We start from the raw sequence: 72,089 nt of genomic DNA, 5'->3' as shown, positions 1-72,089 counted from the left end.
GAGTTCAATCCCTGGGTCAGGAGATGCCCTGGAGGAGGACATGGTAACCCACTCCAGTATTCTTGCCTTGAGAATTCCACGGATAGAGGAACCTGGTGGGTTACAGTCCATAGGGCCACACACAATAGGACATGACCGAAGCCACTTGACACACACATATATAGGTTACAGAGGCACAGCTCATCTTTAATCACTGGTGATTGTGCAAGTATCAAATGTGTTTGCTTAGTCACTCAGTCCTGTGTCCAACTCTTTGCGACCCCATGGACTGGAGCCTACCAGGCTCCTCTATCCATAGGGACTCTCTAGGCTGAAATGGGATGCCATGCCCTTCTCCAGGATATCTTCCTAACCCAGGGATTGAACCAAGTCTTTTGCATTGATACAATATTATCTAAATACCAATTTACTGCACCAGCTTATTGCAAGAATACCAACATCTTCAGGGAAATCTTTAAGAAAAAAAACAATTACTTTATAAACGTACAACAAAAAGGCAAAAGTCCCTGTTCTGTCTAAATTGACACTTGACTTCTAATTTTGATATCTTTTTAAACATCTAATTAATGATTAAGAACATCAAGCTTGATTGAAATACCAAAAGCATTAATCTAATTATATTCTATGTTATGGATGCCAATTGTTTAAATGTAAAAACGGGCATTCTTTTTTTCCAGAAACAGTTTCTTAAATGCATTCAGTTCAGTTCAGTTCAGTTCAGTCGCTCAGTCGTGTCTGACTTTTTGCGACCCCATGAATTGCAGCATGCCAGGCCTCGCTATCCATCACCAACTCCCGGAGTTCACTCAAACTCACGTCCATCGAGTCGGTGATGCCATCCAGCCATCTCGTCCTCTGTCGTCTCCTTCTCTTCCTGCCCCCAGTCCCTCCCAGCATCAGAGTCTTTTCCAATGAGTCAACTCTTCTCATGAGGTGGCCAAAGTTCTGGAGTTTCAGCTTTAGCATCATTCCTTCCAAAGAACACCCAGGACTAAATGCATTATTCTCTAGAATTCACCCCAACAAGATTTGTGGAGAAATTGATAGCATACCAAGGACATTACTGCTCATTTTGCACCTGAGCTATTTTTCTTAGCATTTAAGTTTAAGAAACTGTAGCTGACATGTAAAGATCACTTTCTGTAGTATAAAGAGAAGTCTTGATTACTTTGGCTTCTTTTGATTGAACAGTTGAGGATGAATTATCACAATTTTTCAAAACCAGGAAAGCAGATCCCTGGTAAATACAGCGCACTTTATGTTGGCAGAGACCTCTTACTGACTGGAACAACTAAAAACATGAGATGTCTACCTCATGAACTATTTTATTATAACATAAATATATGTACATAATAAAAAAGAAATATTAAAGAAGTCTTGTGTCAGCTTTATCTCTAGTGACACTGCCCAGAAAAAACACATTTTAGCTTTCTCAGCTTATTGGTTCATCTGTTCACTCCCTGCACCACAATATATTAGATACATTAACTCCATTTCTTGATTTGTCAGCCTAGATTCAATTAATCCCTTACTATGAAAAAATAATTGTAAATAAATCCTATTTCCCTTTCTTAAATAGATTAGTAATATTTTTCTTAATTTCTCTTATTAATTAGTCTTTTATGTAAGATACTCATTCCTTTTTCTCTTGCTAAATCAACTGCAAGCAGTGTATCTTGGTTTCTTTTTAAGTAAAATGCAGACATTTGCACACTAAAATTTCTCTTAGTTTCTAGTATGCTCCTTTACTTTTCAAAATTTTCAAGCCAGTTTTATTTGTTTTTACTTTGGCAAGGTGTATAATCTTACATAAAAAGTATGACAAGTTGGTTCCAAGCTGTCTTTATAGGTTAAGTCTAGACATTCAAGAAGAGCATAAATTATTATGAACATCTTCTGTATTACCAAAAACCACTAACATATTGGACCCGTAGAGAAATAAACTTAATGCAATCCCTTGTTATTCAGATGTGCTCTTTGATGCAAATAGGAGTAGTCTCTAAAGGTCAAGGACAAATCCCCCTCCCCAACTGTTACATTCTGTATATTGTTAAAAATCAGCATCTCATTTTAATTTGCTTTATGTTTGCCCCATGACTCTTGAACATTTTTTTTTCTGAAATTTGCAATTGTTTTTCTTTCTTATTGACAAAAGAATCATATGTCATTGTCATATTGCTAACATCCATTTTCTTAATATTGTGCTAGTTTTTGTCAGGGGAGTGTGTAATTTCCTTGGTTCTGTCTCACCACAGCAAAAATTTGAAGAGACGGACAGACCAGTGTTATAGCTCAGTTTTGTTAGCAAGCAAAGGAAAATACATCCTAGAGGAGTGAGGGTGGGCTGACCCAAAAGACACACAGAGAAGAGAAGCCCCCAGCTCAATTTTGGCTCCTTTTTTTGTTTTTCTCTCCTCTCCCTGAGCCTGAGCTATGTAAATTGGCCTAGCCAGGAGGACTGCTTGTTTTACCTGAGGTCCTCACTCTGGTCTTTGGACATTCCTTTGTTCTATTTTTACAGGCTTTTCCCTTCTTTGTCTTTTAGCCAACACCATTTTGGACTCATTTTTCCTATTTGAACTACTTAACATTTTGATGCAGGTTTAGCTGTTGTGACAATAATCAAAATAACAGTAATTAAAAAGAATTTTTTTTAATTCTTTAATAGTTTACTCTCAAGAAACAAAGGCAAATATGTCATCTCCATGTTTTAAGGACTCAGGTTTGTTGGTTTTGATTCTCTTCCACCTTCATAATTAGGTTTGCATCTTCAAATCTAAGAGACCTGCACAAACCACTAGTATAATATCTACATTCCAGCCCATGGGAGGGGAAGAGCCAGGAGGAAGAGGAGGGGAAAGCCTTGCCTTTCATGTTGCACACATAATATAAATGCAGTAATCTAGTGTTAACTTGTGAAAGATGTTAAAGCTCTTCTCATCTGCAAATCCCAGGTGGCATTAGTGGTAAAGAACCCACCTACTAATGTAGGAGACATAAGAGACATGGGTTCAATCCCTGGGATGGGAAGATAACCTAGAAAAGGAAATGGCAATCCATGCCAGTATTATTTCCTGGGAAATTCCATGGACAGAGGAGCCTGGCGGGCTACAGTTTGTACGGTCAGAAAGAGTTGGACACGACTGAAGCAACTTAGCATGTACACTGGCACCTACTTCATATGGATGTATTGAGAATTAAATGAATTAACATTTATAATGCATTTGAAATAGTACCTGACACAGTAAAATAACTGGCATGATAAAATTATTTAATACTACTATGATAACTTTATTTGTCATTTACTCTCCAGAAATTAATTGCATTATCAGAGTTTGTTGCAAAGAAGTTAACATATTTTTTTGCTTCACCACCTTGTGCTCAGGTAAAACTTCTATTATTATTGGAGAAAAGAGAAGTCATTGAGAGGGACGATATAAAAGACTTTGACATATTCAATTAATTAAATTATTAATTAAAAACAACAGCAACATAGCCCTTTTTTTCTTGATGATATTTCATTCCAAATCTGAGACTCACTGATGTAGAATGAGAGCCATTCCTCTCAAGGCTCGCCTTTCCTTATATTCCTCTGTCATATCACCTTTTATGTTTTTCTTTCTTGAATTTGTTTTCTATTTGATAGAATACATTCTTTTCTCTTTCCCATCTCTTTGTGTCAGAAAGTGCAAATGGTACACTGTCTTAGTCGGTTCAGACTCTTATAACAAAATACTATAGACTAGGTAGCTTAAATGGAGAAGGAAATGGCAATCCACTCCAGTGTTCTTGCCTGGAGAATCCCAGGGATAGGGGAGCCTGGTGGGCTGCCGTCTATGGGGTCACACGACTGAAGCGACTTAGCAGCAGCAGCAGCAGCAGCAGCAAGCGGCTTAAAAGGGCTTTGCTGGTGGCTGAGATGGAAAAGAATCCTGCCTGCAATGCTGGAGAACTGGGTTCTATTCCTGACAGAAATATCCCCCGGAGAAGGGAATATGGCTACCCACGCCAGTATTCTTGCCTGGAAAATCCCGTGGACAGAGGATTCTGGTGTGTTATAGTCTAAGGTGTCGCAAGGAGTTGGATATGACTGAGTGACTAACACTTTCACTATAGGTAGCTTATAAACAACAGAAATTTATTTCTCATATGTCTGAAGTCTAGAAAGTTTAAGATCAAGGTGCCTGCATGGCCACTTTTTTTTAAGGACCTTCTTCCTGGCGCATAGCTGGAAACTTCTCTCTGTGTCCTCATGTGATTTAAGGGACTATGAGTCTCTATGGAGCCTCTTCTATAAAAACGTTAATCCCATTCATGAGGGCTCCACCCTCCCATAGGCCCTGTCTCTTAATACAATCATTCCATATAAGCATTCAGATCATACCATACATCAATGTTCTAATTGCTCATCTTTGGAAATATCTTTATTTATTTTTAATATTCTGAATAATTGCTTTTCAGGATCTTGATTTTAGTTAATATATTGTGTTTTCACAAAATTTTTTAAATATCAAATTCCATTATTTTCTAGAAGCTAGTGTTGCTAATGAAAATTCTCCTAGAATACTTGTTTTATCTTTTACAGATAAACTGTCAATTTAAAAAATTAATTTGGTGTTTTAAATTTTCAGAAAAAATGTGCTAAAACACATCACTTATTATGATGGATGCTGTTTAGGAGTGAGATTTTTCAATCTGAAGTTTCTTGCTTTATTTTCTATCTGAGACTTTTTTTTCCCCCCTTAATTATTTCTCCCATTTTTCTTTTAATTTCTCTCTCTGGATCATCTATTAGAAAATCTGAAAACTTCATAGTTATTCTTCCATGTAGCTTCCTTTTAAAATTTTTCTTCAAATATTGTCTTGGGTTTTTCTTCTTTTTTTTTTTTTCTTTTTTCCCAACCTTTGCTCTACATAATGAGATATTCCCTAGCATTCTTTTCCCACCTTCAATTTCCTAGATGTTCTTCTCCCAGATATTTTACTGTAACAACCCTAACTTCCATAAGTGGTATCACAGCCTCTGACTGTTTTTGCTTTTCTCCCCCTCCCCCCCGAGTAGACTGTTCTTATTTTGCAGATATTACATTTCATGTGCCTGTGTGTATCCTAAGTTGCTTCAGTTGTGACCCTGTGGACTGCCCCCTAGGCTCCTCTGTCCATGGGATTTTCCAGGCAAGAAAACTGAAGGAGGTTGTCATGCCCTCCTCTGGGGAATCTTCCCAACCCGGGGATCGAACTCACATCCATATGTCTCCTGCATTGTCAAATGTGTTATTTGCAACTAGTGCCACCTGGAAAGCCCCATGTTACCTTTCACAAATTTTCTAAAATTGTAACTAGCACTTTCTAGGTTTTATCTGTTCCCTGGATGAGTTTAGGTTTCTCTAAAGTCCGTTATCTTTCACGTTACTGAATGTTCTCATATACATAAATTAAAATTATTTTTCTCTCCATATTTAAAAACAAAACCACTGCTTGTTCATTCTAAGGGCTTGATTAGATTGGTCTTACCTTTTGAAATTCTGCTACTCATGTGGTCTCTCCCCTAAATGTACAGCTTGACTTTTGCCTCTATGAGACATATTGATTGATTGGTTTCACTTAAAGATATATGGACTAGATATACAGATTTATGCTCCCTCCACTTCCCACCATGTGTTCCTCAAATAAACATGACTTAACTCTAAAGTGCCTGTATGCATGTTAGGAACTCAATCACGCCCAAGCTCTTTAGAAAGGAAATATCAGCTTTAACCTGCAGGCCAGAGTTATTGATGTCATTCTTTGTTATTAGTGGTGTCCCTGGTGGCTCAGCAGTAAAGAATCCTAGTGCAATGCAGGAGACTGCCTGCAATGCAGGAGACGGGGGTTTGATCCCTGGGTCAGGAAAATTCCCTAGAGAAGGGAATGGCATCCCACTCCAGTATTCTTGCCTAGCAAATCCCATGGATAGAGGAATCTGGTGGGCTAGAGTCCATGGGGTCACAAGAGTCAGACATGACAGCAATCAAATCACCACCACCTTCGTTATTAGTAAGAAATTTAACCACCCCATTTCCACTTGTTAGACTGACTGACTTCAAAATTAGAGTGTTTCTAGGTTTCAACAGGGAACAAATAATTCCACTTCCATTGATTTCTTGAATTTCTGGTTCCTATTGTGGCCAATACCAATATCTGGCACATCATTCAACAGGAACCTAACTACCTCAGACCTTTCAGAAATGAGCCAAAGTCCCTGGTTCATTATTATTCCATTTCTCACAAAAGTCTAAGAACTGCATTTGATTTACTTTGTGTACTTTGGATTTTAGGGGAAAAAAGTAGTAAATGCATGTACTGAGTGTTGTATATCAAACTGTTCAGATGATTTCAAATCTCTGGAGACCTTCAATAATGGCATAGGAATAATAAAAACATTTTTCAATGTTACAGTGTGAACGCAATCAATGGCACTGGAAGCAGATGTTCCAAATTGTCTTTGAAGCACAGTGATGGGAAATTCTCTGGGGAAGGACATTTATTTATCCAATGGAAAACTTTATACAAAACATTTATACTGTTTAGCCAGACAAAACATAACGTTTGTTAAAACTTTGCCAGAGAATGTAATTAAATGCCAAGTTATTTCTTTCATTCAAGAGATTACATAATTTACTTCAAGTAGATACAATCTTCTAAATTCTCAGAGCTTAAAGCTCTCAAATAAATCACATGAATCTACTGGGTGATAGCATACATTGCTATGCATGCCTTCTAATTTGCTTAAGTCATGTCTGACTCTTTGTTACCCTATGAAGTATAGCCCACCAGGCTCCGCCATCCATGGTATTCTCCAGGTGAGAATACTGGAGTGGGTTGCCATGCCCTCCTCCAGGGGATCGTCCCAACCCAGGGATTGAATCCAAGTGCCTTATGTCTCCTGCATTGGCAGACAGGTTCTTTACCAATAGTGCCACCTAGAAGGAACCTCATACACTGCAATGAAAAGCCTTAAATCAGTCACACATACCCAGTGGGTGATAATACACAATATTTTGCTATGAAAAGAGCAAATTTAGGTAAGCTGCAGTCTGAAAAACATGAGGTCAGATTGAGGTTTTCTCCTAAATAACTGTGTGAACTTAAACTACTTACTTAACTCTTTGAATTTCTGTTTTTTCCTCTAAAAAGAGAACAAACTACATTCCTTGAAGGATTTTTAAAAGGAGAAGAAGGAATATTTCATATATAGTTGATAGTTTATGCATGATAGTTACTCAGGAATCTTGAAAACACTAGCAGTACAGAAAAGGTATTGAATATACTCATTAGAAATATCTAAATTTTATCTGTTTCCTGTATGATCTCTAATTCCTCCAAGATCAGCTATTTATTTTTGTATTTATGTAATTCATGATATATATAACTTCTAAAATCAATCTCATTTGGTAAAATAGTTTAATCTACATCAAAATACTGGGCCCTTGACAAAAACCCATAAAGAGTTGCAGAAAATTATTTTTTAATGAAGATAAAAACAGTTCTCTGATAACACATACAGTTATTTTAAAGACATGATTAAGGAGGAAATTTCACAAGAAACCTTAAATATGGGCATTTATTATTTAAATGATTTACCAAGTGTTTTATCTTTGATCTTCAGTCTTACAGAACCAAACACACAATTTGTCTACATTGAGAATTCTTTCCTAAGGAGAAAGCTTACATTAACCAAGCTTGTAAGGAATTTTAAGAAATCCGGTATTGTGTTAGAATGTTGAAATATTAACTGACAGTAAGAATAACTGCTACAGGACTTAAAAAATTATTTGAAATTCATATGAATGGGGCAACAGGTCTTTAATAGTATATACTAATACAAAGAGAATCATCATTAGCCAGTTAAGTTATTTACGACAAGCAACTAGTCTCAGTGACACCCGAAGACTTCAATGGCTCCATCAGTCTCACTTTAGAGGTAATTTTGGACATAGGTCCTGAACACTCAAATACTCACATCATTAAGTTTCTGTCCTCCAAAGGAGAATTATTACATGGGCATCAACAAATTTGTATGCATACTTCTACTGTATGTTTTTAAGATTGCAAACTCTATTTTGAAGAAGATTTTATTTAATGGTTATATAAATATCCAATAGAATACAAACATTTACAGTGGTAAGCACTTTAAATATCTTTTAAAATATTCATATGCCTTTATTCTGATTCATTAAGGGTATAAAACAAGGTAACTTATTAACTCAAGTTATTTGAGCACCATATCAGATGCTCCAATTATAATCGTAGACAAGACAGATAAACTACCTAATTCAATGGTGATCACAGACTAGAAACTATATATCAATCTATAATCATAACTTGTCAGTAATGTGGAAATCCTGATCAGAGGGGACAGTAAGAGAAAACAAATGAGTATAATGATACTCACATTTCCCCATGTTAAATTACCCCTGCTATATAGTATCTGAACTATCACTGATACTATGCTGAGAACAGGACGACAGAGGATGAGATGGTTGAATAGCATCACCAACTTGAATAGACATGAGTTTGAGCAAGCTCCGGTAGTTGGTGATGGACAGGGAAGCCTGGCATGTTGCAGTCCCTGGGGTCACAAAGAGTCGGACACGACTGAGCAACAGAACTGAACTGACTGAATTGACTGATGCTTATTAAAGCTACCATTTCTCTGAAATGTGCACTCATCGGAAAAGAGCACATCTCTCTACTACCTAGAGTATTTCACTTTACAAAGTGGTTTACATTTTATCCTTTCCTCCTTACAACATACTATCATATTTGCTTATATCAAATATGTACATAATTAAACTGAGAATCTTTGCATGAAATGTTCCCTTGGTATCTCTAATTTTCTTGAAGAGATCTCTAGTCTTTCCTATTCTGTTGTTTTCCTCTATTACCTTGCATTGATTGCTGAGGAAAGCTTTCTTATCTCTTCTAGCTATTCTTTGGAACTCTGCATTCAGAGGCTTACATCTTGCCTTTTCTCCTTTGCTTTTCACTTCTCTTCTTTTCACAGCTATTTGTAAGGGCTCCCCAGACAGCCATTTTGCTTTTTTGCATTTCTTTTTCTTGGAGATGGTCTTGATCCCTGTCTCCTGTACAATGTCATGAACCTGCATCCATAGTTCATCAGGCACTCTGTCTATCAGATTTAGGCCCTTAAATCTATTTCTCACTTCCACTGTATAATCATAAAGGATTTGATTTAGGTTATACTTGCATGGTCTAGTGGTTTTCCCTACTTTCTTCAATTTAAGTCTGAATTTGGCAATAAGGAGTTCATGATCTGAGCCACAGTCAGCTCCTGGTCTTGTTTTTGCTGACTGTATAGAGCTTCTCCATCTTTGGCTGCAAAGAATATAATCAATCTGATTTCGGTGTTGACCATCTGGTGATGTCCATGTGTAAAGTCTGCTCTTGTGTTTTTGGAAGAGGGTGTTTGCTATGACCAGTGCATTTCCTTGGCAAAACTCTGTTAGCCTTTGCCCTGCTTCATTCCGTACTCCAGGGCCAAATTTGCCTGTTATTCCAGGCGTTTCTTGAGTTCCTGGTTTTGCATTCTAGTCTCTTATAATGAAAAGGACATCTTTTTTGGGTGTTAGTTCTAAAACTTCTTGTAGTCTTCATAGAACTGTTCAACTTCAGCTTCTTCAGCATTACTGGTTAGGGCATAGGCTTGGATTACTGTGATATTGAATGATTTGCCTTGGAAACGAACAGAGATCATTCTGTCATTTTTGAGATTGCATCTAAGTAATGTATTTTGGACTCTTTTGCTAACCATGATGGCTACTACATATCTTCTAAGGGATTCCTTACCACAGTAGTAGATATAATGGTCATCTGAGTTAAATTCACCCTTCCCAGTCCATTTTAGTTTGCTGATTCCTAGAACGTCAACGTTCACTCTTGCCATCTCCTGTTTGACCACTTTCAGTTTGCCTTGATTCATGGACCTAACATTCTGGGTTCCTATGCAATATTGCTCTTTACAGAATCGGATCTTGCTTCTACCATGGTAATGACCTAACAGAAGCAGAAGATATTAAGAAGAGGTGGCAAGAATACACAGAAGAACTGTACAAAAAAGATCTTCATGACTCAGATATCATGATGGTGTGATCACTCACCTAGAGCCAGACATCCTGGAATGTGAAGTCAAGTGGGCCTTAGAAAGCACCACTACGAACAAAGCTAGTGGAGGTGATGGAATTCCAGTCGAGCTATTTCAAATCCTGAAAGATGATGCTGTCAAAGTGCTGCACTCAATATGGCAGCAAATTTGGAAAACTCAGCAGTAGCCACCGGACTGGAAAAGGTCAGTTTCATTCCAATCCCAAAGAAAGGCAATGCCAAAGATTGCTCAAACTACCGCACAACTGCACTCATCTCACACACTAGTAAAGTAATGCTCAAAATTCTTCAAGCCAGGCTTTAGCGATATGTGAACCATGAACTTTCAGATGTTCAAGCTGGTTTTAGATAAGGCAGAGGAACCAGAGATCAAATTGCCAACATCTGCTGGATCATTGAAAAAACAAGAGAGTTCCAGAAAAACATCTATTTCTGCTTTATTGACTATGCCAAAGCCTTTTTACTCTGTGGATCACAATAAACTGTGGAAAATTCTGAAATAGATGAGAATACCAGGCCACCTGACCTGCCTCTCAAGAAACCTATATGTAGGTCAGGAAGCAATAGCTAGAACTGTACATGGAACAACAGACTGGTTCCAAATAGGAAAAGGAGTATGTCAAGGCTGTGTATTGTCACCTTGCTTATTTAACTCCTGTGTAGAGTACATCATGAGAAACGCTAGGCTGGAGGAAGCACAAGCTGGAATCAAGATTGCTGGGAGAAATATCAATAACCTCAGATATGCAGATGACACCACTCTTATGGCAGAAAGTGAAGAGGAACTAAAGAGCCTCTTGATGAAAGTGAAAGAGGAGAGTGAAAAAGTTGGCTTAAAGCTCAACATTCAGAAAACTAAGATCATGACATCTGGTCCCATCAATTCATGGCAAATAGATGTGGAAACAGTGGAAACAGTTTCAGACTTTATTATTATTATTATTATTTTGATCTCCAAAATCACTGCAGATGGTGACTCAGCCATGAAATTAAAAGATGCTTACTCCTTGGAAGAAAAGTTATGACCAACCTAGATAGCATATTAAAAATCAGAGACACTATGTGGCTAACAAAGGTCCATCTAGTCAAGACTATGGTTTTTCCAGTGCTCATGTATGGATGTGAGAGTTGGTTTGTGGAGAAAGCTGAGTGCTAAAGAATTTATGCTTTTGAACTGTGTTGTTGGAGAAGACTCTTGAGAGTCCCTTGGACTGCAAGGAGATACAATCAGTCCATCCTAAAGGAGATCAGTCCTGGATGTTCATTGGAAGAACTGATGCTGAAGCTGAAACTCCAATACTTTGGCCACCTCATGCGAAGAATTAACTCACTGGAAAAGTCCCTGATGCTGGGAGGGATTGGGGGCAGGAGAAGAAGGGGACGACAGAGGATGAGTTGGCTCGATGGCATCACCAACTCGATGGTCATGAGTTTGAGTGATCTCCGGGAGTTGGTGATGGACAGGGAGGCCTCATGTGCTGCGATTCATGGGGTCGCAAAGAGTTGGACACAACTGAGCAACTGAAGTGAACTGAACTGAAACTGAGATCAAAGGGATGAACTAACTTATCCAGTGTCAAGTAGCTCATTAATAGTGAAGCCAGTTTATTCCAGCATTTACATGAATTGTGTGCCCCCCAAACTTATATCCCAAAGTTTTAACCCTTACGACCAACCTAGATGGCATATTAAAAAGCAGAGATATTAGTTTACCAACAAAGGTTCATCTAGTCAAGGCTATGGTTTTTCCAGTGGTCATGTATGGATGTGAGAGTTGGACTGTGAAGAAAGCTGAGTGCCAAAGAATTGATGCTTTTGAACTGTGGTGCTGGAGAAGACTCTTGAGAGCCCCTTGGACTACAAGGAGATCCAACCAGTCCATCCTAAAGGAGATCAGTCCTGGGTTTCATTGGAAGGACTGATGCTAAAGCTGAAACTCCAGTACTTTTGCCACCTCATGCAAAAAATTAACTCATTGGTAAAGACCCTGATGCTTGGAGGGATTAGGGGCAGGAGGAGAAGGGGACAATGGAGGATGAGACGGTTGGATGGCATCAGCGACTCGATGGACATGAATTTGGGTAGACTCCGGGAGCTGGTGATGGACATGGAGGCCTGGCATGCTGTGGTTCATCAGGTCGCAAAAAGTCGGACGTGACTCAAAGACAGAACTGAACTGAACCTCCAGCATCTCAGAGACATTAATTAAATAAAAATGAAGTCATTAGAATGGGCCCTAAGGCAAAATGAAGAAGACATTAGTACAGACACGGGAAAATTAGTTAGTACAGAGGGAAAATTATATAAAGAAAATGGCAGAAGAAAGCCATCTACAAACCCAAGAAAGAAGTCTCAGAACATACACACCATCAACATCTTGATACTGAAATTCTAGCCTCCTGTATTGTGAGGAAATAAATTTCCACTGCTTAAACCATCTAGCTACTCTAGCCCTAGCAAACTAAAATATTCAGATTGGACCAGATTGAGCATAAGCTTGTGACCTGCTCATAAGCAAAATTTATGGAAAGTTATAAGAACTGTACAAGAAAATACAGATAACTAGCAGATTTTTAATTAATTTGGTTCTCTGCACATAAAACTATGAATTGTATGTTACAAATAATTGATGTTGTTCAGTTGCTAAGTCGTGTATGACTCTTTGTGACCCCATGGAATGCAGCAGTAGATAATGTGATGGTTAATTTATGTGCCTTCTTTACAGGTTAAGGAATAGTCAGAAAACTGAAAAACAAAATTATTTCTGGGTGTGTATGTGAGGGTATTTCAGGAAGAGATTTAGCACCCTACACTCCACTACTTGCCTTTATTCTCCTTAACCCTCTTTATTCATTCTGTGTTCTTTTGTGTATAATTCTATGTGCTCCTCCCATTTCATCAAAATTTTTTTCATGATTAGGACCCTATGACTGATTTCTTTTCCTCATCAGTTCCCTTCTCATAACATAGCAAAATAATATAGCAAAATCAGTAACATAATTTTATTGCTATAGTTAAGTGCTAATTGTAAAAAAAAAAAAAAAAAGGAAAAGATATTAACGTTTATCCTACTAACTAGAGGAACTACTTTATTATAGTTTCTTTGTTTTTTAATTCTACTTCTGTTCCCTTATGTTTCTATTTGCATATATTAGTAGCTGGATGAAATGTTGATATAATCGTTCCTTTTCTTTTCTTTATTATAAGTTTGTTCCATGAATCAATTGATAACAGAAATTCTGTCTTTGAAGAAGAGGCCCAGGTTCCAGAGTAAAAAGTCATAGCAGAAAGATAGAGCAAGTGACTGGCAAAGGGAGAAAAGAGGAAGATTTGTGTATCTTAACAGCAGAGATAACCACACCCTACCTCTAGGTATGTATATAAAGAAGCAGATAAATTCATGAAGAATAAACACTACTATCTGGGTTTCACACACACGCACACACACACACAAATGCCTGAGGCAGACAGCTTATTTTCTAACAATTATTTGACTGGGTGCTTTGCCAAGGAAATAAAAATAAGGGGTATAAGGAGAGAGATGGGGAAGGAGGGAGAGCAAATGCAAAGTGATGCATCACTAAGCTGGTGACAGCTTAACATCAAAACACAACTGGTTCCTCTGACACTTGGGGGTATATCCCAAAGGCTGCTTAGAACTACTGCATTTCAAAACAGTTCAATGATTGTGAAAGAGAGTAAAAGGGGATTGAGCAGTTAATCTGCCATCTCTTTCTTGTCCTTTATCTCAAGGACCTCAGGGGTGTAACCCTGTACGCCCCCACAATCAGACAGTTCTGGGTAGTGTTTTCAAGCTCTTTTAGGCAGCAATTTGGTTAACATCAGTCCCTTTGTTGTGTCTGACTCTTTGTGACCCCATGGACTGCAGCACGCCAGGCTTCCCTGTCCATCACCAGCTCCTCAAGCATACTCAAACTCATGTCCATAGCATCAGTGATGACATCCAACCATCTCATCCTCTGTCATCCCCTACTCCTCTCACCTTCAATCTTTCCCAGCATCAGGATCTTTTCAAATGAGTCAGTTCTTTGCATCAGGTGGCCAAAGTATTGGAGTTTCAGTTTCAGCATCAGTCCTTCCAGTGAATATTCAGGACTGATTTCCTTTAGGATGGACTGGTTGGAACTCCTTACTGTCCAAGGGACTCTCAAGAGTCTTCTCCAACAACACAGTTCAAAAGCATCAATTCTTCAGCATTCAGCTTTCTTCATAGTCCAACTCTCACATACATGACTCCTGAAAAAACCATAGCTTTGACTAGACAGACCTTTGTTCTCAAAGTAATGTCTGCTTTTTAATATGCTATCTAGGTTGGTCATAATTTTCCTTCCAAGGAGCAAGCATCTTTTAATTTCATGACTGCAGTCACCATCTGCAGTGATTTTGAAGCCCCCCAAATTAAAGTCTCTCACTATTTCCACTGTTTCCCCATCTAATTGCCATGAAGTGATGGGACCAGATGCCATGATCTTAGTTTTGAAATATTGAGTTTTAAGCCAACTTTTTCACTCTCCTCTTTCACTTTCATCAAGAGGCTCTTTAGTTCTTCTTCACTTTCTGCCGTAAGGGTGGTATCATCTGCATATCTGAGGTTATTGATATTTCTCCCAGCAATTTTGATTCCAGCTTGTGCTTTATCCAGCCCAGCATTTCTCATGATGTACTCTGCATATAAGTTAAATAAGTAGGGTGACAATATATAGTCTTGATGTACTCCTTTCCCAACTTGAAACCAGTCTCTTGTTCCATGTCCAGTTATAACTGTTGCTTCTTGATCTGCATACAGATTTCTCAGGAGACAGGTCAGGTGGCCTGGTATTCCCATCTCTTTAAGAATTTCCCAGAGTTCGTTGAGATCCACAGTCAAAGGCTTTGGCATAGTCAGTAAAGCAGAAATAGATGTTTTTCTGGAACTCTCTTGCTTTTTTGATGATCGAACAGATGTTGGGAATTTAAGTTAAATAGGCAGGGTGACAATATACAGCCTTGATATACTCCTTTCCCTATTTGGAACCAGTCTGTTGTTCCATATCCAGTTCCAAGTCTCTGGTTCCTCTGCCTTTTCTAAATCCAGTTTGAACATCTGGAAGTTCATGGTTCACTTTCTGTTGAAGCCTGGCTTGGAGAATTTTGAGCATTACTTTGCTAACCTGTGAGATGAGTGCAATTGTGAGGTAGTTTGAGCATTCTTTGGCATTGTCTTTCTTTGGGATTGGAATGAAAATTGACCTTTTCCAGTCCTGTGGCCACTGCTGAGTTTTCCAGATTTGCTGGCATATTGTGTGCAGCACTTTCACAACATCATCTGTTAGGATTTGCAAGCAGCCATGGAAGACAAGTAAAACCATCAAAGGCTTTCCTTATTGGTGGTCTCTCCTTATCAGTGGATGCAAGGATAGGTGGGATCATTCTTGGGCAGTGGTAAAGTCAATTGCCTTGGTAACTTTAAGACTGTGTACAAGGTGAGCCATCAATAGAATGGATCCAGTAAAGAAACAACAAGAATGGCCAAAGCCCAGAAATACAGTGAGAAATACAGAAATGCTTGAGAAGGGAACTAAGAACATATGAAGTCAGTCTTTATACCAGCCTTGAAATATAAGTCTTTGAGTGAAGAATTAGTTACTTGGAATATTGTAATACATCATAAAAATGCAAACAAAGACATATATCATTTTTTTTTTAAATTTTGCTTTATTTAATAAACATTTGCCAATGTCACTAATTACATATAAAGATATTTAAGTAGTATATTAAGATAAGTAAATGTGCCACATGGCACTTGTTTGTACTTCTATTGGTGACAATCTTGTTATATAAACTCTGAGGCAAGTCTGATTACTCCACAAAGAAGCATTTCTAGAAAAACTATTACTTGAACATTTTTAAAGACTCTTGGAGTACTGGAAACCTCCCTCCAGGAAATTCACTCCTATTTACAATTACTATAGCAGTTTATTAGGAGTCTTGTTTTACTGCAACTTCTCATTAGAATTACTAAAACTTATGGTAAGGAAAACAAGATATGGTATTGATATTGATTCCTATAAATTTCATTTTTAGGATTTCTCTGTGGCTCAAATGGTAAAGAATCTGCCTGTGATGCAGGAGACCAGGGTTCAAACCCTGGGTCAGGAAGATACTTTGGATAAGGGAATGGCAATCCACTTCAGTATTCTTGCCCAGAGAATTCCATGGACAGAAAAGCCTGGTGTGCTACAGTTCATAGGGTTGCAGAGAGTTGGACATGACTGAGCAATTAACACACAACACATACCCACAATTCCATTTTTTGGATTCTAAGAACAGTGAATGTATCTTAATGCACATCACACATATTGATTATTTGTATTTCTTCTTTTTTGAAATAACTGTTCATTCATTGTTAGGTGGGTGTTTTTGTTTTGTTTTTTAAATCCTAGTATATCCCTTTTACTTTCTGAGCTTCAAATATATCAGTACTTCATGGCATAATAGAAGGAATTAATCTGATCTAGCAATATCACAGTAAACTATGTTGAATGGGATCTCAGACTTTGTGGTCAGTTCAGAAGGCTACACTTCTTAATGTATTGCTCATTATTCAGCTTTGTGAGCTTGGGTAAGTTACCTATCATATTTCAACTTCAGTTTCCTCATCCATAAAAATGGAAATGGCAAAAATATGTTTCCTAGTGTTATGTGATTTAAATGACATAATGTATCCAAAATAATTTAGCATCTACTGGCACACTGCATAAGTTGAATAGAAGTTAAGAGAACTAGAGGAAAGCACCATTGACACTTCTCCAAAGAGAAACTTGGATTTCAATCTGAATGTCACATTCTGACAACAACAACAACACATACACAAGCTATTTTTAATGGTATTGATGTGCCAAACCCAAATATGAACATTTCTGTTTTAAAATAACATGCAAAATATAGAATACTCATGTTAGTGAGCTTTGTCATAAGAAATGAGTGGTTTGGATGCTGCAGATCTATTGCATTCTGGTAGAAATCCCCTACCATGCATAATACTATGGAATCGTCTCTGAAATTATGAGCATATTATCTGATCTTATAGATCTTTATTGTTGCAATTCCCTCACATTTGTAGCCAGTTAACTAAGATATTGAATTGCCTAGAAAATCCCATGGACGGAGGAGCCTGGTAGGCTGCAGTCCATGGGGTCGCTGAGGGTTGGACACGACTGAGCGACTTCACTTTCACTTTCCTGCATTGTTGAAGGATGGCAACCCACTCCAGTGTTCTTGCCTGGAGAATCCCAGGGACAAGGGAGCCTGGTGGGCTGCCATCTATGGGGTCGCACGGAGTTGGACACAACTGAAGTGACTTAGCAGCAGCAGCAACTAAGATATTGAATAGATTTTTAAAACATTCTAAGACTTTTAAAATACATTTTGTAAATACAGGTTTGAAAACTGGGTCCATTGGGCTGCTTTTGATGAAATCAGTACAAACATTCAATAGGTAATGAATATAAAAATGGTGGTGGTGGTGGTTTAGTTGCTAACCTGTGTCCTACTCTTGCAACTCCATAAACTGCAGCCTGCCAAGCTTCTCTGTCCATGGAGTTTTCCAGGCAAGAATACTGGAGTGGGTTGCCATTTCTTTCTTCAAGGGATCTTCTTGACCCAGGGATCAAACCTAAGACTCCTGCATTGCAGGTGGAATCCTGCATTGCAGGTGCATTATTTACTACTGAGCCACCAGGGAAGCAGATAAATATGAAAATGTCCTACCTGAAGCCACAGGCGTCTATAATCCATTTAACAAGATGTCCAGAGGTGTGTTCTCTTGCTACTGTCCTGGTGACTCAACAGTGTCATTAAGGATTTAGGCCTTTAATCCAGCTTCTCTGACATACTTAGAGGCTTGAACAGTAGGCAAAGCAAGAAAGGAAGTGAAGGAAATTACAGAGATTTCTCTTCCTTTAAGTTTCTCCTTTATCAGGGAGAATCCTGTTTTTTCCATAATTCCACGTGTATGCTTTTTCTTGCATTTCCTTGCCAGCTTTGGATCACAGATCAACCTTTAATTAAGCAGAATGAACTTACCATAAGGGGTTTAAACCAATCACAATCCACACCCTGGGAAGATTCAATTTGCTACATGAACAGAGCTGAGCCTCATAAGAAAGGAATAAGGCATAACTGTTGAATAAATGTCTCTGTTGCATCTCTGTTGCAAATTTCATTTTAATTTTTGAAAGTAACTGAGTGACAACAAACAGGTCTCAGCACCACTGAAAGAATGGATTTCGTTTGCTAGGAATGCCATACCATGCAGAGCCACATGGGGAAGCAAGTTTTAGTCAGAAGACAGAACGAAGGAGGGGAAAACATGGCCCAGAGCACTTGGTGTATCTTCTAAGGGAAAGACAAAGCAGGGCAGAGAAATGGTTTGCATGTGTACATGCTCAGTGGCTCAGTCGTGTCTGACTCTTTGAGACCCCATGAACTGTAGGATATCAACAACCCCAGATATCTGGATGACACCACTCTAATGGGAGAAATCGAAGAGGGACTGAAGAGCCTCTTGATGAGGTTGAAGAAGAGTGAATGAGTTAGCTTCAAGCTAAATATTAAAAAAATAACTAAGATCCTGGCATCCAGTCCCATTGCTGCTGCTGCTGCTGCTGCTAAGTCACTTCAGTCGTGTCCGACTCTGTGCGACCCCATAGACGGCAGCCCACCAGGCTCCCCCGTCCCTGGGATTCTCCAGGCAAGAACACTGGAGTGGGTTGCCATTTCCTTCTCCAATGCATGAAAGTGAAAAGTGAAAGTGAAGTCGCTGAGTCTTGTCCGACTCTTAGTGACCCCATGGACTGCAGCCCACCAGGCTCCTCCATCCATGGGATTTTCCAGGCAAGAGTGCTGGAGTGGGGTGCCATTGCCAGCCCCATTAGTTAATGGTAAACAGAAGGGGAAAAGATGGAAGTAGTGACAGATTTCCTCTTCTTGGGCTTTAAAATTACTTCAGATGGTGACTGCAGCCATGAAATCAGAAGATGACTGTTTCTTGGCAGGAAAGCTATGACAAACCTAGACAGTGTGTTGAAAAGCAGAGACATTACTCTAGTGACAAAGGTCCATATAGTAAAGGCTATGGTCTTCCCAGTGGTCACATACAGTTTTGAGAGGTGGTCCATAAAGAAGGCAGAACACCAAAGAATTGATGCCTTCGAACTGTGGTGCAGGAGAAGACTCTTGAAAGTCCCTTGAATGGCAATGAGATCAAACCAGTCAATCTTAAGTGAAATCAACACTGAATACTCTTTGGAAGAACTGAGGCTGAAGCTGAAGCTCCAGCATTTTTGTCAAATGATGCAAAAGCCAACTCATTGGAAAAATCCAAGATTCTGGGAAAGATTGAGGGCAGAAGGAGAGGGATGAGATGGCTGGATGGCATCACCAATGCAATGGACATGAACTTGGGCCAACTTTGGGAATTGGTGAGGGGCAGGGAGGCCATGGGGTCGCAAAGAGTCGGACACGACTGGGTGACTGAAAAACAACAATGGACTGTAGCCCCACAGGCTTCTCTGTCCATGGGATTTCCCTGGCAAGAATACTCGAATGGATTGCCATTTCCTCCTCCAGGGGATTTTCCTAACCCAGGGATCAAATCTGGGTCTCCTGCATTAGCAGGGGATTCTTTACCACTGAGCCACCTGAGAAGCCATAAAGAATCATAATAAAAAGGAAATTAAAAATAAATAAATAAAACAACCAAACTTCTCTTACCAAAATAATTGTTAATAGTTACAGTATATCAAACATGTAGGCTAATCATACATAATCTTGCTCATTTAATTCCCATATAGCACTGTGACAAGAACCTCGTTTTATTTTGACACTCAAGTTAAGTAACAAGTTCAAAATTACACAGCTAATGATCGGTGGAGCTTGAATTTCAATTTATTCTGATTCCTGAGTGCAAGTTCTTAATTAGGACTCTGTTCATTATTTCATTCTGAGTTCAACTTGTAATTCACACACTTCTAAAATAATAGAGGGAAAATGTCTAAAATACAAAATTAAAAATATCAGTGAAAGTTTACCAGAAAATTAACTCCTAGCCTTTAAAAAAATAAATTTACCCTGAAATTTCAGCTCTGAACAAATATTGAAGGCGACATAATCAAGGTAGTTAAGGGAAAGTCAACTGAAGCACTGGAAATTAAGTGATTACTTTTGTGCCCTGACCTGGATGAAAAATCAACTTTTAAAATATGAAGCATGCTTTAATATCAGATGATAATTTTTTACTGTAGACAATATAAACTCTCTAATTTCCATCTATTTTCTATTTTCATATATTTTTCATACATCTATTGAGATGTATGAAGATTTTTAAATTACAGAAAAATATCACACACGTTGTTGTCAATTGCTGAGGTTCTTTCCTGATTCAGTGCAGCAATATGATGAACAGATCAAGAAGCACAGCAGAAGCCTCAGGGGCTGAGAATTTTTTGGCTTTGAAACAGAATGTGGAATTTTTTTTTTTTCTAAAGATGAAGCAGCTGATCCAGAGCATATGAGCATACTTTGCCAGGATTTTCTCTTTTATACTCCCTGTGGGTATTGGCTTTTAAACTTACCTGGAGTCATGGGTTCTGTGTGCTATAGAAACTAACAGGATCATTGAAGTCATGTTAAACTGCATTTGGGGGCTTGCTCCATTTCTGACCCAGAGACATTTGGACTGGTATTCAGTATATCAGAGCCTCTACTTCCATAGATGTAAAGTGTATGTGTCTGGAGGTGGGTAGAAAGAAAAAATGGGAAGCATTAAAGAGTTAACCTCTATAAACTACACAGCACATAGCAGTGTCTCCATAAACCATTAGCTTCTGGCTGGAATCTTTTCATCCAGCAGATGAGGTCATGCTTCTATTCAGAGGCAGGTTAACTGGAAGCCTGGTTGCCACATGTGCTATTCTCTGGTTGACCAGTCTCTGAATCAACAAAGTGCTCTCTAGTGTTCTCATGAATCCTTTTCTTCTCACCTCCTCCTCTATTCTTCATCAGTTTCTATTTGACTCCCTTTCCAACTTATTTATATGATTTAAAGCCTTTACTACCCTCCCCTGAAATTGTCTAAAAAACCGAGTTTGGATCTTCATGAGTATTATTTCCTATAGGAAACCTCTTAGCATCAGGACATTTTGGAAATTTACAGCTGACTTCAAGGGCGAGCTCTGCCCAATTGTTAGTTTCTTCTCTTAGCTCCATTTCTCCTCTTTCATGTTGCTATCTCTGTTCATTCCTACTGAGGTAGCCTCTTAGCACCAAGGCTGCTGGAATGATAATGATGACCTCAAAACATTCACATCCTCTATTGCTAACCTAAAGGTCATCTTGAGAACTTGGTTTCCTAAGCTGTTTTAATTGTGTATTTAATAATTGCAAACCAACTTCATTTGATATACTGTAATTGTTAATTTTAAAAATATACATTAAGTTACAATACATATAGACAACTTACAATGATTTCAGTAATTATTTAACTCAATGAATATGCATGTAACTATAAAGACTGGTGGTGGCAGTTTATTCCTTAAGATGTATCTGATAATTTACAACTCCATGGACCATAGCCTACCAGGCTTCCCTCTCCATAGGATTTCCCAGGCAAGAATACTGGAGTGGGTTGCCATTTCTTTCTCCAGGGGATCTTCCCAGCCCAGGGATCAAACCCAGCTCTCCTGCACTGAAAGCATATTCTTTATCAACTAAGCCACCAGGAAAGCCCCTAACTAGAAATACTATGTGTGTGTACATATACATATATATATATAGAGAGAGAGAGAGAGAGAGAAAGAAAGAGAGAGAGAGAGTGAGAGAGAGAAGCACATTTGTCTCCTATAAAGACGCTTATATAGTGCTCATGATTAATTAAAGCATATTGGGTGACAACAATTTTTCAGACATATTTTCCACTTCTCATACACATAAATGATTATGAAGACTGGTACCTTATCCTGAATAAATGTTCAGAACTTCCAAATAATTCATTATTAAATTATGATATACATAGAAGTATATGCACCAAAAATGTTCAGGTGAGTGTATTTTCAGAAACTGAATATACTTGGATAATATACAAACTGATAAAGAAACACATCTGACCAGAGCATCTGACAGTGATCAATTAAACATATTATGATTCATTAGTGCTTCCCAGGTGGCTCTAGTGGTAAAGGACCTACCTGCCAAAACCGGAGACATAAGAGACTTGGGTTCAATCCCTGGGTCGGGAAGACCCTCTGGAGAAGGGAATGGCAACCCACTCCAGTATTCTTGCCTGGAATCCCATGGACAGAAGAGCCTGGTGGGCTACAGTCCATGGGATCGCAAAGAGTCGCACACGACAAAAGTGAATGAACGCACACCAGCACATGATTCAGTATAGGGAACTGAACTTGCTCAATTGTGTGAGCTGGTTAAACAGTCTCTGTAAGGTTCTTGTCTTTATGTGTGATGCTGAGGATTGAAGACCACAGGGCAAGTTGTCAGGAAGGGAAGATAGATATGAAGTGGTTGATAACTGTGGCAGTCTGGAACCCACACAGGTGCTCAGGGATCTATGTCAATTCACAGTCTCTCCAGCCTTCAACACTGTGGATTTCCCCGTCTGCATTAAACCAGCCCAGGAGGTGGAGAAGCCCGGAGGAATGCAGAAGGTGGAGCCATTTCAGACCGGTTGATGCCCGATAGCAGTCAGGCAAGCCAAGAGACGAGGAATAATATGCATGAGATGTAAAAGTTCATGATTGAATCATGGTAGAGTAAAAATCAAACGATTGTTCCTTCTTTTTCGACTCCGAGTGTCTCTTGTGGTTCCACTATACCAGAAACACAGAGAAAAGGGACTTCTGAGAAACACAGCTCAAATGACACATCGCAAAGTCACCAGCACCAGTATCTGCAAAGCACACATGGTATCCTTCTATTTTCTACCTCACCCAAAGCTAATCACTATCCTAAGTGAAATATGAGCTCAAACACTTAGACAATAATGAATAGGAAAGTAGTTAAAGCTCTCTAATCAGATACTTTAAAGAAAATACTTGTTAATCTAGATATAAACATTTGAATTTATATGTACAGTAAATTAATATAGTTTGTCAGTTCTCTTGCATTACAGGCAGATTCTTTGCCATCTGAGCCACCAGGGAAGTCCATAATTATATTTTAAAAACAATAATCTATATTATTTTTAAATGTGTCAATATTAAGGTTGAACAATTGCTTTAATAGAGTAAAAGTAGAACCTTAAACCATTTAAAAAAGAATAGCAACACTTTTAATAAAAAGTGTTCTTAGGTAACTTTATAAAAACTACTGGTTTGATTGGAGCAATTATAAAATAGTGTCACATGGTATTAAAATTAAAAAAAAAAATTACTTATTTAGTTAACCTTTTACAACGTAAGTAAAGCTACTCCAGGTTATAGATATGGAAAACCAAAGTAATGTTTCAATCTCCTTCCATTTATCAAGCCTTTACATCTTTTCTTACTCACAAATTTTACAGTCCTGTTCTCCTTTTCCATCCCTTCATCACCCTTTCTCCTATTTAGGTAAAAGTATCTCGGGATTTCTTCTGGCCTAAAGGAAAATCCATTACTTAAACAAGCTCCATCAGGCACTTAGTATAAAACTCTATTAGCTCTAACACAGCATCTGGCAATTAGCCCAGGGCAGTACCTTCCAATAAGGAGCTTGTGAATACCTAATGACTTCAGTATTCTGAAAGCACCCTTTCCCATTCCAACAGAACAAAACTGACATCTCAGAAGAGCCATCTTTTGCTCTTTATAGTTATTTTTTTATTTAAAGATGACCTTCCTCATCTAATTGCCATTCTTTTGCATTCTAATCTAGCATTTGCGGACAGGAATAAGAATGTAGATTGCTTCCCTTGATTACTTTCCTATAGACTGAGTGGCTCAAACGTGTTTTAAGCATGAACCTAATGTATTTACTTAAGAACTTAATTCCTCTTTATTGTAGTTTATTGGTTTAGACTGGAAGAATTGCTTTATAAAAAACAAATATCTTTCTAAAATAAAACAGTAATACTAAAGTATCCTATTCACATTGAGACCAGTGGAGAAATTGTATCAAAACTGTTCTCTTAGAAAAGACCAGATCCATGAATAAAACTCATCTGTAAATGTTTCCATTTGCATAATTGGAAAAACCCAAAGTGACTTGAATAACAAAATTTATCATGAAGAGTTTGATTTCATGAATTCAACAATCTATCCCACTTATGAATGGCCTAGTGGAGTCATTATGATTATGCCAATACATATATTGCTGCCAGGTTTGGACATCACATATGTTCATAACTTGGATACAGTTTGGGTACATTGTTTCTCCTAAAAGTATTGCTTGTCCAATGAAAGTGTTAACGGATATAGTCTACTCCCCAGTACAACTCAGTCTTAGAGTTGTGGCTTCAAAGATGTAGCTCCTTACAAATCCCCAAAGATATATGACCCCTTAATGCCACCCAATCCAAACTTTTTGATCCTACTCAAACTCCCTGCCATGTAGAGCCAGTGCATGCATGCTCTCATTTGTCATAGTCAAAAACAATCTCTAATGTACTTTGTGGATGAAAGCAACCTGTTTCCCCACCTAGATAACTGCATCAGCATCGGGACACCTTTATTAACAGCTACACCTCCAACTGGTCAGCATCATCCATCCTGTGAGATTCAAAAGTAATAAACAAACATTATTTAATCACAAGTGCAATGAAAGGTACAACTTACCACCTGCCACTTAAGTCACAAAGGGGTTCTATTTCACATCTATACTCTAGATTATCAAGATACAGTCTTTAGGCAGAACATAAAATCAGCAGAATTTAATTTCCCTTCTCCAGACAAAATAGATCAAGTAAACTCCCCTAGCATCAGTTGTTTGTCGGTTCTACATCTGAGACAAAAGTCTGTGTATTGCTATTTTTTTCTTGATATGCTTTTGGGTAAAGAGCTACTACTTCTATCCCTGGCATCATGATCCTCCTTTGAATCTTCTTTCCATTTTCTATCATATTCCTTCCATTTTATATTCTAATTATTTTAATCCTTTTTTTTTTTCTTCCCCTAGTGGAGGCACCTGGTTCAGATACATTCAGCAGGCAGTAACATCACTCAAACCAAGACTTTTTCCTTCATTCATTTTCTAATGTGATATCAAAGGATTTGGGAATAAAAATTATAAGAATATTTCTGACATTTGGTGATGCTGTCGCTTCACAATTAGCCTTACTTTAGTAAGGTAAGGTAAAGTTAGATTCACTTCCGTTGTTTTACATGTAATACATGCAGTCAAACTCAGAGGTGTATTTATATTATATAGCACGGTGCTCTGGCTACCAGCACAACAAAGTTCTTACTCTGTAATAGTCTGAGAAGACATCTTTTTAAAAATTGTGAGGTAAGATATATGTTTTATCTATCGGTCTATCTATCTATCTAGGCTTCCCTGGTGGCTCAGCAGTAAAGAATTACCTGCAATGCAGGAGACCTGGGTTCGATCCCTGGGTGGGGAAGATCCTGGAGAAGGAAATGGCAACCCATTCTAGTGTTCTTGCCTGGGAAATCCCATGGACAGAGGAGCCTGGTGAGCTAAATAAAGTCCTTGAGGTCACAGGAGTTAGTCATGACTTAGTGACTAAACCACCACCACCGTCTATCTATATCTATGTATCTGTCTATACATTTATTTATACATGTGTATATATGTAAGGTTCTTTAAATAAATGGGCATTTATAGAGCTAAAAATATCAAAATAAGAATACACAGGGTAGAAAGACAATATTGAGGGACTATCATAAAGTTCTTAGATTAGTCGTGAAGTAATAGAATTCTCCCGAACACAGACCAAATCAGTTAGAGGTACACTAAAATCCTTAAAAAACTCAAAGAGGCTTAACTTAAAAATTCATTACAAGATATATAAAACAGAACAAAAAGTAATATTTGATTCAAGTTACAAAGACAGAAGAGAAGTAATGAAGAAGCAAAGAGCAAACGAGACACATAGAAATCAAATAACAAGAAATGAATTTAAATCCAAACATACCAATAACTACATTGAATGTAAATAAATATCCCAAATAAAAGCAAATGTGTTATATTTAATTAGATAATAAGTGTGTATGCATTATTTACCCCCCCAAAAATAACAATTGACTCTTAATGACATACATAGATTGAGAGCAAGCTCAGGAAAAAAAAAAAATTACTTACAAAACCTATATGTAAGAATACTGACATGACCATTCCAATATTAGAGAAAATAGATCTCAAGACAAGAATACAACTAAATATTAAAAAGAACATTTCATGATGTCAATTGATCAAGAGAATACAAAAATAGCACAGCATATACACTCATTAACAAAGGTTCCAGATACATAAAGCAAAATTGACAACCTCTAATACTGCCTCTCTGAAATGAACTAATAAAATGAAAACAAAGTAGGTAAGGATATAGAAGATGTGAATACGTCTATCAATCAACATAATGTACCCAATTAATGAAGAAAATGAATCCTTCTTAAGTGGGAGAACAATTAGAACATATGGTATAATAGGGACTACAGAAAAAGAGTACGTCAAGGCTGTGTATTGTCACCCTGCTCATTTAACTTATATGCAGAGTACATCATGAGAAACGCTGGGCTGGAGGAAGCACAAGTGGGAATCAAGATCGCTAGGAGAAATATCAATAACCTCAGATATGCAGGTGACACCACCCTTATGGCAGAAAGTGAAGAGGAACTAAAAAGCCTCTTGATGAAAGTGAAAGAGGAGAGTGAAAATGTTGGCTTAAAGCTCAACATTCAGAAAACGAAGATCATGGTATCTGGTCCCATCACTTCATGGCAAATAGATGGGGAAACAGTGGAAACAATGGCTGACTTTATTTTTGGGGCTCCAAAATCTCTGCAGATGGTGATTACAGCCATGAAATTAAAAGACACTTACTCCTTGGAAGGAAAGTTATGACCAACCTAGACAGCATATTAAAAAGCAGAGACATTACTTTGTCCACAAAGGTCCATCTAGTCAAGGCTATGATTTTTCCGGTCGTCATGTATGGATGTGAGAGTTGGACTATAAAGAAAGCTGAGCACAGAAGAATTGATGCGTTTGAACTGTGGTGTTGGAGAAGACTCTTGAGAGTCCCTTGGACTGCAAGGAGATCCAACTGGTCCACCCTAAAGGAGATCAGTCCTGGGTGTTCATTGAAGGACTGATGTTGAAGTTGAAACTCCAATACTTTGGCCACCTGATGCGAAGAGCTGACTCATTGGAAAAGACCCTGATGCTAGGAACAATTGAGGGCAGGAGGAGAAGGGGACGACAGAGGATGAGATGGTTCTATGGCATCGCCAACTCAATGGACATGGGTTTGGGTAGACTCCGGGAGTTGGTGATAGATAGGGAGGCCTGGCATGCTGCGGTTCATGGGGTCTTAAAGAGTCGGACATGACTGAGCGACTGAACTGAACTGAATGTAAAGAATGAGGGTAAGGGGGTACAATGAAACTCTAGAGGTCTTAAAAGTTTCAAATATTCTCCTAGTAAAGATATAATATTTCAAGTTTGCTGGAAGAATGAAGTTAAATTTAGAATTATATTAAGAAATTGTGTCAGAAAACCTTGACATAGGTAAAGCACAGCATAAAGTGAAGTGATAAAAATTACTGAAGCTGTTAGGAGAACATATTTGAGATTTTTAGAAAAGTTGATATCAGTGTGTAATAATACATTTATAAAAGTTTAGGGAAATGATCTCTAACAATGAGGGCTGAGAAGTCACATGAATTGGAGGTAGAGTAATCAGAACTGTTTTTATGTTAAATGATGGTCACAGCTCATGATAATCAATGTATGGCAAAAACCACTACAACACTGTAATTAGCCTCCAATTAAAATAAATAAATAAAAAGAAAGTATATGATGGAATTTACCAAGCTTCTCAGCTTGATTTGAAATATATATTAAAACAACAACAACCAGGGAATCAATAAAAGAGGGTATCCAAATCATGAATAAAGATCACAAATTCATGAATTAATGAATGAATTTTATATTTAAATCAACATTTTGATTCTAGAATTTCATCATGCTTCTTTTTTATTATCCCAGGCCTTGGAAAATAAAATCATTGTATATTAGTTTTTAATACCTTGCTAGGTAGGAAAGTGATTTTTTTTTATTAGTAAAGGTCTTATTGCTGTTCAGTAAGCATGTGTGCCTTAAATAAATCTGCTTTATCAATGTTTATATTAAAAATTCAGAATGTATGATTTTATTAGTGTTGACTATCATTCAAATATCTATGATATCACTAATTTAAGAAGATAGTAGTTTATACATTGGATCAGTTTTAAATAAATGTATAAGGTATTTAAAAAATACAAATAAACTCAAAAAATTTTTTTAATCTTCATGGACTGGCAACATTTAATTTTATGAATTGCATTACAGCCATGAAGAATTAAATTACAGTTTCTGTGGAGTATTAAATTTTCCACTCTTTGATATTAGAGATAAATCAGATCTTAAAACTTAATTAGTGGCAATAACATAAGAGAATTTTTTGAGGTCAATTATTTTTCAATTAAAATGAAGACTTGAAGAAACAGTAAAGACAGAGGGAATTTCATCACCATTTTTTATTAAAATATAGCTGTCAATAGTAAAAGGGTATATTTTATCTCATGTTGTGCTATGCATAAATCTCCCATAACTGTCATCTGTAACCCTCAAAATTACCACTTTTTAAAATTTATAAGTATTGTTATAAACAGCAATGAAGCAAGCACATTTATGTTAAATAACGATATGTGAAAAGTATGTTTATTTTATAGAACCCTTCTGAAAGATGTCTTTATCCAGTCAGAGAAATAATAAACCTGAATGAAACTTTAGAAATTATGCAATCTGTTTCTTGTTAATTGTTTGAACAGAAAAAACTGAGTTTACAGAGAAGATAACTGGCTTGCCCAAGGTCGGAAAACCAGTCCAAGGCAGAGCAAGAAATCATATCCAAGTGTTAAAAAATGACTTGCCTCTTTTGTGTTGGGCAAAGAGCTGTGTAAATTTTCTGGGCACACATGACTGATTTTCAATCTGGTAACTTTGTCATAAAATTCAGCAACAATGTCAGCACCACGTTGTTACAGATTTCACCTAGTAGGGTTACCACAATTCATTAATAGTTTCTTCCAATTAAGATTTTAAAATATAATTAAACATTGATAGTCATTATCAGGACTAAACACATGGTATGTGCATTTCTGCTAGTAAAGTCAGCATCTGAGCTCTACTGATGATAAAAGGGGAAAGAACAAACAAAGTGAAGAGCTGACATCCATGAGCTGCTGAAAATATTGCATTATAGAGCTGGCTGGATATCTGAAAGTTACAGACCTAGAATTCTGCTTTGGAGTGAAAACAGCAGCTGGCTGAGGAACGGTGGACAAAGAGAATGATGAATGAAATCAGAGTTTGATGTGGAGTGGAAGATGGGGAACAAACATTTTAATTCTCTTGTGGAAGCCTTGATTTCCTTCTAGTTTTTTTGAAGAGAGTTAAAAACTGCTTTGGAATGCTATGGACACTTTTCTCGCCTGTCCACTAAATTGCCTTCTCTCCTCTTTTCTCACATTTATTTCCTGTGGGATTCAGACCTACCTCATGGTTCTCTGGACACTGCCTAATGTGTGCATTTAGTTACTCTGGAAAGAAATTTTTCTGGAAATAGGAAAAGGTATCATTTCCTTTCCTTTTCTCATTTCACTTACAAGACACAAAGAAATATTTGGGTAGGTATGACTTATTTTTCTTAAAATATATTTTCTGAGAAATTATATATAATCATTTTGTTGTAACTATTTTGCATGTAAGTATTTTATGAAAATTTTTAAGTTATATAATAGTACAAGTATTAGAGTTAGTTGAGATGCTTGGATATGAGTCATACTCCAGTCATTATCCTTGATGGAAACTCAGATGGAGGAGAAGTGGAAATAGGAGGCCCCTATCTATTTGACACTCTGTTATTTAACAGTTTCTAAAAGGTACAAACAAATTAGTTTTCTATGTATCCATTTTCTTTGGATTTCAACCATTATTGTCAAAAAGTCTAATAATGGGCACAAAGTAATTTGAAGATGTCATTGAATCAATATGGCCCTCACTTCAGAAAATAGTTGGACCAGGTTGTATCATTTATTGTTAGCCCCACACACCAAGAATTACACTCTGATTTTGACCACAACATGACAAAATATGTTGATAAAATTTTATAACAGAAGTGCCAGAGAAAGTGCAGGAAACATCGAGTCCACAAATATATGAATTTACTCAAAAAACAATCACAATTGGTAGGCTTGGACTTTGACATGTGTGGCGTGTCTGTGAAGTTTCTTCAGTTGTGTTCAACTCTTTCTGATCCTATAGACTGTAGCCTGTCAGGCTCCACTGCCCATGGAATTCTGCAGGCAAGAATACTGAAGTGGGTTGCCATGCCTTCCTCCAGGGGATCTTCCCCACCCAGGGATTGAACTCATGTCTCTTTGTCTTCCTGCATTGACAGGCAGGTTCTTTACCACTAGTGCCAGCACAAGGCTATATTCAGAAAAGATATTCTGATGCTGGGAGGGATTGGGGGCAGGAGGAGAAGGGGACGACAGAGGATGAGATGGCTGGATGGCATCACTGACTTGATGGACGTGAGTCTCAGTGAACTCTGGGAGTTGGTGATGGACAGGGAGGCCTGGCTTGCTGCGATTCATGGGGTTGCAAAGAGTCGGACACGACTGAGTGACTGATCTGATCTGATCTGAAGTCAGTAGAATGCAATTCATATCTCATTCAAATATTAAAATTTTATCAAGTATTATTCTATCATGTGAAATACTGGTAACTAGAAATACTGATTTATCCAGTAATCTGTATTTTAAAGATATTTATTATACTGAGATTTAACCTTTGTTTCAAAGTGCCTCAAAATCTATAAATTAATATGAATCATTACCTACCCCAAAAAATCCAGATTAATGGAAAGCTGCAGGTTAGATCTATTAGTATTATTTATTATTTAATCTACTTACTGAGAAAATATTTATAACATTCAAACAAACATATTTTACATTCAATGCTAGGAAAATTTTCAAAAATATGCTTATTACCTCAAAAATTCATGAATGTTCCAAGAAAAACTATACATAATAAACAATGTAATAGTTTGAATGTGTCTACAGATAGATGGCAAACCAAAGGAAAGGGGTCATTATCAGAAAATTCCCTCACTATGAGAACTGGAGTATTTCAGACTGTTCTTGACAGTGTTGTGTATATATATGAAAACTAACTCTCAGTGCACTAAAATGCCACCAAAACCTTATGAGAAAGAAGCAGGGGATTCTACCCAAATAATTTACCCACAATTATCTTGCTTTTAATCTTTTCTATTCCTTTAAGAAGGAAAGACAATTTAAATGGTAGGAGGTTGGAGGTTGGGGTTAATTTGGAAAGGTGATGAAATGGGTGTTTTCCTCATAGATCTTTTATGAAAGTGAAAGTCACTCAGTCATGTCCGACTCTTTGCAACCCTGTGGATTGTAGTCCATGGAATTCTTCAGGCCAAAATACTGGAGTGGGTAGCTTTTCTCTTCTCCAGGGGATCTTCCCAACCTAGGGATCAAACCCAGGCCTTCCACATTGCAGGCAGATTCTTTACCAGCTGAGCTACAAGGGAAGCCAAAGAATACTGGAGTGGGTAGCCTCTCCCTTCTCCAGGGGATCTTTCTGACCCAGGAATTGAACCACGGTCTCCTCCATCGCAGACAGCTTCTTTAACAACTGAGCTATCCAGGAAGCCCTTAGATCTTTCATACCAACCACAAATGTAGTGTTGTTGTTAGCTTTATAATTGTTTTATAGATACCATATTTTCCTGTATAAAAATACATTATCAGTTTTTCCAATCTGAAAAGTCTGTTAACAAAGAAAGACAGTAGTCTGCATAGTCACCCTCTACATTTCTTATTGTGTGTAAGATGGATGGCTTATGTGAATAAAAATTATAGCTGAAAGGTTTTCAATTGGTATTATATACAAATAGCAAATACTTAGAACTGAGGATATGTTTCCAAAATACAGGTCAATATCATGGATCAAGAAGACAAGATATTTTTGTAAATGAGATTATTTTTCAGTTGGGTCTCAATTATCAATTCTACTACTCATAAATTTCCTTTAATCCAACTTGCAAGACCATTTATCATTTGCCACTAAAATAAAAAATGGCAGGGCAATTTGTTATTGATAAATATACAGTACTTAATACTGTGCATATTATATTATATGTGTTCAATAAATATTTGATATGTGAAATAAAAGTTAATATTTTATTTTTAACTTTTATTGACTTTCTAAATCAATATTTAGGAATTATATATTCAACATAAAAATAATATTCTGTTTCTCTGTATAATATGCTGTCCTCCAGTTTGATTTGTTTTTAGTCATGTTTTCCTGAAAATGTAATTTGAAATGAAATGGTGTTTTATCCAACTCATTATTGTATTTTTGAGCATTCAATACACCTTACCTTTTGGAAAACACACACACACACACACACACACATAGGCTTTTGAAAAAACACCAAATGTGTATATATATGTGCTTATGTAAAAATAATATATATATATATGTAAATGTATGTATGTAAAAATCAACATGTTAACCCTTTTCCTGCTAAGATATTCAAAATCTAATCAAGAATTTGGGCTTACAAAATGAGGTATCAACTCACACCAGTCAGAATGGCCATCAAAAAGTCTACAGACAATACATACTGGAGTGTGTATGGAGAAAAGGGAACTCTCTTACACTGTTGGTGGGAATGCAAACTCATATAGCCACTATGGAGAACAGTGTGGAGTTTCCTTAAAAAACTGGGACTAGAACTGCCATATGGCCCAGCAATCACTCTGCTGGGCATACACCTTGAGGAAATCAGACTTGAAAGAGATATTTGTACTCCAATGTTCATTGCACCGCTATTTACAATAGTTAGGATATGGAAGCAAACTAGATGTCCACTGGCTAATGAATGGATAACTTAGTTGTGGTACATATACACAATGAAATATTACTCAGATATAAAAAGGGACACATTTGAGTCAGTTCTAATAAGGTGGATGAACCTGGAGCCTGTTATGCAGAGTTAAGTAAGTCAGAAAGAGAAAGACAAATACTTATATGAATGCATATATATGGAATTTAGAAAGATGGTACCGATGATCCTAAATGCAGGACAGCAAAGGAGGACAGAGATATAAAGAAAAGACTTTTGGACTCAGTGGGAGAAGGCGATGGTGGGATGATTGGAGAGAATAGGATTGAAACATGTATATTATCATATGTTAAATACATGAACAGTACAAGTTTGATGAATGAAGCCAGGCACCCAAAGCTGGTGCTCTGAGACAAACCAAAGGGATAGTGTGGGAAGGGTAGTGGAAGAGGGGTTCAGCATGAGGGGAGGGGCGCACATGTATACTTGTGGCCGATTCATGTTGATGTATGGCAAGAACCATCACAATATTGTAAAGTAATTATCCTCCAGTCAAAATAAATTAATTAATTGAAAACAAAATCAAGAATGCCAATAATAATCCCATAACCCACCTTTTTTAAACTGGCCTTCCTAAACCTTCAGTTGGACTATAAAGAAAGCTGAGCACAGAAGAATTGATGCTTTTGAACTGTGGTGTTGGAGAAGACTCTTGAGAGTCTCTTGGACTGCAAGGAGATCCAATCAGTCCATCCTAAAGGATATCAATCCTGGGTGTTCATTGGAAGGACTGATGTTGAAGCTGCAACTCCAAATATTTTGGCCACCCGATGCAAAGAGTTGACTCATTGGAAAAGACCCTGATGCTGGGAAAGATTGAGGGCAGGAGGAGAAGGGGACGAGAGAGTATGAGATGGTTGGATGGCATCACTGACTCAATGGACATGGGTTTGGGTGGACTACAGGAGTTGGTGATGGACAGGGAGGCCTGGCATGCTGCGGTTCATTGGGTCACAAAGAGTCGGGGTATGACTGAGCAACTGAACTGAACTGAAACCTTCAGACTTCCCTGGTGGCTCACATGGTAAAGAATCCACCTGTTATGCAGGATACCTGAGTTTGGTCTCTAGGTTGGGAAAATCTCCTGGGGGAATGGCTACCCACTCCAGTATTCTGGCCTGGAGAATTCCATGGGTTGTATAGTCCATGAAGTTGCAGAGTTGGACACGACTGAGTGACTTTCACTTTCCTAAGCCTTCAGTGGAAAAGTGCTATTTTCACTCTATGAATTGCTACAAGGATGCAATATTTAAATGTCATAGACTTAGTCCACTAAAATTTCTGCACATACAGTCTTAAATAAATAAAACTTTAATAAGAAAAATAAAAAAAAGAATTTGGATTTAGATTTTTGCTATTGTGAAATTTTATTATTTGAACTGAGGATTTGTTCAGCAACAATAAATTTCATGTTGTTTAGTACCAGTAGGTTGAATAGTCTAAAATTTAGATAGCAGCATTTTCAATATGGCATTTTGTAGTAATACTATGCTTTTAAAAATTTAGCTACAGGGTTGAATTTTACTTTATATCCAAATTCTAATCTAAGTAGTCAGTGGACACAAATTTTGAACAAACTCTGAGAGATATAGGGAAGACTGAGAAGCCTGGAGTGCTACAGGGGGTTGCAAAGAGTCAGACACAACTTAGCAACCAAACAACAACAGCCATCTAACTAGAGTGATACTTATGTAATCCAGTGTCTAAAATTGAAGAAAAAGAATATTCAAAGTTAGCCAGTACTATCATATATACATACATATGTGTGTGAGTGTGTGTACGTATTTATATTTCAACTCCATCAGAAATTAGACTTCTCATTTTTTTATAATTTTCAGATAGCACATATCTTAAAAGTTTAACTGAAACATTGACTCACAGTGGGAGCATAAAGAAAAAATAAGCTCAACTAATAATTCAAGGAAGCAGAACACAGCAATTAGAAATAAATACAACATGGTACACAAAGTGAACACAGATTTGGAATATATAGATTTGAGTTAGAGTTATGATTCCAACATGTACAAATATGTGATTATGTGTTATTATGGACTTCTATTATTATGGACTTCTGGTTTTTATTTTGTTATAAAAATAAGCCATGATACACTGGTGAGTGTGTTTTGACCTAAAAACATCTCTTGCAGTTCGCTATTTGAATAAGTCACTGTTATTACCTGTTTGAAGTTTCATTGGCTCTTTCTGTGAAAAGCTTTTCTGATTAATGGGAAAGGATCAAGGTTACAAAATGAAATAACTCAGTCAATTATAAAATTTGAATTAAAAGGTGAGCTTCATTTTATTACAATTTTATTTTGAGTTAATTCTGACATGATTTCCTTTTCTTCCATAATTTGTTCAAGTAGCTTTTGTTGAACACCCATCTAATTATAATCAATCACCAAATTTTGATAGAAGAAACTTACAGTAATGTTCTGGAATGATGTTTTCATGTCAAGTTAATTTATATATACACTGTGCATGCATATTTTAAGAATAATACAATTTTGAAAATTTTAATTTATATGGACTATTTTTTAGATTCTAGAGTTTCTATGGATTAAGATTGACATTTAAATCTAGAGTCTACCATATGGAATATTCAATAATACAGAAATAATGCACTATTTTTTGTTTTTCTGTGAAAGTTCTATCCCTAAGACAGATAGGTAAACACAATAATGAGGTAATAATTCTTCCTTCTATGCATTTTCACTAAAAATTGACCATTTATCCCTTTTTGTAGATGTGTGTGTGCACTTGCTCAGTCATGTCCAACTCTTTTGTGAGCTGTATCCCACCAGGTTTTGCAGTCCATGGGATTCTCCAGGCAAGAATACTGGAATGGTTTGCCATTTCCTCTTCCAGAGGATCTTCCCAACCCAGGGATTGAACCCACATCTCCTGTGTCTCCTGCACTGTAGGGAGATTCTTTACGACTGAACCACCAGGGAAGCCCTTTTAAGAGCTTATGATAGATATTGTGGTTAGCTGTGCTTTTAGTTTCATTCTTTTCTTAACCTCAAAAGTAAGACATAGCTTACCAGATAAAGTTAAATGAGTTAAACTAAACAAAATTAAAAGAAAAAATGACAAACCAAAGCCCAACAAGTTTAATATTAATAAAGTAAAAAGCTTTGGTAAGAGGATAAAAGAGGAATAAGTTCTAAATGGTTGTTAAAAAGACTAAATAGTTGGACACGACTAAATAACTGGACAACAAGATAACATACATGACATTAAAATGTGATTTAGTGCTGAGTTTAAAAGATTTCAAGTATTCCCTATCATCCCCAAATCTTTAATGTTGGAAAACATTTTTTTGTGTCTTTTTCTGCTTTTGATAATTGGGTGGAAGAAACAACTGCTGGAAAAAGACAGGCAAAACAAGTGATATTTGGCATGAATTCTATGAAAAAAGTACAAGCACTAAGACTTTGTCTAGACTGATAAAAACATGAAGTCATAATAAATAAATACTAATTATTCTCTGTTATCTACAAAAAAACACGTTGTGCAAAGAATTTAACAAATGATCAAAGAGCAGAAACAAAATATAAGAAAGAATCATAAAAATTTAAGCTGCTTATCACCCTCAGACTTCATGAAAGTGAATAGATCTCAAAATACACCTAAGAGAATCAAATTGCATTAAATATGATGAAATGGAAACAAAGAAAAATTGCTGAGCACCGGAGAATTGATGCTTTTGAACTGTGGTGTTGGAGAAGACTCTTGAGAGTCCCTTGGATTGCAAGGAGATCCAACCAGTCCATTCTAAAGGAGATCAGTCCTGAGTGTTCTTTGGAAGGATTGATGCTAAAGCTGAAACTCCAATACTTTGGCCACCTCATGTGAAGAGTTGACTCATTGGAAAAAGACTCTGATGCTGGGAGGGATTGGGGGCAGGAGGAGAAAGGGATGACAGAGGATGAGATGGTTGGATGGCACCACTAACTCGATAGACCTGAGTCTGAGTGAACTCTGGGAGTTGGTGATGGACAGGGAAGCCTGGTGTGCTGCGATTCATGGGGTTGCAAAGATTTGGACACCACTGAGTGACTGAACTGAACTGAACTGAACTGAATAAATAACTTGGTAAAATTTGATGATAAGTTTAATAGAGGTTTTAAAACACGAACAAAAATAAGATTTTTAAATTGTCTAGAATATAGAATACATGCAAAGAATACAGTCTGGGGGGAAGGAAGATAATAGCATTCTTTGCAAAAGCTTGAGACCTGGGAAGATTTCAATTAAACAGAAATTCAATTCAATGAGAGTTCAATTCAGTTGCTCAGTCCTGTCTAAATCTTTGAAACCCCATGGACTGCAGCATGCCAGGCTTACCTGTCCATCACCACCTCCCAGGGCCTACTCAAACTCATGTCCATTGAGTTGGTGATGAGATCCAACCATCTCATCCTCTCTCATCCTCTTTTCCTCCCACCTTCAATCTTTCCCAGCATCAGGATCTTTTTAAATAAGTCAGTTCTTTGCATCAGGTGGTTGGAGTTTCAGGACTGATTTCTTTTAGGATGGACTGGTTGGAACTCCTTGCTGTCCAAGGGACTCTCAAGAGTCTTCTCCAACACCACAGTTCAAAAGCATCAATTCTTCAGCACTCAGCTTTTGTTATAGTCCAACTCTTACATCAATGCATGACTACTGGAAAAACTATAGCTTTGACTAGATGGACCTTTGCTGGCAAAGTAATGGTTCTGCTTTTTAATACACTGTCTAGGTTAGTCATAGTTTTTCTTCCAAGGAGCAAGCGTCTTAATTTCATGGCTGCAGTCACCATGTGCAATGATTTTGGAGCCCCAAAATTTAACTCAGCCATTGTTTCCACTGTTTCCCCATCTATTTGCTATGATGTGATGGGACTGGATACCATGGTCTTAGTTTTCTGAATGTTGAACTTTAAGCCAAATTTTTCACTCTCCTCTTTCACTTTCATCAAAAGGCTCTTTAGTTCTTTGCTTTCAATCATAAGGGTGCTATCATCTGCATATCTGAAGTTATTGATATTTCTCCCAGCAATCTTTATTCCAGCAGCATTTCTCATGATGTACTCTGCATATAAGTTAAATAAGCAGTGTGACAATATACAGCCTTAACATATTCCTTTCCTGATTTGGAACCAGTCTGTTGTTTCATGTCCAATTCTAAATGTAGCTTCTGACGTACATACAGATTTGTCAGCAGACAGGTTAAGTGGACTGATACTTCCATCACTTTAAGAATTTTCCATAGTTTATTCTGATCCACACAGTTAAAAGCTTTGGCATAGGCAATAAAGCAGAAGTAGATATTTTTCTGGAACTCTCTTGTTTTTTCTATAATCCATGGATGTTGGCAATTAGATTTCTGGTTCCTCTGCCTTTTCTAAATCTAGTTTGAGCATCTGAAGTTCACTGTTCACTTACTGTTGAAGCCTGGCTTGGAGAATTTGAGCGTTACTTTGCTAGCATGTGAGATGAGTGCAATTGTGTGGTAGTCTGAACATTCTTTGGCATTGTATTTCTTTGGGGTTGCAATGAAAACTGACCTTTTCCAGTCCCGTGGCCACTGCTGAGCTTTCCAAATTTGCTGGCATATTGAGTGCAGCACTTTTGCAGCAGCATCATTTAGTGTTGAAATAGCTCAACTGGAATTCCATCACCTCCACTAGCCTTGTACATAGTGATGCTTCCTAAGGCCCACTTGACTTCACATTCTAGGATATCTGGTTCTAGTTGAGTGATCACAACATTGTGGTTATCTGGGTCATGAAGATCTTTTCTGTATAGTTCTTCCGTGTATTCTTGCCACCTCTTCTTAATATCTTCTGCTTCTGTTATATCCATACCATTTCTGTCCTTTATTGTGCCCATCTTTGCATGAAATGTTCCCTTGGTATCTCTAATTTTTTTGAAGCGATGTCTAGTCTTTTCCATTCTATTGTTTTCCTCTATTTCTTTGCATTGATCAATGAAGAAGGTTTTCCTATCTCTCCTTGCTATTTTTTGGAACTCTGCATTCAAATGGGTATATCTTTACTTTTCTCCTTTGCCTTTCACTTCTCTTCTTTTCACAGCTGTTTGTAAGGCCTCCTCAGATGACCATTTTACCTTTTGCATTTCTTTTTCTTGGGGATGGCCTTGATCGCTGCCTCCTGTACAATGTCATGAACTTCTGTCCATAGATCTTCAGGCATTCTATCAGATCTAATCCCTTTAATCTCTTTGTCACTTCCACTGTATAATCATAAGGGATTTGATTTAGGTCATACCTGTTGGTCTAATAGTTTTCCCTATTTTCTTCAATTTAAGTCTGAATTTGGCAATAAGGAGTTCATGATCTGAGCCACAGGCAGCTCCTGATCTTGTTTTTGCTGATTTTATAGAACTTATCCATCTTTGGCAACAAAGAACATAATCAATCTGATTTCCGTATTGACCATATGGTGATGTACATGTGTAGAATGTTTTTGGAAGAGAGTGTTTGCTATGACCAGTGCATTCTCTTGGCAGAACTCTATTAACCTTTGCCCTGATTCGTTCCATACTCCAAGGCCAAATTTGCCTGTAACTCCAGGTGTTTCTTAACTCCCTACTTTTGCATTCCAGTCCCCTATAATGAAAAGGACATATTTTTTTTGGGTGTTATTTCTAGAACATCTTGTAGATCCTCCTAGAACCATTCAACTTTAGATTCTTTAGCATTACTTGTTGGGGCATAGACTTGGATTACTGTTATATTGAATGGTTTGCCTTAGAAACGAAAAGAGATCAATCTATCATTTTTTGAGATTGCATCCAAGTACTGCATTTCAGACTCTTTTGTTGACTATGTTGGCTACTCCATTTCTTCTAAGGGATTCTTGCCCACAGTGGTAGATATAATGGTCATCTGAGTTAAATTCACCAGTCCATTTTAGTTCACTGATTCTTAGAATGTCGATGTTCACTCTTGCCATCTCCTGTTTGACTACTTCCAATTTGCCTTGATTCATGGGCCTAACATTCCAGGTTCCTATGTTTTATTGCTCTTTACAGCATCAGACTTTACTTCCATCACCAGTCACATCCATAACTGTGTGTTGTTTTTGCTTTGATTCTGTCTCTTCATTCTTTGTGGAGTTATTTCTCCACTGATCTCCAGTAGTATTTTAGACACCTTCCAACCTGGAGAGTTCATCTTTAAGTGTGCTCGCTATCTTTTTCCCTTTTCCTACTGTCTTGATGGGAGAGGGCTTCCTGTGTAGCTCAGTCGGTAAAATATCTGCCTGCAATGCAGGAGGCCTGGGTTCAATTCCTAGGTCAGGAAGATCCCCTGGAGAAGGAAATGGCAACCCACTCCAGTATTCTTGCCTGGAGAATCTCACAGACAGAGGAGCCTGGCGGGCTACAATTCATGAAATTGCAAGAGTTGGCCAGGATTTAGCTCTATCTTTCTATCATTTTCTTGATGGGAGAGACTGACTGAGGGGGAAACTGGGTCTTGTTCTGATGAGTGGGGCTATGCTCAGTAAATCTGTAATCCAATTTTCTGTTGATGAGTGCTGTGTTCCCTCCCTGTTATTTGACCTGAGGCCAAACTATGGTGGAGGTAATGAAGATAATGTTGACCTCTTTCAAAAGGTCTCATGCAAGCTCTGCTGAACTCTGTGCTCCCAACCCTGCAGCAGGCCACCACCTACCCACGGCTCCGCCAGAGACTCCTGGACACTCATGGGCATATCTGGGTCAGTCTCTTGTGGACTCACTGTTCCTTTCTCCTGGGTCCTGGTGGGCACAACGTTTTGTTTATGCCCTCCAAGATTTTGTTTCAGCAGTCCTGAGTAAGTTCTGGTGGCTTTATAATGATGTTAATGGAGACCTCCCAGTAGGATTTATGCCACACCCAGGTCTACTGCACCCAGAGCCCCTGCCCTTGCAGGAGTTCACTGCTCACCCATACATCCACAGGAGGCACTCAAACACAGTTCCATCCTAGTCTCTGTGGGGTCTCTGGTCCTGGTGCACAAAGGTTGGTTTGAGCCCTCTGAGCATCTCTGGCAGGTATGGGGTTTGATTCTCAATCTGATTTCACACTTCCTACAGTCTTGCTGGGGCTTCTCTGCCCTTGGACACGAGATATCTCCTCAAAGTTTCTCCAGCACCTCACAGCCCTTAGTAAGAGTAAGCAATTAGACAATAAACAACTGATTGACATGAGACATTGATGGTTTTAGAAAACAAATTGAGATCCAAAAGCACTGCCATTATAGGAAATTAAATCAATGAGAAAGAGCTGGAAGCTTTACATAAATGAGATGCTTATAAAAATCTCAATTAATTCAAAGGAAAATTAAAAGTAGGATGGACTAAACAAATAGATAACTATCCTGAATTTTAATGTATGAAATGTCCCAGACAAGAGAACTGCAGGTGCAGTTCAAACGTTCAACATTTATCAATAAAGGGATAGATAGATAAACTTTCAATGGTAAGACTTGTTCGTAGAATTCTTATAAAGAAGACATTATTTAGTAATATAGATAAAGAAACAATTTTATGTAATTTGATGACTGGTAGAACCAAAACTAAGCATGGCCTCAGATTTCTTCTTAGCAGTTTTCAAAGTCCCAAGATAACATGAAAATGACACAAAATTCTAAGAGAGGGAAACAAAATCCATGAAACAAGATTATTCTCAGCTAATGATGGCATCACCAACTCAATGGACATGAGTTTGAGTGAACTCCGGGAGTTGGTGATGGACAGGGAGGCCTGGCATGCTGCGATTCATGGGGTCTTGAAGAGTCAGACACGACTGAGCGACTGAACTGAACTGAATGTTTAAATAATTGAAAAAAAAGCAAACATCATCAGACATGGAAAAAAAGAAAAACACAATCACGAGCTATTGGGTGAGACTCAACCAATTAAGATGGGTACTGAAATTAAAAATTGTCTTTTTTTCCTTCTAAGAATTGGGTTATTAGCATATTACTTATCCACTGCTGCATAACAAATTACTCCACAGTTTAACACCTTAAAATATCAAATATGTATGTTCTCACAGTTTCTGTGTGTCAAGAAACTGAGTGTGACTGATTTGGGTCCTTTGTTTCAGGGTTTCTAAAAGGTTGAAATCAAGGTTTGGCCAGGGTTGTTGTCTTCTTAATCCTTGACTGGGGATAAATCCATTTCCAAGCTCACTCACATGAGCTTTGGCAAGATTCAGTTTCTCATGGTTCTGTTGGATTAAGATACCTAGCTCCTCACTCTTGATTAGTTTATCTTCAATTCTCTGTCATGAAACCGAGCAATCCTCAGAAAGACTTTTCTCAGTAACAGACCTGTTTGTGCTTCCCACCTCTTGCTTACAGAAAGACTTTTGTCTACTGAACTTTCTCTGAGTTTCAAAAAGTCTGGCTCAAGTGTTAATAATCAGAGAAATGAGAACATGCAGAGACAAAGAAGTGCATTCAGGTAAGAGAACTGGCAACAATTTAAATCATAAATCAGCCATATTGCAGAGTCACAGCAGCTTTAGTATTTCCCTAAAGAATTGATATCCTCAGTGTCTGAGGCACATTCCTAAGACTTTTTCAGGAACAGAAACCAGAATCTTACCAGGTAGGAAACGCGAACCACAAGCACACAGAACCCAGACAGACTGAAACCAGAAAGTTGACAATTGAAATTCTCAAAATATCACCATGACATCTTACCATCAACCATTCAGAGAATTTTACACAAGCTGGTCACAGTGAATGACCCTCTCCCTCATGCTTTAAAAATCCTTCCCTGAAAGCCTTAGAGAATATGTATCTTTTGAGTGTAAGCAACCTGTTCTTGCTTGGTGCCCTGCTATAAATGCTGTACTTTCCTTCACCATAAGCTGGTGTCAGTAGATGGACTCTGCTACATGTCTGGGGAGCAGACCCAGTCACATGGCTCTTTCCAACATGGCAGCTTGGTTCATCAGAAAGGTCACGCGTGGAGCACCTAAGAGAAACTATCAGCAAGAGAGAAAGAGTAAAACTGTGAAGGAAGTCACAATATTTGATAAACTAACCTCAGAAGTTACATCCCATCACTTTTGGTACATTCTCCTTGTCTGGAGCAACCTTTGGGAGTTATTTTATAAGAAGCCTTCCACAACCAGTTTGTTTCAGATTAACAATATAATTGAAAACTATTAGAAATCCCAATCAAAAATATTCAAAACAAAATCTTTTTGAAGACACTGGAGAAGTTTCAAGGCATCAAAGAATTATAGGACCAAGATTCCGAATAGAGGGGATACTCCAAAGAGTTGAGTTTAATAATGTCTGGCACCGTTTTAACTTCAAGTCAATACTCCAAATAAACAGCCATGAAAGTGAAACCCTGAGCAGTTATATTATCCAACTGTAAATCTTGGGGTAAAAATATTACATTTCAGGTACTACTTAAGAGGAAAGCCCCATTACATATTCCAGGCTTTAGTTTTAAATTTAGAATTAAATTCCAGGAGTAAGAGAAAACTACAAATAGAATGACTCGATGTTATAAAAATAGGACCTTAAGTGAAATAATAATTCAAACGAAATAAAATTCTGAAAGATAAAATCAAACTTGCAAGATGAAAAATTAATTGGAAAAATCACTAAAAGCTTTTGATCGCAGCATAGGTTAATTTTTCTCAGTCAAAATATTTAACTGCCATGCAGGAAACCTAAACTTATTCTTAAAATTATATGTTAAAATATAGAGAAAATAAATCACTTAAGAAGTACAAATACAAAAATAATTAGAATGAAGTGCTTCATAAAAATCGTAATTTTTGAATTATAATGAAATTGTATCCTAGGTCTAATATGTAAGAAATGTACATCATCATTTTTGTTCATTATGAAAGAAGTTTGCTGAGGTAATAAATATTTCATAGTAAATTTCTGTTTAAATAATTTTCTTCCATAAAGTCCTAATCATTGATTGAATTTTGTTTTGTATATTTGTGTAGTTGTGCTTAAATATTCAGATTGTGAATATGTCCATCTGCACACCTGTTTAAATAGCATGCATAAACAAAGTATGAACATATTATAAAATATGTAATTATGCTACAATATCTTTGTAAAATATATTTGACATATCCAAAGGAGGATGCAGAATATATTATTCAGTATGCCACTGAACATTTCATACAATACAAAACTACCTGAAAATTGCAAAATTAAACCTATAATTATACCATTCAGAGCCATTCAACATTCATCTTATCATCTACACTGATGGAAGAGGAGAAAAATAAGTTCTGTTCATATGAAAACCAGTTTCTTGATTTTTTCATCAAGCTAATTCTCAATAATGCCACACAAATACTTCTGAATTTTCAGTTTTCATTTCTTTCATTTATAATAAGTCACATATACAAAGTTTGCACACATGAGGAATAACTGAGTGGGTGGAAATCATCCACCCACTTTGAGAAGTGTAGTATTTTCTTTTTACTTTGCTCCAGTGTTTTCTTGGATTTCAGAAATAATCCTTGTCTATTTCCTTACTGATTCACATCAACCAAGCAGCAGTGTACTCCACACTAGGAGTAGGCCCATCTTCTGCTAATCACTTCTTGCTGTCTTTTAAATTCTACACCATTTACCTCCATGCTGATTTTCTCAAGACTAGTCATAATCTGTCTTTCTCATCGCTCAATTCCTAAAAACTGAGCCAGCACTGGATGGCAACTTAAAAACAGAGGAACAAACAGCCAAATAAAATTAGGAAGAAATGATAAATTGGCATCTTGAGAATAAGTGGTCATTGTTAGCACCATCAGCCCATTACTGATACCAGTGTGACTTGCTAAACTCCATAATGTGAAGGACCCACTGATCTCCATTAAGCAACACAGTCCAAGACCACTTGCCTTTTATCTTCAGGGAGAAGAAGGCCTGCTGCCTTCCTTTCTCTGGTCTGAACCATTGTGGAGGGGATGTCTATTTTCTCATATAAAATCATAATCTATTTTCCCTCACCCCCGAAATCAAAAATAAATCTGATTTCTGTGTCTTACATAGAGCAGTTCCCTAGACTGCAGGTTATCTTCTATAAGCTGGCTTTGATATATGCACATACTATCTGCTGTAAACCAACAATCTAGCCCTACATTTCTCCCATGTTTTATTGTAGTGTTTCCTATTGTGCTGTAGGAAGAAAAACACAGTCTTGCATTCCCTTCTGATACTGTGTGGACACCTAATCTACTGTGAGCAAGATTTTCTAAGATAACATAAATCCTTTCCAAATAATGAGATATCCAGGAATGTACTCATCTATATCTTCAACTGGGAGGAACTGACACACAAAACCTCTTTTTCTAATTTTCAAAGGAAGTAGTTTTTATAATATATCTAATCTAAAGTAAAGACAAACAAGAAACATATCAATTGCTTTTCTACATGTCTGACTCACAGTAAATCTTGTTGGTTCTTTATGTCTGATGGAGACTAGTCAGAAAGATTACTCAGCAAACTCCTGGGAACTAACTGTCCAGGTATATTGCTAACTTTTTTCAGGAAAAAAAAAAAAATCAAATAACTGCAATTTTAAGGAACATTAAAAAGGCAACATATATATACTGTAAAGCGTGTAGCCTCATGAAACACTGAAAACAAAAGAGAATATTTTGATTTGGTACTAAAGGGAATGAGAAAATGACCCTTCTATTTATGAGCCTCAAATCCTGAACAAATCTATGAAAAGTGAAAGCGTTAATTGCTCAGTCACGTCTGACTCTTTGCGACCCCATTGACTATAGCCCACCATGCTCCTGTGTCCATGGGATTCCACAGGCAAGAATACTGGAGTGGGTAGCCACATCCTTCTCTATGGGATCTTCCCACCCACATTCACTGGGCTTTTGACTTAATAATTGTTATATGCCAAGTGTTAATCTGAGGTATGAGAAATCTTTTATCTATTTGGTTATGCGATTTAGGAGAAATATTGTGCATATTATATTTGGAGCCATCAGAATCTTTATGGTTTTAACTCCAATAATTTTACCAAGATTGGTAGAAATTGCGTGAACAAGAATCCAGAAACTCATTGAAATCTTTGTTTTTAGTATTATTTTGGACCAGTAGTACCAATAAGTCAATATCCCAATTGTCCATGATCTCATTTTTGAAAAGAGACTCCTCAGGGATTTAAGGAAAGAGATTATCAGTGGAGATTTAATATGGTAATTTTCTTTGCACAGTTGTATAGTAGATTCTTTCCTATTAAATTAGACCTTGTGTGTCAAAAAGGAGAAAGAATGTTTCTTGGGTAAAGATCTAAATGATGAACAAAGAGGAAAAGAATTCCGGGCAGTTTTAGAGATTCTCAGTGCTGAATTAACTTGTTGACTACAAGGAAGAAGTTGCAACCATGGTGACGTTTAACGTTGAATGTGCCTGCATCAGTCTAAATTTTCAAGGTTGTCCTTTATAGTTAGGAAAACAATTATCCCTGTGAACTTAAGGGTAAAATGGGACACTGGACACTTCTGTTCCACTTGAAAGAATCCTTTATTCTTCAGTTTCTTGGCTAATGAAGGACAGCTGATTTTTCAATATCTGTTTGGCTTCCAGTATCTCCAAGTGGCTTTACCAAGAGATTCCCTAATATGGTGTTCTAGGACTGGAGTGGGAACATCCAGTTATGTTATCTATAAGGTTGTCAATTTATTTATTTATTTTTTTATGTTCCTTTTTTTCCTAAGGTTTCTTCAAAATGGTCAGCCAGGGGATGAAAATTTGGCAATTACACTGTTTTCCATTTTAGTATTTGTTTGCTTATTAAATCCTCTGTTGCTCCATAGACCATATATAAAAAATGAGGGGATAATGGATCACACCTGCTTCAAAATATACTACTGAATACTTACTTAGTTTATCCCAGAAGTCTCCAATGTGTATATCCTTTCTTTGTTTATAACAGGAATCTTCCAATTATACCTTCTACCTTTTTTTGTAAACAGAGTTTTATTGGAATTCAGCCATACACCTACATTTGTTTTGGCTCTGTCTGTCTTCACTTTAAAATAGCAGAGTTTAGTAGCTGTAACAGGTACCAGATGGCCAGCAAAAACCTAAATTATTTACTATCTGGCCCTTTACAAAAAGTTTGATGATTGCTGATATATAGAACTGAATTATAGACTAATCTAGTTTCACAGAAAAGACTTCAGGGATGATAGCCTCCAGAAAAGAACAAAACAAAACTTTGTATAACATATAAAACTTTTTCTAATGTCCTCTAAGTTTCTGTACAATGTAATGTGAGCTCTCTTAACACAGTCAAGCTTTTCCCGTTTTCTTTTTCCTCATTTATTTACATCTGTGGTCCCCACTTATACAAAAATTAATAAATATAGAACTGGGATACCTAGGATTGTATTCCTAGAACTACTTTAACTTTCTGTCTTATTTAGGCTTTAGAAAGCCTTTTACAAGGGCTGCAAGTTGAGAACAGAGCTTATAATAATTTTTGACTGACTGCCCTGTTCTGGTGTGGTTTTACTTCAATAGAAAATTGAGCTTTGGGGTTTCCTGGGCACCCAGGAGGGAATGGAAGCAGGTCAAAATGAAGAGTAGGAGCAGAAGGAAATAAATAATCATTAGATGGGAGAAGCTAAAAGCTGGTTTGAAACTCAACATTCAAACAATTAAGATCATGGCAACTGGTACCATCACTTCATGGCAAATAGATGGGGAAAAGTGGAAGCAGTGACAGATATTCTTTTCTTGGGCTCCAAAATAACTGAGGATGGTGACTGCAGCCATGAAATTGAAAGATGATTTCTCCTTGAAAGTAAAGCTATGACAAACCTAGACAGCATATTGAAAAGCAAAGACATCACTTTGCCAACAAAGGTCTACATAGTCAAAACTATGATTTTTTTAATAGTCATATATGAATGTGAGATTTGGACCACAAAAAAGGCTTTGGGCCTAAGAATTGATGCTTTCAAGTTGTGGTGCTAGAGAAGACTCTTGAGGGTTCCTTGGGCAGCAAGGAGATCAAATCAGTCAATCCTAAAGGAAATCAACCCTGATTATTCATTGAAAGGACTGATGTTGAAGCTGAAGCTCCAATACTTTGACCACCTGATGTGAAGAGCTGACTCACTGGAAAAGATCCTGATTCTGGGAATGATTGAAGACAAAAGAAGAAAGGGGCTGCAGAGGATGAGATGGTTCAGTGGACACTATTTCTTGGAGATAGTGATGAACAGTGGAGACTGGCCTAATGGCAGTTCATTGAGTTGCAAAGAGTTGGACATGACTTATTGACTAAACCACTGATGGGGGCAAAGGGATTGTAAGATAAAGGCTGCAAGCTTTTCATATTTTAAAATGTTTGTTTTGACCAATAAGTCTTTTAATTTAAAAATTTTAGAATCTGCATTTTTTTTAACTTTCTTCATACCAAGGCAGATAGAAGGACAGTTGGATATTTGACTCCCTTTTTGTTCTAAAATATCTTTAAATGGATAAACAATATTTAAAATTCCTCAAAATAGTCACTAGAAATTTATTATAGCCTTGGTTAATTATGGAGTATAGAAAAATGTAGGCTTTGTAATGAGCACAAGTCTAATTGACAGGGAATGCACACTTATACTAAACCAGACCCCTGGAAGTTTGGTAATAGTTGATTCAAAGTTCCATTTGTGACCTCATGTCTTGAGCTCTTTAATTAGAGGATAGTTGTTATAATTCTAAATGCTACCATCTCTGAATTCCAGAAGATAGAAAGTGTACAGAAGAGAGCTCTCCTAGAACCAGACTCCCAGCTTCAAAATAAGACAAAATTTAGGAATGCTCTCAAAATCTTTTGATATGAGTTTCAAACAAAAATGCTATAGTGATGCATATATGAGAGGGCCTCCTGGGCATCCTGGTCCTTGGACCTGTGTTGCAGGTAAATTTCTTATCTCTGCTTATCCTACTTTCTATGAAACTTGTTTTTATTTAGATTTACAACAAAGAAGATAAGGACAGACAAGCACACAATATAGGGTTGTTAGTAATTAGCAGGTTTCCACCAGGAATTAAAAATTTTGTTTAGGTAATCAAAAAAGTTCTTAAAAAACTATTATTTATTCCTAAAACTGCAAATGGACTTCAGAGTGGAAGAGGTTGACAAAAACAAATTAGAGAGCAAAACCAGTGCAAAGCATACTCTCCTGAATGTAAATTGGTGCAGTCATTGTGGAAAACAGTACAGAGGATTCTCAAAAAACTAAAAATAGAACTACCATATGACCAAGCAGTTCTATTCCTGGGTATGTAGTTGAAGAAAAACAAAAACACTAATTTGAAAAGATACATGCACCCCAATGTTCATAGCAACATTATTTACAATTGTCAACGGTGGGGGGCACGTATGTATACCTATGCTGATTCATGTATGGCAGAAGCTAACACAATAATGTAAAGCAATTATCCTCAAATTTAAAAAAATATGAAAGTAACCTAAGTGTCCACCAACAGATGAATGGATAAAGAATGGATAAAGATGAATGGATAAAGACATAACACACACACACACACACACCACTTACACTGGACTCCTATTCAGCCACAGAAAGAATGAAATTTTGCCATATACAGCAACATGGATGGACTTGGGGGATATTATGCCAAGTGAAGTAAGTCAGACAGAGAAAGACAAATACTGTATGGTATTACTTATGTGGAATCTAAAATATACAACAAGCTAGTGAATGAAATGAAAAAAAAGCAAAGTCACAGATATAGAGAATAAACTAGTGTTTGCTAGCGAGTGTGGAGGGTCAATATAGGGGTAGAGGAATGGAAAGTTCAAACTACTGGGTGTAAGACAGGTTCAAGGATGTATTGTACAAATGGAGAATGCAGTCATTATTTTGCAGTAACTGTAAATTGAAAATAACCTTTAGACATTCTATACAAAATAAAACACACATTTAAAAATTGCATATAAAATTTAAAAAAAAAATTTTTTTTAAGACATACTTCTTTGCAGTGATTGGGGAAATCCCTGAGTGGTAGGTTAAAAAACCTAAGTAGTATATTCTTCTGAGGCGAACATCTCAGGCCATGATGACAGAGGTTGTCACTGCATATCACTGTGGACTGTGAAGTGTTGACTCCCTGAAAGTGACCTCCTTACTTCCCTGAAAAAAAAAAAAAAAATTCAAAAACCCTGTTAAAGTCAAGTTTATTGCTACCTATAGCAAAAAAAGATGAATACCATGACAGATTCTTAGTATGGTGTTGGAAGGTGCAGGCCAAGATTGAGAAAATCTTAAAGTTCCCAGAGTCATCTATAAAGAAGACTTTCCAAAACAGAGATGGATTGGGATTGGGCAAATAAAATATATACCTCAATATATAAAATATATATATAATATATACTTTATATGGGAAGACCCAGCAAAATAAGCCTTTTAAAGTAAGACTTGAAGAATGATAATTCCTTTGATAAAGCTAAATGGACACTCTACTGTTTGGAGAAGGGGGTTATAACCTGCATAAGAGCTAGATGATGATCTTCTCTTCAGATAAAGAGAGTTTGAGGAAGTTCTTGAAACAAACAATAGTTATTTGCAACTTCATTATCTTAGGCAAGAAAGTCATGTCAAGGTTTAGAGTTACATAGTACTCGCATTATAAGAATGATCTTAGTTTGTAATACAATTTCACTGTATAACTGTACATGACTAAGTTCTAACATATCTCCTGGACATACATGATTTATGTAAGCAGATGTCTGGAAAATGTACATGAAAGATACCTAACCAAAATACAAGGGTAGGTACCGTGAATATGGGGATTGGCAACAAAGATGATAGAAAGAAATTGTCTTCATCTTTATTTTTTGAAACATGCTGATAGTTCAATAATATTTATATCTTGATTATATAATTAAATATATAATAAATATTTAATTTTAATTTTTCTAAGATATTATTCTTTTTACTGTACTATAAGATGTTATAATTCAATCATGTATTGAGTAAATGTTTAATTAAATAATTTAGTGCTTCACAGAAATAATTTTCCCCATTATTTAGCATTAATATTCAAACTGAACTAAAAGCCGTGTGATTAAGACATAGCCAAAGCAAAGTATGCTCAAAATCTAAAAGCAGCATAAATGATGACGAAAGATAATTAGAATAGATTTATTATAAATTTATTCAAAAACAAACTTCAAAACTAAGGTTTAAGTATCATGTGGGGTATGAACTTGGTTTTCTACAGTAAAATTAGTCAAAATATGGCGCTTTAATTTCCCAGTTTCTTTCAGTAACCTGTGAAATTTTCAGACATTTTCCTTTGTTTCCTGCTGTTATGTTGGCTATATCATATTTATTTAACTATACATGTTTGTGTGTGCTTAAGGATTCATTTAAAAGTATTGAAAAGTATAAAGAACACTGTGACAAATTATTAGTTTTTTTATCCATATTTCATACATTCAACAATGTCTTTTTTGCCTTAATTATTTCAGAAATATACATTATTCGACAAGAAAAAAAAAAGATTTAAATCCTTACAATTTTATCCTGTTCACACTTCTTCCTGAATATTTTAAATAATGTAAAATCACCAGAATGTCATCTCATGAATATAAAAGTACAAAAAGAACACCTAACAGAAGCACACCAGTCAAAACCACTGGAACATTTTCATGCTTGAACTAAAATGAATTTAGCTTGTGGCACTAGGGGCTAACACAAGCAGAGGAAGCCTGTGGCATCTCTGAAAATACTATTAAAGAAACGACATTTGTAGAGTCTGCATATGAGCTGAATAATTCTAGGGAATTATCAAGGATATGAGGGATATTTAGATGCTGTAAAGAAGTGGGAACAGCTCACCAGTTGATTGACTTATTTTTGCTAAGGAAATGGGCAGAATGAGGGTTTTTTATATACTTTTAGTAAGAAATTAGCAATAACTATGGAGAAAGGATTGGTAATTATTTTGGAGCTGTTGTGCTGTCTAGAGTACATTCTTTCAGAAACAAGGCTTGTACTCTGTTTGGAATATTATAGTTCTATTATGAGCAAAGAATATCCTTTGAGATAGAATATCCTTATGAGAAAGAATATCCTTCTTAATTACAGTATGAACTTTATGAAAGTTAAATCAAACAATGTTATGCATTGAATATTTTTTAAATCATTATACATTTGTGTTTAATTTGAAATTTTTAATATCAAGAATTCTTTTCTTATGGTCACTTATTTGCATTCTAATGTGTGTGTGTTATCTATTAATGAAATTCTGGCAAATTTGAAAAAAAATTAAACATTTTTTACTCAACAGATATAAGACATTTCATTTGTCTATGTGATTGTTTGCATTTCTTTATTGATATCCATGTTTTTAATGATTAATTTTATTAACTTTCAGTGTCATGTTTTTGCATATTATATGCTATTTTTATTTTAATACTGTTTATGACATTTTATGGAGAAGGCAATGGCACCCCACTCCAGTACTCTTGCCTGGAAAATCCCATGGATGGAGTAGCCTTGTAGGCTGCAGTCCATGGGGTCCCTAAGAGTCAGACACGACTGAGCGACTTCACTTTCACTTTTCACTTTCCTACATTGGAGAAGGAAATGGCAACCCACTCCAGTGTTCTTGCCTGGAGAATCCCAGGGACAGGGGAGCCTGGTGGGCTGCTGTCTATGGGGTCACACAGAGTCAGACACGACTGAAGTGACTTAGCAGCATGACATTTTAATGTATACTTTATGTGGTTGTAGATGTAGATTTTTTTATCAAAGTTTTAATTTTGTAAAAAATAAATCATTCCTACAAATTTTATGCTTTATTTTAATTTTTTCAAATTTGCCCTTTGATCCATTTGGAAAAAAATATGCTGCATAATATATAACTTCATTTTCTTTCACAAGAAATTAATAATTTCCCCAGCAGTACTTATGATTCCTTAATTCTTTCAGTGGTATTGTATGTTTTCATTTTTGAGTTTTACATTATCAATATTTCCTATAGACTTTGTGAAGAATAGAAAGAGTTGAGAAGTTCAGTTCAGTTGCACAGTCTTGTCTGACTCTGCAACCCCATGGATTGCAATACGTAAGGATTCCCTGTCCATCACCAACTCCTGGAGCCTACTAAAACTCATGTCCATCAAGTTGGTGATGCCATCCAACCATCTCATCTTCTGTCATCCTCTTCTCCTCCTGCCTTCACTTTTCCAGAATAACGGTCTTTTCTAATGAGTCAGTTCTTTGCATCAGGTGGCCAAAATATTGGAGTTTCAGCTTCATCATCAGCCCTTCCAGTGAATATTCAGGACTGATTTCCCTTAGGATGGACTGATTGGATCTCCTTGCAGTTCAGTGGACTCTCAAGAGTCTTCTCCAACACTGCAGTTCAAAAGCATCAATTCTTCAGCACTCAGCTGTCTTTACAGTTCAACTCTCACATCCATACATGATGTACTCTGCATATAAGTTAAATAAGCAGGGTGACAATATACAGCCTTGATGTACTCCTTTTCCTATTTAGAATCAGTCTGTTGTTCCATGTCCAGTTCTAACTGTTGCTTCCTGACCTGCATATAAGTTTCTCAAGAGACAGGTCAGGTGGTCTAGTATTCCCATCTCTTTGAGAAATTTCCACAGTTTCTTGTGATCCACATAGTCAAAGGCTTTGGCATAGTCAATAAGGCAGAAATAGATGTTTTTCTGAAACTCTCTTGCTTTTTCAATGAGCCAGTGGATGTTGGCAATTTGATCTCTAGTTCTTCTGCCTTTGCTAAATCTACCTTGAACATTTGGAAGTTCATGGTTAATGTAATGCTGAAGCCTGACTTGGAGAATTTTGAGCATTATTCTACTAGCATGTGAGATGAGTGCAATTGTGCGGTAGTTTGTGCATTCTTTGGCATTGCCTTTCTTTAGGATTGGAATGAAAACTGACATTTTCCAGTCCTGTGGCCACTGCTGAGTTTTCCAAATTTGCTGACATATTGAGTGCAGCACTTTCACAACATCATCTTTCAGGATTTGAAATAGCTGACCTCCACTAGCTTTTTTCATAGTGATGCTTCCTAAGGCCCACTTGACCTCACATTCCATGATGTCTGGCTCTAGGTGAGTGATCACACCATCGTGATTATCTGAGTAATGAAAATCTTTTTTGTACAGTTCTTCTGTGTATTCTTGCCACCTCTTCTTAATATCTTCTGCTTCTGTTAGGGCCATACCATTTCTCTCCTTTATTGAGCCCATCTTTGCATGAAAATTTCCCTTGGTATCACTAATTTTCTTAGGGAAGAAGAGATCTCTAGTCTTTCCCATTCTATTGTTTTCCTCTATTTGTTTGCATTGTTCACTGAGGAAGGCTTTCTTATCTCTCCTTGCTATTCTTTGGAACTCTGTATTCAAATGGGTATATCTTTCCTTTTCTCCTTTGCTTCTCTTCTTTTCACAGCTATTTGTAAGGCCTCCTCAGACAGCCATTTTGCTTTTTTGCATTTCTTTTTCTTGGTCTTGATTCCTATCTCCTGTACAATGTCATGAACCTCCATCCAAAGTTCATCAGGCACTCTGTCTATCAGATCTAGTCCCTTAAATCTATTTCTCACTTCCACTGTGTAGTCATAAGGAATTTGATTTAGGTCATACTTGAATGGCCTAGTGGTTTTCCCCACTTTCTTCAATTTCAGTTTGAATTTGGCAATAAGGAGTTCATGATCTGAGCCACAGTCAGCTCCCAGTCTTGTTTTTGCTAACTGTATAGAGCCAAGGCAAAAACAACACCCAGTTGTGGATGGGACTGGTGATAGAAACAAGGTTTGAAGCTGTAAAGAGCAATATTGCATAGGAACCTGGAATGTTAGGTCTATGAATCAAGGCAAATTAGAAGTGGTCAAACAGTAGATGGTAAGAGTGAAAGTTGACATTCTAGAAATCAATTCTTCTTCACTTTCTGCCATAAGGGTCATGTCATCTGTGCATCTGAGTTATTGATATTTCTCCCAGCAATCTTGATTCCAGCTTGTGCTTCATCCAGCCCTGAATTTCACATGATGTACTCTGCAAATAAGTTATATAAGCAGGGCGACAATATACAGCCTTGATGTATTCCTTTCCCAATTTGGAAACAGTCTGTTGAACTGGGAAATTATATTCTAAATGGGATGCTTTGCTCACTTTCTCTTTAATTCTACTTTCCTATTGCATGCAAATGAACTTTAGGAAGCTGTCAACATTCAACTATTTTTGACCTATCATAAATAAACATAAGATAGTCTAATCTGTGGTTCAAATTAATATTGCATAATTCTCAATGATTTCAGGTTGTTTTTCTCTCCCTGGATAGATGTACATTTTGTGGAAACTGTTATCTACTATGGACTTAACATTTGTGAGCTCCCCAAATTCATATGTTGAAGCCTAAATCATCAATGGGATTTGGAGTTGGGGTCTTTGGGAGGTAATTAGACCATGGGGATGCAGCCCTTATGAATGGGATTAGTGCCCGTATAAGAAGAGACACAAGAAAGGGGATCATTCTCTCAACGTTCCACCATGTAAGGATGTGTCAAGAATACAACAAAGAATATTGTAAACCAAGCAGATGCCAGGTCTGCTGGCACCTTGATCTTGCACTTCCCAGCCTCCAGAACTGTGAGAAATAAATATTTGTTGTCAAAGCAACCAAATCTATGGTATTTTGTCATCGTGCCTGGACTTAAGACAGTATTTGTATAAATACAGCTTTACAAATAATGATACCTGAAGTTAGACTGACAGTGCTAGAGTTGCTGTTTCAGCAGAAACTGTAAGAGTTTCTCTCTTCATTTTTATTCTGCAAAGTCTTTCAAGGAAAGTTATAAAATGAATGAAACTTTTAGTCTCTCTTGATTTCAAAATAAAATATAGCACTGTTATATTTGTAACTATACAATTAAATGTGATTTATATTCCAATGAGCCATAATTATTTTTATTACATTCTTTGTTCCTTTTAAAAATGTGATTTTTCACAACCAATTTATCACTAGTAGGAAGAGAAAAATAAGCTAATATAGTCTTTTTATTTCAAATAAAAAATGAATTTGAGGAGCTATATTTGACTTTGAATTCTAGCATAAGTACTGTCTCTTGAGAGTCGGTATATAAATGTAAACATTTCCCATAAGGATGTCTTAATGTACTGCCAGTGATGAATGTCTTGTAAAAAGCCTACTGGTTTATTTTCCCTTTCTGAACCACTTCAAGCAGTCATTGAAGAATCTTACTGCTCCCTTATAGCTAGGTAAAAGTTATGCTGTCTCTTATTTATATGCAATATATAGAACATTTGCAAAACATATTTGCATACAATTGAGCAATTGTGCATACAATTGCACACAAATGTGCATACAATTGCACATACAATTACACAAAATATCCACATTTAGGTAGGATTTTTTTTTTTAATTATCTCATTGTTTATTTTTTTGCTTCTTTTTGTATTTTTGTTTTTTTAATTTTTACAATATTGTGCTGGTTTCTGCAATACAACAATGCAAATCAGCTATAATTATACATATATCCCTTCCTTCCAGTGCCTCCTTCTTCTCTCCCCATCTCAGCCCTCCAGGTTATCACAGAGTACCAGATTGGGCTCCCTGTGCTATGCAGCAATTTCTTACCAGCTATCTATCTTACACATGATAGAGTGTATATGTTGCTGCCACTTTCTCCATTCATCCCACTCTCTGCTTCCTCCACTGTGTTCACAAGTCTATTCTCTACATCTGGACCTCCATTCCTTTCCTGCAAATAGTTTCATCAATATCATTTTTCTAGATTCCATATATATGTGTGTGTATTCATATACTGTATTTATTTCTCTCTTCCTGACTTGTTTCAGTCTGTGTAACAGGCTTTAGTTTCATCCATCTCACTACAACAGACTCAAATTTGCTCTTTTTATGGCTGAGTAATATTCCATTTCTTATAGCTACCACAACTTCTTTACATTCATCTGTCGATGGACATATAGGTTGTTTCCATGTCCTGGCTATTGTAAATAGTGTTGCAATGAACACTGGGGTACATATTTCTTTTAGAATAGTGGTTATCTCAGGGCATATGCCCAGTAGTGGGGATGATGGGTCATACGGTAAATTTATTTTTAGTTTTTTTAAAGAATCTCCATACTGTTCTCCAAAATGACTGTATCAGTTTGCATTCCCACCAACAGTGTAGAAAGTTTCCCTTTTCTCCACATCCTCTCCAGCATTTATTGTTTGTAGATATTTTTACAACAGCCGTTAGTGATGTCGATTATCTGTTTAGGTGTTTATTGACCAATTGAATGTATTCTTTGGAGCAATGTCTGTTTAAGTCTTCTGCCCATTTTTTGATTGGGCTGTTTGTTTTCTTAAATTTAGATCTATGAGCTGCCTTGATGTTCTGGAGATGAATTCTTGGTCGGTTGTCTCCTTTGTATTATTTTTTCCTATTCTAAAGACTGTTTTCTAATCTTATTTTTTGTTTATTGTTTCCTTTGGGCTTCCCAGGTGGCTCAGTGGTAAAGAGTCTGCTTGCCAATGCAGGAGCTACAGGAGATGCAGCTGAATCCCTGGGTCAGGAAGATCCCCTGGAGGAGGCAATGACAGCCCATCCCAGTATCATTGCCTGGAGAATCCCATGGACAGAGGAGTCTGGCAGACTACAGTCCATGGGGTTGAAAAAAGTACAACAGATCAAGCATGTATGCCCTTTTCACCATTGTTTCCTTTGCTGTGCGAAAGCTTTTAAGTTTAATTAGGTCCCATTTGTTTATTTTTGGTTTTATTTCCGTTATTCTAGGAGGTGGTTCAAAGAGGATCTTGCTGTGATGTATGTCAAAGAGTGCACTGCCTATGTTTTCCTCTTAGAAAGCATGTAGTGATATTTTTAAAATTTCTAGTAACCAGCAGAAATACTTGGGAGGAAATATTTAAATTTGCAATAATAGTATTAAATGGTAGGCTGAACAATGACCTCTTAAAGATATCCATGTTGGAATCCCTAGAACCTGTGAATATGCTACCTTACTTGTGAGTATGTTACCTTACATGACAAAAGGAACTTTGCTAATAGGAATAATTTAAAGACCTTGAGATGGCCAGGTTGTTTGAGTAGGCTGAAGTTACTCATCAGGGTTCCTATTAAAAAGAGGCTAGACAGTCACAGTTAGAGAGGGAGATACGATAACAAAAGCAGAGGCAAAAGTGATGTGAATGCTGGAAGGGACTATGAGTTATGAAATGGCAGCTGCTTCTATAAGCTGAAAAAAGCATGGAAAGGAATTATACCCAAAGCCTCCAAAAAGAAAGAAGCTGAGCTCTTCAGTTTACTCCACTGAGACTGATTCTGAACCTCTGGCCTCCAAAACTGTAAGAAAATTAACTTCTGTTGCTTTAAGTCACTAAGGTTGTAGTAATTTGCTACATTAGCAATGAAAAATTATACAGATAGTATCTTATTTTTGAAATTCCCTCAAGCACCTGAAATATTATATGCTCTAAAACAAGTGCATCTGTGCATACACACAAAGAAATTAAAAACCAAGAGTCATATAGTTGATTTACTTCATTGTACAGCAGGAATTAACACAACATTGTTAAATAACTGTGAAAGTGTTAGTCGCTCGGTCCTGTCTGACTCTTAGGGATCCCATGGATTATAGCCCACCAGGCCCCTCTGTCCATGGGATTTTCCAGGCAATAATGCTGGAGTGTGATGCCTTCTCCAGGGCATCTTCCTAAGCCAGGGATCAAACCTGGGTCTCCTGCATTGAGGGTAGATTCTTTAGCACCTGAGCCAACAGGAAAGCCCAAAAGCAACTATATCCCAATTAAAAAAAAAAACAGAACAGTCTTTGTATATGTACTCTTTTCTTTCTTTGCATTTTTAATACCTATACTCTGTTTGAAATACTTCTTTCAAGAATACAGAGTCGACTTGATAAATATCCTAAAGAGATACTGAGACAATATTTCTTCACGTATAACTTATTTTATAAATTATCTACCACATTCTTGAAAGTACAGTCCTGTTTTATTTTTCTATGCTTATAAAGAAAGTTGTATGTATCAGCATACTGAGGAGTCAGGGAGTAAAACAGTACATTTTATTGAAATTTTGAAACTGAGAAGTATACTGACTTAAGCTATAATCTTTATTTTAAAGGATTGTATTTACTGTGGAATAAGGAGAAGAAAATACAACTAGATCCAGGTTTAAAGCTTTATGTGGAAGGTAATAATGTTTTTGGCTTTTGTTTTTAAATAAGGTTTTTACTTTTACTAAGGAAAAGAACAGGAAATTTTATATGTGTTTTATACAACTTTTTTTTTTTTCAATTAAAAGTTTTATCCAATTTAGAGTATTTTTCTAGTATTAGAAAATAACAAACTCCTAACAAAGCATCTAGATTTAACTTTGTCTACAGGACTCTTGGGCTTCCCTGATAGCTCAGTTGGTAAAGAATATGCCAGCAGTGCAGGAGACCCGGGTTTGATTCCTGGCTCAGGAAGATCCACTGGAGACAGGATAGGCTATCCACTCTGTTATTCTTGGGCTTCTCTTGTGGCTCAGCTGGTAAAGAATTCACCTGCAGTGTGGGAAATCTGGGTTCAGTCTCTGGGTTGGGAATATCCCCTGGAGAAGGGAAAGGGTACCGACTCCAGTATTCTGGCCTGGAGAATTCCGTGGATGGAGGAGCCTGGTGGGCTGCAGTCCATGGGGCCGCAAAGAGTCAGCACATCTGAGGAACTGAGCACACACACATTTCTCCTATTAGAATAGAATCTACGAGGTTAGGAGCTGGTAGTGACATTCCTAACGGCAGGAGATGTATCTTCCTGGGAGTAGACAGTCAATGAATATTTGGCAAATGAATGATTCTGGAAAATATAAATTCCATAAAAGAGATGACTGAAAGTAACCTATTCTTATTGCTATGAGTTTATTGGCTGGACAATTATATATTAACTGTACATAAACCCGGTGGGTTTTGTGTGTGTGTGTGTGTGTCTGTGTGCATGGTGTTCCAGTTTATCTATAAAATTAAAATTTATTCTCCCTAGTATCTCATAAATTCTGTGCTGTGCTTAGTTGCTCAGTTGTGTTCAACTCTTTGCAACCCCATGGAGTGTAGACCACCAGGCTCCTTTGTCCTTGGGGATTCTCCAGGCAAGAATACCGCAGTGGGTTGCCATGCCCTCCTCCAGGGGATCTTCTTAACCCAGGGATTGAACCCATGTCTCCCACATTGCAAATAGATTCTTTATCTTCTGAGCCACCAGGGAAGCCAATAAATGCTAATAAATGTCATTTAATCTCTTACCTATGACAGACATTCAGGAGCTGTCCTAGACTTCTTAATTATACCTATTATCCACAGTAGCCAGACTTAATATTCTGTGTTGATGGCTCTTAAGTGGCTGCATTTGTAAAGGTGATAACTGAAATAATGGCTTACTCATCTATGAAATAAGCCACCACAAATTTGTCGTTGTTGTTCAGTCTCTAAGTCATGTCTGACTCTTTGTGACACCATGCACTGCAACATGTCAGACTCCTCATCCTTCACTATCTTCTGGAGTTTGCTCAAATTTATGTCCATTGAGTTGGTGATTCTATCTAACCATCTCATCCTCTCCACCCTCTTCTTTCCCCTTCAATCTTCACAGCATCAGGGTCTTTTCCAATGAGTTGACTCTTCACATCAGGTGGCCAAAGTATTGGAGCTTCAGCTTTAGCTTCAGTCCTTCCAAAATATTCATAGATGATTTCCTTTAGGACTGACTAGTTTGATCTTGCAGTCCAAGGTATTCTCAATTTCTTCTCTGGCACCACAGTTTGAAAGTATCAATTCTTTGCTGCTCAGCCTTCTTTGTGATCCAACTCCCACATCCATATATGACTACTCGGAAAACCATAGCTTTGACTATACAGGCTTTTGTGGGTAAACTGATCCCTCTGCTTTTTAATATGCTGCCTGGGTTTGTCATAGCTTTCCACTATAAATAGAGGATAAGATTCATTAACAAATCTTATTCCAAACGGCACAATTTGTATTTTCTCCACTTGAATCTGGGGTGGCCTGTGGCTTCTACAATTAATGTGGCAAAAGTGATTTCAAACCTGTTTTGAAATCTGTTTTTTAAGAGGACTTAGAGTTTCTATTACATTCCTTTTATAGTGCCAAGTCATAATAGAAATCTGACTCCCTTGCCATGCTGTGAGGAAGCACAACTAGCCATACTGGGAGACCTTCTGGAACAGTAGAAACAGGTACAGGATGGAATTCAACTGTTTCAGCCCCCAGCCTTTAGAGCTATTTCAGCAAAGGCCACAGGCATCGTGGGGTAGAGATGAGACAAAATAGAATTTAGTGCTGGAATCTGTGTGATGTCATAATAGAAACCTCTCATGTAGCTCTGGCTTTGGGACTTTGTAGCTGGCACAAGCATAAAGGTCTTGAGGAAATTCATCCTAAAAGGTTGGAAACAGCTTGAGAAAAGTTAATGAGAGCTTGAAGGACACTAAAGAAATGTTATTGGAGACTTGAGAAAAGGTTACATCATGGTCAAAATTTCGGCAAGATAATTGCTCGTGATTATACAGAAAACAGCGTACCTAACAGAGTAGTATATTTGCATGGGGATATTTCTACACAGAGTATAGAAAGTATAAATTGACTTCTTCATGCTTCCTATGAGAAAACACAAGAAGATAAATATAAGCTAGAAAAGAAAACATTCACTTTTCAATGAAATATGGATGACATATTTCCAACTCAAGATGTGGATCAAATCTAAACTATCTTATTCCCTATGCTCTCCACATAGAAAAAGAGGTTCAAACAAAAAATGGAGGGAGGTCCTCAAGGCAAATGTAAATTTTATGGTACTTCAAGATCTCAATGTAAAAATCCTAAGGGTATCACAGTAAGACATTCTATTAAGAACTTAGGAAGATTTAGGGCAGTGCTTCACTGAAACTTTCAGCTACACAAAAGGTATCCTTAGGGTTTTATGAACATCGGTCATGGGGCAGGACTTTCTAGGCACAAAATTGAAACTGTCATCTCAGGTCTTTCACAGAAGAACATTCTAAAACTCAGAAAGACCTTCAAGAAAAAGATCAAATATAAAAACTGTCCAAAGAATGTTTCAGGCAGAAGAGAAAGTCATGGTTATGACTCCAAAATCTTAATTAGGACCTCATGGACTATTTTAAAGAGGAAAAAGTTCTTTTAAATAATATTCTGAATGTTTCTCATTCCAAATGCATTTTAGAATACCTTTTAAAATTTTAAAACACAACAAGGATTTAACTAACTGAAGAATGGTGTCCCAGGGTTTCCCTGGGTCCAGTGGTTGAGAGGTTGCCTTCTGATTCACGGGGTGTGGGTCTGATCTTTGGTCAGGGAGCTAAAATCCCACATACCTTGTAGCCAAAAAAACCAAAAAATAAACACAAGCAATATCATAAGATATTCAATAAAGACTTTAAGAATGGTCCACATAAACAAAAAATCTTAAAATATTTCCCCATAACAGCCACATGGAAGGCCTGATGTGCAGAAAACCTGCCTAAAAGAGAATTGTGAATGTAGCAATAACTTTTTAAACTTTAAAAAATTTTTTTTCATTAATTAATTTTTAAGTTTTTATATAATTTTATGTGTGCTTGTCACAGGTGTAGAGCTAAATGGTTTGGTTATACCCATACAAGTATCCTTTCTTTTTCAAATTATTTCCCCATTTAGGTCAGTACAGAATATTGAGCTGAGTTTCCTGTGCTATACAGTAGGTCATGTTTGGTTATCTATTTTAACTATAATAGTATGTAAATGTCAGTACCAAACTCACAATCTATCCCTCCCCAACTCTTTGCCGCTACTAACTATAAGCTTGTTCTCCAAGTCTGTGAGTGTTTCTGTTTTGTAAATAAGTTTTTTTTTTTTTTTTAGATTTTGCATATAAGTGATATCCTATGATATTTGTCTTTCTCTGTTAGGCTTACTTCATTTAGTATGATAATCTCCATATTCATCCATGCTGCTGCAAGTAACATTATTTCATTCTTTTTAATGACTGAGTAATGGGAATGTAGCACTTCCTAATGGAGTGTGCACATTAAGTTTCATTAGAAACCTTCATTGATAACCTTGACTCTGATTCCCACTTCTTGTGTGAATACAGAATTCCCTTAAATAATGCATCCCTTAAAAACCTTAGTATGATTTCAGTTTCCTGTGCTAAATCCTAACTGACCCAACTTCTCAGATCCTTTCTCACTGAAAATAAGATCCATTCTAAATAACAGTGATTTCAATGTCTATTCAATAATGAGTACTATTTAATGTATTAGCTAAGTGTCACTAGAAAATACATGTCATTGAGTCGCATCACCTTGCAAATTTGTACATTGAAATCCTAACCTTCCGTACCTCAGAATATGATTATTTGGAGATAGAGCTTTAAAGAGGTGATTACAGAAAAGTGAGATCATTGAGTGGGCCTTAATCTAATATGACTTGTGTCCTTATAAGACTTGGAGATGAGGACACAAACACCCAGAGGAGAGACCATGTAAAGACAAAGGGAAAGACAGCTAACAACAAGACAAGGAGAGAGGCCTCAGAATGAAATCAACGCTGCAATACTTTGTTCTCGACTTCTGGTCTCCAGAATTGTAAGAAAATTCATATCTGATATTAAGGCAAATGATACCACCCTAACAACAGAAAATAAAGAGGAATTAAAGAGCTTCTTGATGAAGGTGAGAATGGAGAGTGAAAATGCTGGCTTGAAACTCAACATTCAAAAAACTAAGATCATGAAAGCCGGTCCCATCACTTAATGGCAGATAGAAGGGGAAAACATGGAGGTGGTGACAACTTTTCTTTTGGGGTCTCCAATCACTGCAGATGGTGACTGCAGTCATGAAATTAAGACATTTGCTCCTTGGAAGGAAAGCTATGACAAACCTCAATAACATATTCAAAAACAAAGACATCACTTTAACGACAAAGGTCTGTGTTATCAAAGCTATGATTTTTCCAGTAGTCATGTATGGATGAGAGAGTTGGACTATAAAGAAGAAAGCTGAGCACTGAAGAATTGATGCTTTTGAACTGTGGTGTTGGGGAAGACTCTTGAGAGTCCCTTGGACTGCAAGGAGATCAAACCAGTCAATCCCAAAGGTAATCAACCCTGAATATTCTTTGGAAGACCATTACTGAAGCTGAAGTTCCAATACTTTGACCACCTGATGTGAAGAGTCAACTCATTGGAAAAGACAGGATGCTGGGAAAGACCGAAGGCAAAAGGAGAAGAGAGCGGCAGAGAATGAGATAGTTAGATAGCATCACTGACTATTCTCCACAGTAGCCAGACTTAATATTCCATGTTGATGGTTGTTAAGTGGCTGTATTGGTAAAGGTAATAACTGAAAAAATGTTTTTCTCATCTATGAAATGAGCCACCATAAATTTGTTGCTGTTGTTCAGTCTCTAAGTCATGTCTGACTTTTTTTTTTTTATTTTTTTTTATTTATTTATTTTATTTATTTATTTTTTTTTCTAATTTTATTTTATTTTTAAACTTTACATAATTGTATTAGTTTTGCCAAATATCAAAATGAATCCGCCACAGGTATACATGTGTTCCCCATCCCGAACCCTCCTCCCTCCTCCCTCCCCATACCATCCCCTCTGGGCCGCCCAGTGCACCAGCCCCAAGCATCCAGCATCGCATCGAACCTGGACTGGCAACTCGTTTCCTACATGATATTTTACATGTTTCAATGCCATTCTCCCAAATCTTCCCACCCTTTTCCTCTCCCACAGAGTCCATAAGACTGTTCTATACATCAGTGTCTCTTTTGTTGTCTCAGATACAGAGTTATTGTTACCATCTTTCTAAATTCCATATATATGCGTTAGTATACTGTATTTATGTTTTTCCTTCTGGCTTACTTCACTCTGTATAATAGGCTCCAGTTTCATCCACCTCATTAGAACTGATTCAAATGTATTCTTTTTAATGGCTGAGTAATACTCCATTGTGTATATGTACCACAGCTTTCTTATCCATTCATCTGCTGATGGGCATCTAGGTTGCTTCCATGTCCTGGCTATTACAAACAGTGCTGCGATGAACATTGGGGTACACATGTCTCTTTCCCTTCTGGTTTCTCAGTGTGTATGCCTAGCAGTGGGATTGCTGGATCATAAGGCAGTTCTATTTCCAGTTTTTAAGGAATCTCCACACTGTTCTCCATAGTGGCTGTACTAGGTTGCATTCCCACCAACAGTGTAAGAGGGTTCCCTTTTTCTCCACACCCTCTCCAGCATTTATTATTTGTAGACTTTTGGATCGCAGCCATTCTGACTGGTGTGAAATGGTACCTCATAGTGGTTTTGATTTGCATTTCTCTGATAATGAGTGATGTTGAGCATCTTTTCATGTGTTTGTTAGCCATCTGTATGTCTTCTTTGGAGAAATGTCTATTTAGTTCTTTTTGGCCCATTTTTTGATTGGGTCGTTTATTTTTCTGGAGTTGAGCTGTAGGAGTTGCTTGTATATTTTTGAGATTAGTTGTTTGTCGGTTGCTTCATTTGCTATTATTTTCTCCCATTCTGAAGGCTGTCTTTTTCACCTTGCTAATAGTTTCCTTTGATGTGCAGAAGCTTTTAAGGTTAATTAGGTCCCATTTGTTTATTTTTGCTTTTATTTCCAATATTCTGGGAGGTGGGTCATAGAGGATCCTGCTGTGATGTATGTCGGAGAGTGTTTTGCCTATGTTCTCCTCTAGGAGTTTTATAGTTTCTGGTCTTACGTTTAGATCTTTAATCCATTTTGAGTTTATTTTTGTGTATGGTGTTAGAAAGTGGTCCAGTTTCATTCTTTTTACAAGTGGTTGACCAGATTTCCCAGCACCACTTGTTAAAGAGATTGTCTTTAATCCATTGTATATTCTTGCCTCCTTTGTCAAAGATAAGGTGTCCATATGTGCGTGGATTTATCTCTGGGCTTTCTATTTTATTCCATTGATCAATATTTCTGTCTTTGTGCCAGTACCATACTGTCTTGATAACTGTGGCTTTGTAGTAGAGCCTGAAGTCAGGTAGGTTGATTCCTCCAGTTCCATTCTTCTTTCTCAAGATTGCTTTGGCTATTCGAGGTTTTTTGTATTTCCATACAAATTGTGAAATTATTTGTTCTAGCTCTGTGAAGAATACTGTTGGTAGCTTGATAGGGATTGCATTGAATCTATAAATTGCTTTGGGTAGTATACTCATTTTCACTATATTGATTCTTCCAATCCATGAACATGGTATATTTCTCCATCTATTAGTGTCCTCTTTGATTTCTTTCACCAGTGTTTTATGGTTTTCTATATATAGGTCTTTAGTTTCTTTAGGTAGATATATTCCTAAGTATTTTATTCTTTCCGTTGCAATGGTGAATGGAATTGTTTCCTTAATTTCTCTTTCTGTTTTCTCATTATTAGTGTATAGGAATGCAAGGGATTTCTGTGTGTTGATTTTATATCCTGCAACTTTACTATAGTCATTGATTATTTCTAGTAATTTTCTGTGGAATCTTTAGGGTTTTCTATGTAGAGGATCATGTCATCTGCAAATAGTGAGAGTTTTTTACTTTTTTCCAATTTGGATTCCTTTTATTTTTTTTTCTGCTCTGATTGCTGTGGCCAAAACTTCCAAAACTACGTTGAATAGTAATGGTGAAAGTGGGCACCCTTGTCTTGTTCCTGACTTTAGAGGAAATGCTTTCAATTTTTCACCATTGAGGATAATGTTTGCTGTGGGTTTGTCATATATAGCTTTTATTATGTTGAGGTATGTTCCTTCTATTCCTGCTTTCTGGAGAGTTTTTATCATAAATGGATGTTGAATTTTGTCAAAGGCTTTCTGCATCTATTGAGATAATCATATGGTTTTTATTTTTCAATTTGTTAATGTGGTGTATTACATTGATTGATTTATGGATATTGAAGAATCCTTGCATCCCTGGGATAAAGCCCACTTGATCATGGTGTATGATCTTTTTAATGTGTTGCTGGATTCTGATTGCTAGAATTTTGTTAAGGATTTTTGCATCTATGTTCATCAGTGATATTGGCCTGTAGTTTTTTTTTTTGTGGCATCTTTGTCAGGTTTTGGTATTAGGGTGATGGTGGCCTCATAGAATGAGTTTGGAAGTTTACCTTCCTCTGCAATTTTCTGGAAGAGTTTGAGCAGGATAGGTGTGAGCTCTTCTCTAAAATTTTTGTAGAATTCAGCTGTGAAGCCGTCTGGACCTGGGCTTTTGTTTGCTGGAAGATTTTTGATTACAGTTTCAATTTCCATGCTTGTGATGGGTCTGTTAAGATTTTCTATTTCTTCCTGGTCCAATTTTTTGGAAAGTTGTACTTTTCTAAGAATTTGTCCATTTCTTCCACGTTGTCCATTTTATTGGCATATAATTGTTGATAGTAGTCTCTTATGATCCTTTGTATTTCTGTGTTGTCTGTTGTGATCTCTCCATTTTCATTTCTAATTTTGTTGATTTGATTTTTCTCCCTTTGTTTCTTGATGAGTCTGGCTAATGGTTTGTCAATTTTATTTATCCTTTCAAAGAACCAGCTTTTGGTTTTATTGATTTTTGCTATGGTCTCTTTTGTTTCTTTTGCATTTATTTCTGCTCTAATTTTTAAGATTTCTTTCCTTCTACTAACCCTGGGGTTCTTCATTTCTTCCTTTTCTAGTTGCTTTAGGTGTAGAGTTAGGTTATTTATTTGACTTTTTTTCTTGTTTCTTGAGGTGTGCCTGTATTGCTATGAACTTTCCCCTTAGGACTGCTTTTTACCTGTGTCCCACAGGTTTTGGGTTGTTGTGTTTTCATTTTCATTCGTTTCTATGCAAATTTTGATTTCTTTTTTTGATTTCTTCTGTGATTTGTTGGTTATTCAGCAGTGTGTTGTTCAGCCTCCATATGTTGGAATTTTTAATAGTTTTTCTCCTGTAATTGAGATCTAATCTTACTGCATTGTGGTCAGAAAAAATGCTTGAATGATTTCTATTTTTTTGAATTTACCAAGGCTAGCTTTTATGGCCCAGGATGTGATCTATCCTGGAGAAGGTTCCATGTGCGCTTGAGAAAAAGGTGAAATTCATTGTTTTGGGATGAAATGTCCTATAGATATCAATTAGGTCTAACTGGTCTATTGTATCGTTTAAAGTTTGTGTTTCCTTGTTAATTTTCTGTTTAGTTGATCTATCCATAGGTGTAAGTGGGGTATTAAAGTCTCCCACTATTATTGTGTTATTATTAATTTCTCCTTTCATACTTGTTAGCATTTGTCTTACGTACTGTGGTGCTCCCTGTGTTGGGTGCATATATATTTATAATTGTTATATCTTCTTCTTGGATTGATCCTTTGATCATTATGTAGTGACCTTCTTTGTCTCTTTTCACAGCCTTTGTTTTAAAGTCTATTTTATCTGATATAAGTATTGCTACTCCTGCTTTCTTTTGGTCCCTATTTGCATGGAAAATCTTTTTCCAGCCCTTCACTTTCAGTCTGTATGTGTCCCCTGTTTTGAGGTGGGTCTCTTGTAGACAACATATGTGGGGGTCTTGTTTTTGTATCCATTCAGCCAGTCTTTTGTTTTTGTTGGGGCATTCAACCCATTTACGTTTAAGGTAATTACTGATAAGTATGATCCTGTTGCCATTTACTTTATTGTTTTGGGTCTGAGTTTATACACTGTTTTTGTGTTTCCTGTCTAGAGAATATCCTTTAGTATTTGTTGAGAGCTGGTTTGATGGTGCAGAATTCTTTCAGCTTTTGCTTGTCTGAAAAGCTTTTGATTTCTCCTTCATACTTGAATGAGATCCTTGCTGGGTACAATAATCTGGGCTGTAGGTTATTTTCTTTCATCATTTTAAGTATGTCTTGCCATTCCTCCTGGCTTGAAGAGTTTCTATTGAAAGATCAGCTGTTATCCTTATGGGAATTCCCTTGTGTGTTATTTGTTGTTTTTCCTTGCTGCTTTTAATATTTGTTCTTTGTGTTTGATCTTTGTTAATTTGATTAATATGTGTCTTGGGGTGTTTCTCCTTGGGTTTATCCTGTTTGGGACTCTCTGGGTTTCTTGTACTTGGGTGATTATTTCCTTCCCCATTTTAGGAAGTTTTCCACTATTATCTCCTCAAGTATTTTCTCATGGTCTTTCTTTTGTCTTCTTCTTCTGGAACCCCTATGATTGAATGTTGTAGCATTTAATATTGTCCTGGAGGTCTCTGAGATTGTCCTCATTTCTTTTAATTCTTTTTTCTTTTTATCCTCTCTGATTCATTTATTTCTACCATTCTATCTTCTAATTCACTAATCCTGTCTTCTGCCTCTGTTATTCTACTATTTGTTGCCTCCAGAGTGTTTTTAATTTCACTTATTGCATTATTCATTATATATTGACTTTTTTATTTCTTCTAGGTCCTTGTTAAACCTTTCTTGCATCTTCTCAATCCTTGTCTCCAGGCTATTTATCTGTGATTCCATTTTAGTTTCAAGATTTTGGATCAATTTCACTATCATTATTCGGAATTCTTTATCAGGTAGATTCCCTATCTCTTCCTCTTTTGTTTGGTTTGGTGGGCATTTATCCTGTTCCTTTATCTGCTGAGTATTCCTCTGTCTCTTCATCTTGTTTAAATTGCTGAGTTTGGGGTGTCCTTTCTGTATTCTGGCAGTTTGTGGAGTTCTCCTTATTGTGGCGTTTCTCACTGTGTGTGGGTTTGTACAGGTGGCTTGTCAAGGTTTCCTGGTTAGGGAAGCTTGTGTCGGTGTTCTGTGGGTGGAGCTGTATTTTTTCTCTCTGGAGTGCAATGAAATGTCCAGTAATGATTTATGAGATGTCTATAGTTTTGGGGTGACTTTGGGCAGCCTGTATCTTGAAGCTCAGGGCTGTGTTCCTTTGTTGCTAGAGAATTTGTTTGGTATGTCTTGCCCTGGAATTTATTGGCCCTTGTGTGGTGCTTGGTTTCAGTGTCGGTATGGATGCATTTGATGAGCTCCCCACAATTAATGTTCCTTGAGTCAGGAGTTCCTGAGTCAGGGTTTGACTTAAGTCTCCTGCTTCCGGTTATCGGTCTTATTTTTACAGTAGTTTCAAAACTTCTCCTTCTATACAGCACCATTGATAAAACATCTACATTAAAGATGAAAAGTTTCTCTACAGTGAGGGTCACTCAGAGAGGTTCACAGGGTTACATGGAGAAGGGAAGAGGGAGGAGGGAGTTAGAGGTGACCCAAATGAGATGAAGTGAATCAATAGTGGAGAGAGTGGGCTAGCCAGTAGTCACTTCCTTATGTGCACTCCACAACTGGACCACTCAGAGATGTTCACGGGTTATACAGAGAAGAGAAGAAGGAGGAAGGTAACAGAGGTGGCCAGAAGGATAAAAGGGGGAATGAAAAGGAGGGAGACAGATCCAGCCAGTAATCAGTTCCTAAGTGTTCTCCACCGTCTGGAACACACAGAATTTCACAGAGTTGGGTAGAGTAGAGAGGGGTTAGGGAGGAGACACAGGCGACCTGGTGGAGAAAAAGGAGAGTCCAAAGGAGAGAGAGCAGTCAAGCCAGTAATCTCACCCCTAGTGAAAAATGGGTCCTGAAGATTGGGTCCTTAAAGGTACAAAATTGGTAACAAATACATAAAAGCAAAAATTAAAAATCTAGAGTAAAGTTTGGAATTTCAAAAATACGATGTTAAAGAAAAGAAGAAGGAAAAGAAAGAGAGAAAAACGAACAAACAAAAAAACAAACAAGGTCATGAAAATTATAAAGAAAGTACAGGTACAAAATTGATAACTAATACCAGAAAGCAAGAATTAAAAATCTAGAGTAGAGTTTGGAATTTCAAAAAATACGATGTTAAAGAAAAGAAGAAGGAAAAGAAAGAGAGAAAAACGAACAAACAAAAACAAACAAGGTCATAAAATTATAAAGAAAGTACAGGTACAAAATTGATAACTAATACCAGAAAGCAAAAATTAAAAATCTAGAGTAGAGTTTGGAATTTCAAAAAATACAATGTTAAAAAAAAAAAAAAAAAGAAGAAGAAGAAGAAAAAATAAAGAGAGAAAACAAACAAACAAATACGAACAATGTCACAAAAATTATAAAGAAAATACAGGTACAAAATTGATATCAAATACCAAAAAGCATAAATTAAAAATCTAGAGTAAAGTTTGGATTTTCAGATATACAATGTTATATAAAAGAAGAAGAGAAAGAAACAGAGAAGAAAAAAAAAAAAAGTCAGAAATTATATAAAAAAAAAAAAGTATAGGTACAAAATTGATAACATATACCAAAAAGCTTAAAAATTAAAAATCTAGAGTAGAGTTTGGAATTTCAAAAATACAATGTTAAAGAAAAGAAGAAAAAAAAAAAAAAAAAAAAACAAACAAAAACAAGGTCAAAAAATTATAAAATATATATATATGAAGTTTGCTGAAGAAGAAAAAATAGGGTCTTTTTTTTTTTTTTTTTTTTTTTGCAAAGTAATAGGTTATAAAAGTGGAATTTAAAGGAACAATAGAGGACTTAAAAAAATTTTTTTAATTAAAAAAAAAAAAAAAAAGGAAAGAATGATCGTA

This window comes from Bos mutus, chromosome 1 (assembly GCF_027580195.1).
Source record: "Bos mutus isolate GX-2022 chromosome 1, NWIPB_WYAK_1.1, whole genome shotgun sequence".
Lineage (NCBI taxonomy): Eukaryota > Metazoa > Chordata > Mammalia > Artiodactyla > Bovidae > Bos > Bos mutus.
The sequence above is the reverse complement of the archived record's forward strand: the minus strand, read 5'-3'. Positions refer to the sequence as shown.